Source organism: Vigna angularis, chromosome 11, assembly GCF_016808095.1.
Source record: "Vigna angularis cultivar LongXiaoDou No.4 chromosome 11, ASM1680809v1, whole genome shotgun sequence".
Taxonomy (NCBI): Eukaryota; Viridiplantae; Streptophyta; class Magnoliopsida; order Fabales; family Fabaceae; genus Vigna; species Vigna angularis.
The window spans coordinates 740,139-808,918 of NC_068980.1; the positions used below are offsets into that span (position 1 = coordinate 740,139).

A 68,780-nucleotide genomic window follows, 5' to 3' on the forward strand; every position below is an offset into this window, starting at 1 on the left:
TTTACGTTAAAATAATAATATAGTTAGAACTTTTTTATATTTTCATCTGGGTTATCTTTCCTCTCCATACAAGAGATAATGTTATGATGGGACTAGAAAGAACAATAACGATAAGGATTTTAATGATGTTATTAAAATAGTTGAATATTAATTTAATTTTATTTTAACTTTTTAAAGTTAGACTCTATTTACATAGCTTTTATTGAGTTTATGACACTTTTTAATTATATAAATTTATGAAAATAGTTAAAAAAAGATAATGTATAAATAAAGAAATAAATAAAATAAACGTGCCCTAAAATTAATAAAATGAAAAGTCCTGTCGCATCATCTTCGTAGATATTTTTTTATCTTTCAACCCACCCATGCATGGTTCCATTTGTATACCCCACACTTTGTGAATTAATAATTATGGTGGAAGATTATTCAATTGGGGGAATATGAATAGTGCTTTTCCTTTGCCCCCATTAAAAATAACGTAATTCTAATACAAATACCAAAGAAACCCACATCACAATTCCACACTACCCTTTGTGTATGGCTTCTCACGCTGCTGCGGAAAACATGAACGAGGTGGGACCTGGATACGTCTTCAAAGAAGAGATCCATCTCACCGTCCTCAAAACCTCTCTCTTCTTCGCCGGCGATGGCTTCACCGTCTACGACTGCAAGGGCCAACTCGTCTTCCGAGTTGACTCTTACGGACCCGACACTCGCGACAGAGACGAACTCGTTCTCATGGATCCTAACGGACGTTGTCTCCTAACTGTTCGTCGAAAGGTACAAATCTACTCTCTCTTATTTCTGCTTATCTAAAATAATTTTACCGATTAAGGATTAATAGGTTAGCTTCTCGTGTGTTTAAAACAACGATGTTGTTTGATTTTTTTTTAGATGATTTCGAGTTTGATATGCGCATTATATTGTTTTGTTTTGTTTTGTTTGAAGTTCGTATTTAGAATTGTCATGATTTGGTGATGGTTGGTGATTTTCGTTGATTTTGAGTGGACTCAGTGAGTTGTATCATGTTGCAGAGGCCGAGTTTGCATCAACGGTGGGAGGGTTTCAAAGGGGAGAGAATGGACGGTGATAAACCTATTTTCAGCGTGAAGAGAGCGTCGATCATTGGACGGGCGCGCGCGAGTTTGACGGTGGAGATGTACGATAACCCTGGTGAGGAGTACCAGATCGAAGGGTGCTTCTCTCAGCGATGCTGCACGGTATTCAATGTGACGAAGGAATCTGTGGCTGAGATTCGACGTAAGGTGGACCCCACCACCAGTGTTGTGCTTGGGAAGGAAGTGTTCTCTCTGTGTGTTAAGGCTGGGTTTGACGCGGCTTTTGCCATGGGGTTCGTTCTTGTCCTGGATCAGATCAACGGTGAGGACTACGTTGACAGTGGTGCGACCGCGGAGCCTGCGGTGCACCCAGCCACAGAAGATTAAAAGGGAGTAATAGAGTGAACTTCACTTCCAGATTTGATCCCACTGGCATTGCGTAAAAATCTGGCGAGAGAGCCTCGGTGATGGGTAGCGCTTTATTTAATTCAACTCACTAATCTTTGGGGTTTGGATTGTCCTTCTGAAGGGAACCTCTGCCCCTTCTTTTCTGGGTCATGCCCTTGAAAGAATAAATTTTCATGTAAATTTTATATTGTATTATGCATAAAAGTATAAGTTGAGCTTTATCCTATTTTCAACCGATTATCCCTTATTTGTAATTTGTATTTTAAATTGTTCGTTATATATATAGATATGATTTAGCTAATTGAAATTTAATTAGGCTTAATAAGTCTACTAAATACGAGTATATTTTTCTTACATTTGAATTCAATATTTTTTTCCCTTGTATTGAAGGTTAGAAAGTGTAGTTTACTTTTATTTTTGTTAATATTTATTTTATTGGATAGTTAAGATCGCACAAAAAAAAAAGTATCAAACTTTAATTTACTTTTTGGGAGTAATTAAGTCAAAGTTATGTTCAGTCAACTATCCTCACTGGACTCCTTGTCATCGTCCACCTCAAATTTATCGACAATTAATGCTGAATCTTTGAATTATAAGAAAAATGAAAGTTTTCTCTGTTAACACAAAAATAAAATAAAATTATAGGAAATAAATAGATTATCGTTTTAGATATTGGCCTACACATGAATGAGTTTGAAATTTTCAATTAGAAATTGTTTTCTCTACGGTGAGAATGATTTATTCTTTTGGAACACTTGGATAAACAAAATAATAGTTTGTATCTGATGATTTGAAAATTTAATTTTTTTCAGAATTATTGAAAATTTTGGTAAGCTTAAGGATTTAAAACTTTATAAACGAAAAATATATAATTGAAAATAAAAGATTCGTTGCTAACATTTTTTCAGTTAAAAAACGTGGATGTTGCTGCCATTATCATTAATGGACGGAATATAATAAATAAACAAGTTAGCAGATGATTATTTATTTGAAAAAAATTGTTAATAATTAATATTTTGATTATTTAAAAACAATTAATTAATTAATGTTATTGAAAAATCGATTTTTTATGCCTTACTCTGGCATGTGTGTACTCACACATTCCATAAAAGTTATTACTTAATATCATTGGTTGTTGAAGAAATAAAAAATAAACGGGGCAGAGATTTTGGCCAGGTATTAACAATTATAGGTAGATGAACCAAATATAAAAAAAAATATTATTCCACCAATAATAGAGAAAGTTTTGAAATGGAAGAATATCTTTTGACTGTATAATCTGAACTGCAAAGGAATCAAATTCCTATTTGCAAATCTTCATATATATATATATATATATATATATATATATATATATATATATATATATATATATATATATATATATATATATAATTAACAATTATAAACATGGAATCCATCTAGAATTATGCTTTATTTTCATATTTTAATTATCACAAGCATTTGTCGTTCATGTATAATTATATCCTTTCATAGTTCAACATTCATATTAAATTCTCTCTTTTCTTATACCAGGAATAAAAGATTTTAAAACCGTATATGCACGAGGGTCAAATCGTATAATTATACACTAAAAATACTTTTTTAATACTAAAACAAAAGACTGATGTACTTCACAATATGTATTATTATGCTGTCTATTATCGGTCACGTTTTCCCCTGATTAATCTAAATCTAACCAACTAAACTAAACACGAGTTTGTTCACTAAATAAAATAATGAAATAATTTAATACGAAAACATGATAATTATTTTAGTTTATTTTATTAAAGACATTAATTAATCAATTAAAGGTTCAAAAATATTTACCATGTATTTTTAATATATACATATACATATATATAAAAAATAATTTTTAAATAAAAATATTAATAAATTAAATTTTCAACCGACTTATCCTTTCACTAGATAAATTAAGATTTTTAGTCCGGTTAACCTGTCTCTTTTGACGGGTTATTTTATCACTGTATCGAATGTGTTACAGGAAGAGCATAATAGATAAGAGTTTACAAGTTATTTATTTAAGTTTTATTTGAAATACTTTTATTTAAATTAAAAAATATTATAACAATAAATGATCTTTTGCTTGAATGGGAAGATGGAAGTGAGATAATAAAAGAAAAGAAAAAGCAATATGATTGTTTAAGTTTATAGGAAAAGAGAAATTGGTGTATGGTTAGTAAATAACTACGATTAAACTTGAATCCTTCGTAAAATAAATTGTAGCTAATTTTTTAATGCATCAATTAAAATGTTCTTTTTGATATTTTATATTAAATAAAGATTTAATCTTATCATTTTCCTTATTTGAAGGGGAAAAAATTATTTTCCTTCCAAATTTATATATTATGTCTAAGTGAAAGATTATGATTTTTTTTTTCATTTCTATTTCTTATACACTACTTATTTTTATTTCTAACCATCTTTTCTTTCAAGTGGTTCTAATATTATTGTTGAAAATTTTGTTATTGGGCCGTGTGAAGATATCCGCGTTTCATAACTTTTGAGACCTCAGTGACTAGATTTTCACTCTTCTTTTCTTTTGTAATTGTCTTTTCTATTCTAAGATATATATATATATATATATATATATATATATATATATATATATATATATATATATATATATATATATATATATATATATATATTAAATTTGACAAAAGTTAAATGTGATTTTGACAGTTACCAGCATAATCAGCAATATATTTTATTAATTATATCTAATCGTTACCCGTAATTGTATATGTACAACATTCAATAAAATAATTAAAGTTTGAACCTTTTCACTTTGTCAAATCCATAATTTGTTGATAGAGGCTTTATATAATAATTAACTAATTTCTCAAAACATTTTTATTGATAGTGATTGCATACATACATACATACATACATACATACATACATACATACATACATACATATATATATATATATATATATATATATATATATATATATATATATATATATATATAATTATATTATATTTCTAAAAAGTTTTAAAGTGATCCATAAAATGCTTTGGTGATGACACATGCAAAGTGTATTTTGGTGTTAACTTTTGAAAAACAATAAGGAAATAATAAATTTTCATTTTTAAACTATAGAAATGTGTAATATTTGTATAAAATTATTGAAAGTAATTTAAATATGAAACTATGTAACTTAATGTTTTCTTATATTAGTTTAAAAAGGATTGACTTAAGTTATTATATATATGTGTGTATATGTATGTATGTATAAATAAAATGTATTTTTAATGAACTTTCTCAAAATATATATATTAGATGGTTGGTCTTGATAATCGAATAAAACTTTAAAATTTACATTAAATAAAAATAAAAAAATTAAATATTATAAAATAAAGGATTCTTAAACTTAATATTTCGAAATTTTGATTTAAAAGTGGTCTCAGTGAGTCGTTATATGGATTGACTTAAATCATATTTATAAGATTAAATCCCTAATAAAAGCTTATGGTATTAATAAATAGAAAGTCAATCATCTATATACAACTTGAAATACAGAAAACTGTTACAGAATCCAAGAATAACCCAATTAGGAGGTAGCTTATAATCTCATAATTAATTACAATGCTATAAAAATAACGGAACCAAACTTGTGAAAGCCAGCACAAACGAGGTTCCAACAACCTGCAAAGCATCATTATTATTTTAGAACTTGGAATTTGGAGAACATAAACTATTGCTGTTTCATACATGTTACATTATTGCGTGCAATATATTTGATGTTATGTCATATGAAATATTCTATTAGTAAATATTAAACAATTAAATATTATATTAACTGTAATTTAAATATTATTATAATTATAAGGTAATATATGCATATTTATATAAATAGTGTATTTTTTAATAGATAAAAAATTATAAAACTTTTATATATATCTATATATATTATATGATATATTATTATCAGAAATAATTATCAAAATTATTCTTCAAACATTTTCATAAGTATAATACAGTAAAATCAACTCCAGTTTATTATTGTTGGAATATATTTAGGACATTGATAGAATTAAATGATTTGATTAATGGAGAATGTAACAAAGGTGTTCATATATATATATATATATACCTTGAAGGAAATTAAAGATGAAGTTGCTGAAGATGGTACAAGTCCAGTGAAGCCAATATCGTATGCAATGCTTCCATCAGCCTTAAATAATCCGAAGTTTCTCTCGGATGTCGGACCAGGTTTCGAATTTTCATTAAACAAAGCAAAAATATAAGCCCTGACCACCTTTTTTGGCCTATAAGGGGTTCCTTTCTTCTTCAATAAGCGGTTACGCAGATTAAGATTGTAGGTTCTTGCGTTCTTTATCGTTGCTCCGGCTTCGTTATCATCCCCACGAGAAGCCCAACCAGTCTCAGAAACAATCACTTCCATCTTCCCAAAACCAACCTTCTCCAAGGCAGCATAAGCTGCATCAACCTGAGCGTCAAACATGTTACCATAATGCAGTTTAGTCTTTGCGTCGTAAATCCCAGGACTTTTTTCCATGAGAGCATAGTTAAGGTCAATGTGTTGTGGATCATTCTTATAGGCAAGAAAGGGATATGCATTTATGAAAAAAGGAGTGCCGATCTGTGAGAAGAATTGCAAGAGAGGCTTCATATAAGGAAGAACATCTTCCTTGAAAGTGCATGAGGATGGAGGAAAAGAGTTAGCAAACACAGCCTCAGAATGTGGACTTGAAACTTGAACGTTTTTTGCTAAACCAAGCTTACTTAGGGCATTGTGAACATTCTTTGCTGCAGGTAGCAGAACTTCCCAGAGTTGTATATCTGTGCCTCCCAGGATTTCATTTCCCACTGCAATTCCACGGATTTTGGTTCCTGGAAGAAATTGCTGAACGTTTTCTTTCACCCAACTCATGGCTCTATCCTCTCCCACACTCATTTCCGTCAGAAATTCATTGCCAAGTCCAACCACAATTTCAATGCCAGACCCTTTGAAGGCACGAAGAACATGATGATCAGCATCGTATATTCTTATGTTCTTAATTTTTGCTGCTTTGAGTAAGGTAACCACACTCTCTGGGGGAGGCAGGTTATCAGCTATCCTACCATAGTTTACCCCATATGTTCCTGTAAATGCTTTATCTCCTAAAACTGCATCACATCAGAACGTGAAACTTTGCTCAGTGAATGAATATGTTATAACTCAAAGTCATTACAGGAGTGATTATAATTTTATAATTAATCATGAGTTTGTAGTATAAGATGATATTTGTTTAAATAATATATTAGACTTTAAATCTAACTTAATCTTATAAAATTAATTTTAAAACAAGATTTTTATTCTTATAATTACTTTTATCTTTAGTTAACATAGAATTTTCAATACACTCTCTCACACAGTAATACGTATACATAAGATTAGACATTAATAGATAGTGCGATAGAAACCCAATAACAAATGAAACAATAAATTCAACAAATAACAAATTTTGCTAAAATAAACTCTAATATTAAGAAGTAAATTTTTAGTTTAACTTAACTTTACATGATCAATTTGTAAGATATATTAGATTTGCGTCAGTTTATAATGTAAACTACCTTATTTTTAATTAATATATTATTTTTAACATATATAATAGAAAGTTACAAATGAAAGCATGTAATCAAAATGACTTGAGTTTGATTAAGATATATTTAGAACAATTAGCATATGGAGTAAATGACATATCCAAGTTATTGTTATTGCAAATGCTACTTTTAATGGCATGGGGTGATTTGAATCTAAAACTTTGAATACATAATCAAATATAACGATGAATGAAAAAAATCAATATACATCAGTTAATAGTATTATAGAAGATAGAATGTGAGATGATTAGACAGAGTAGTACATACCAAGAGAAAATAGTAGAAAGAAGAGCAGAAGGCGATTAAAAAAGGAAGAGAACATGGTGTAGCCTAAGCATGCATTCCAAAAAAATGTGGTAGAGGTGTGTATTATGTATGTAATTCAGTGAGGGTAACTTGATTAGCAAAAAATAATTAGTAATATTCCTGAGGTTGATATGCAATACTTTTCCTCCATAAACTATAGATTCTTAGTCTTTAACCCAAGATGGTTGAAAAAGAGATTGTTTTGAAGGGATTAGAATAGATTCTTCCTTTAACTCCTCCTTTAAGTATACCTTTTCCACTTTTCCACTCTAGATTTTCAGGATGTGCCTTTGGGTTGTTTTTTGGTATTGATTTCTTCATAGTTGGATAAATGAATACCATTATCCCCATTTCAATCTAAAAACTGGGTTTGGAAACATTAAATATGTCTTAAAACTGATTTTGAAAACATTAAATATGTAAAAAAATATAAGAAAAAAATAACGATGCAAAAAAAAATTAAAAAATACGGATATTCCTACGTTAATAAAGTACCTATTTCTTTCAAAATTTATTTAAATTTAAAAATAAGCGTGCAGCAGAGGTTGTGACTGTGAAAGGCACCTGTAACATAAGAAAGCCCAAACGATGGTAACAAACATGGGACAAAAAATATGGTTTTTCTTTTTGTACTCCTACAAATCTTTACTCGTACCCCCATAGTGTAGAAATTGACCAACTTGTTCAGCTGGCAATATCTCATAATTAATTTGAAACTATATTACGAAATATTTAATTCAGAACTTTATAGATTGAACTATTTAGAGTATATTTTAAATCATGTTTTTTAAGATATCATATTGATTAAATATAAGTAATTATAAACTTTATCTTATGTGGAGTTGAATTATACTTAAAACTTACTTTTTAATATATTGAGTTATATGAAACATGCTCTAACAAAATTTGTTATTTGTTTGACCTATTATATCATATGGTATCAGAAGATTTGTTGTTTGTTAAATCCATCGTACTATCCACTTTTAAACTACTTTTCGGATAATCTATTAATATCTAATCTCATGCTCAATACATATATGTTTGGATGTGAGGAAGTGTGTTGGAGATTCTATAAAATTAGAGATAAGACGAGCTTACAATATATAAGTTAGTTAAAAAATAACCACAATTGATAGATTAAAGGAGTTCAAGTCAGATTGAATGTGAGTTGATTGATAATTCAACAACAACAATTTTTTAGTATTTCTTTATAGTAAGATTTTATTATAACTATTTATTATTTCTAGTTATATATGTTAATGATTTGTTTTCTTTTTAAAGGTTGAAATATTACTCAATAATATTTGAATAATTTAGATTTTTAATTTATCTGTTTATAAAAAATTATGTAGATTGGTATTTAATTTTTAACTATTATCTTTATATGATAAAAGTAAATAAATACTTCAATTGTATTATTATAAAAAAATAAATTGAGTTAATGGATTTTAATTATACCACAATAATTATATAAAATATATATTTGAAGAATAAAATGAACCAATAATTCACTTAATTACCAAAATCTGTGATAGTTCAGAATGAATTATAAAATTGTAAATTAAAAAATATGAATTGAAATTCACTTTTAGGGTGGTGAACACTTTTAGTATTTTCTCAAATTGCAAACTTTTGGAAATTTCAATCCCGTTTTGAACACGTATTTCCAAGTTTCTGAAGACGGATAAATCCTTAGGTGAACCACCTTACACCTATACTCCACCACCAACCACCATGTGCCGCCGCCGCCGCCACCAACCACTGACATTAAACCATGTACAAGAGAGTAGCCACATCAGCTTGTACTAAAACACGCAACAATAATATTGTGATTTTAAAAATAAATGGGGTCCAAGTAGAAAATATGGATGCAATGGTTTTTTTTTTAAAATGAGTAATAATAAAAATAAGTAATTATAAGATTATATATTTTTATATTCATTTAACACAATAATTATAAAAAAAAGTAAACTTTTATATATTTTTTAAAAATAAGAAAAGATAGTGTTAAATTAACATACAAATTTTGTGTATGTCAAACTATCATTTTCCTTTGAAAAGATGTTTCATTTAGTACATTTTGCTCTCTTTCAATTGCTACTTATTTCTTCCAACTTAAAATGTCAATGTTGTTGTGAATAATTAAGTGACGTAAAATGGTAAAATCACAGAATGTTAGGCCAATCATTAATTCATCAACTATTAACTTATACAAAAAGATCATAATTCATTAACATCATATATGAATAACATCGTTCTAATTGTAAATAGATAATAATAAATTGAAAGTAAGAATAAACTAAATGACGTGTAAAATGAACACACATAACCGTGAGGTTGGATTTTCTCTTACTTTCTTTTTTTAGTTTTTTATTTATTTATGCTCTCTATATATTATTATATAAAGAGAAATTATTATTTCTGTATCTACATTTTTTTAAATTTTATTCTTTTAAGTGACTGATTATTTAAATCGCACCATTCTTTGTTTAACTTTTTTAGAATTTAAGCATTTTTAAATTAAATAAATACAAATCATTTACAAAATAAATAAAAAATTATTTATATTTATTTTTATAATTATAATTTTATTACTTTTTGTTATGAAGTAAAAACAAATTCCTATTGTCACTAGTTTTCTCATAAAGAGCTTTTATGACTTTTTGGATGAAGATCTTTTTCAAATTCTTCTTATAGTTGATAGATTTTTTTCAAGCCATGTGGAAGACTCTGACAAATACACTAAGTCCGCCTCCATATTGATTGATTGGAATAGCAAAAATGCAATTTTGTCGCGAATGCTTCAAGAAGTTTATTGTCGAATATTAACGTGATGTACTATGCTAAAAAGAAATTGAATAATTATATATATATATATATATATATATATATATATATATATATATATATATATATCTTAAGTTTAATTTATTTTTTATAAATTGGTCATGACTTCGTTAAAATAAACAATTTTGATATAATAAATTTTAAATCTAATTTAATCATATAAAATTAATTTATAAAATAAAATTTACTTTATTTTTTTATATTATAGATTAGTTTTACTTTTAGTGAACACTAATTTGTTCACTTGAATGAATTTGAGGGAGAGTGATTGAATGAATTTGAGAGGATTTGAAGATAAATTTTTGTTGTTTATTTGAATGGATTTTGGAGGTAAATGAGAAGATTTGGAAATAAAGTTTGTGAGAATTAGTGTAAAATTTGATTGATATCACAGATTAAAAAAATTTACTTCCAAATTCACTCTTACTTAACTCCAAAATCCATTCAAATAAACAAAAAAAATTTTACCTTCAAATCTTCTCAAATTCATTCAATCACTTTCCTCCAAATTCATTCAGATAAACAATTACAAGACTTTTTTTAAATATACAAGGAACTATAATTTAACAATTTTAAACAAACCTCAAATGAGTTTCATAAAAATAATATAATATTTAGGAGTGAATAAGGATAAATATATTAGAAGAGAAATAATATTTTAACAACACATAAATTTTTTATTCATTTAATATATTTTTATTTTACTTTTTACTCTAATTTTTTTTAAATTACAAAATTTTATATTTTTATAATCATTTTATCCTTATTTTATATATAAATTAATGTAAAAAATGTGTAATGATAATGAACTTGAATAGTTGAAACAAGTTTATTTATAACACTTTCTAATTGCATAAATCCTAAAATCTACCAAGATGTTTATTCTCTTTAATGCTCTTTCTAAAACACAACTTTCTTAATTTTATAATTATTTTTAAATTTGGTAGGGTATATTATTTGATTGCATTGCTGTCTTTTATGCACAACTTTAAAACCCTAAAATGAGATGGCTCATTTAATGCAATGTTTAGGATTAATTAATTTTTTCTTCTTCTTTATGAATGTGCTGCCTGGTATGGGCTGGAACGCGCAACTTTTAAACCTAAAATTGTATAGCTCATTTAATGTCAAGTACTGATTAACATTTTTTTTCTGAAAAAATATTTGAATAATCTTAAATTTGACTTATTATTTTTTATTGTAAGATTAACGATTTCTTATCTATATTAGGTTTGAGTCACTAATATATCATAATCTCTTTTATTTTAAGTTGAATATTTTTTAACATGATGATAATTAAGTAAACGAATAAGCAATTGGAATTCATTGATCAAGAGGAAAAAAATATATATACTTATTATTGTTTTGATCTCAAATGACATTCTTATAATAAATCATCATACATTTAGACATTCTTATATTAAATCATCATATATTTAGAATATTATTCGTTTTGAAAGGTAAAATTTTATCACGATTTTATTTTTAAAAAAATATCTTAAAAAATGAAAAGAGGAAAAAAGTATATAAATGATTTGAGACCTCAAATTTTAAAGAATATAAAATTATTAAATGTTATACCAACATCTACGAATCATTAGACTGTTATATTGCAACTATTGGAAAGACGTCAAAATCACAAATTTAGGTTTAATTGTGATGTAACAATTATTACATACGTTGGGATGGAAAATTTTTCATTTTTCTAAGTAAAATTAAATAGAATTAAATATGATTTTAATATTTAAATTTTAAAATAAATATATTATTGTTTTCTATATTAATAAATATTTTCAATTATATGATTTTAAAAACTTTCCTTATATACACATTGAACACGCTCTAAAAATTTAATATTTGGAATGACGAAATTTGTCACGTTGAGTTAGAGTTTTAAACTTACTAATATGTTTTTGTCCATTTCAACTAATATGTTGTTTTACTTTTTAAATTAAAAATTTAAATAAAATATAATTAAAAATTATTATTATTTTTATTATGTTACTTTAAAAAGAAAAATATACAATAACATTGTAATTTAAATTAATTAACACTTACAAACTAAATTCTAAATATTAATCATAATAAAATAAATTAACATATAAATATATATAATTATTATTTAATTAGAGACATTAATTATATTTATATATGATTAAATGTGAGAAAAATATTTACATGGTGAAATATATTTTTAAACAAATTTTGAAAATAAAAAATGAAAAAATTAGCTGCTGGTCCGTTCATTAAAAAAACATCTCAAGAATTCTAACTCATTTTAATACGTGGATTCATCATAATCCATCCCATTTTTAACAAACTAGTGTCAAGTTAAATCATTCCAGAATGAATTGATTATTTTGTTAACCTTATTCAATATTTATATAATTCAACAATTTATATAATTTTTTTCACACAATTTGAGTATCTTTGGAACAATACGTTACTATTGTTTTGTGTTTTTTAGTAATTCACTGTTTTATCTGACAATTATTGTGATTACATTAAAAATTTCATATAAATAAATAACGATGTCACTTTAAAATATATAAATGAATAGTTAAAATAAAATTGAATTAGGTTTAAAATTTAAATATCAAAACTATGATTTAGAGTTTATTTTAATAAAAATTTGTTTTTTATTAAATATATTATCTAATTCTAAACACAAAACGTAAAAGTATGTTGAAAATCACACCTCAACTAATATTAAAACCAGTTTAAAATACACAATTGAATACAAATTTATCTTACAGACTAACTTTATAAAATTAAAATAGACTTAAAATTTACTTTATAAACTTACATGTTTGATGATATAAAATGTGAGATTATTAATTGTTCTAAATTTTGGTAAACAAATCCTATTAAATTATAAACCTTTCTTTTTCTGTTTCTGGTAAGAATTTTTCCCTGTCCACACTAGCAAAAGTAAAAGAACATGGTTTAGAATTGATGGGTTAAAAAGAAGAAAAGAAAAGTGTAGGATTGAATGAATTCACAAGACACACTTTGTGTTCATATAGTTTTAGTAGGTTGTGACTTTTTTTCTTTAATCAATTAACATTGACCCCATTATTTACACGTCAATCCTTTTCCAGAGAACTTTAGACTTTTTCAAAATCAGTTTCAAGAAAAGAAAACTTAATTAAGTGTCTCTTTCTTTATTTATATTTCTACCAGCTTTATTAAGTTGGAATAATATTATTAAAAATATATGTAGTCTTCTATTTGGTTCTATATATATATAAAAAAAAAATATCTGAGGGATATGTTTCCAAAAGTGATATAATTGTTTTCAATATTATATATATATTTGATATTTTTTTCAATATTTGATATTTTGCTAACTTGCGTAAGTCTGTTTTTCAGTTGATACATTTTAAAATTGTGTTTTAGTAGACAAAAATCCCTTAATATATCATGGATTCCAAGTTATAAGGTTAAGGGTATTTTAATAATTTTCATTCTCAAAACTTAAAAAAGAATAAAAATAAACCTCCAAACTCTTGCTCACCTCCCTCATTCCTCTCAACTCTTTCTCTTTCATCTCTATGCTAGTCTCAATTGAAAAAATCAGAAACACTCGCCTAACCCTAATCTACTTTCCTCACTTGTCCAATTTGTTTATTTCTCATCTTCATACTTTTCCTCACCCACATACAACAACTCGCGATACCGCAATTTGTTGCTCTTGCTCTATTCGTTATTTATTTTCCAGTTTAATAACAAAATAATTGATAATGTTATGTTGATTTTTAATGGGAGAGTTCTGATTATTATTAAATTTCGTTTTTAAATTTTAGAATTTTGTTATGTTATAAACTCCCCAGGCACACCATCATTAATAAACCAAGATCAAAATCAAACTAAGTTTAGCCAATTAAAAATTAAGTCAGAAGAATGTAATGGTAAATAAAACCTTTAACTTCACAAATCACATAAACAAATTGGATAAGTGAAGAAGATAGATTAGAGTTAACCAGTGTTTCTGATTTTTTTCAATTAGGATTAGAGAAAATGTTGGACTGAGAGAGATGAAAAAGAAATGATTAAGAGAAACGAGGGAGGTGAACAAGAGTTTGTGTTTTTTTTTTGTATTTTTGAGAATGAAAATTATTAAAATTCCATTGACCTTATAACTTAGAATCTATAATATATTAGGATATTTTTTTTACTAAAACTCGATATACATTACTAAAATATACTAACTCAAAAACATAGGTACGCAAGTTATAAAACAATATATATATATATATATATATATATATATATATAAAGTTTAAAGGATCATATTCGTGATTGCAAAGTTATATTATTTTAGTAGACATTTAGTTTTTCACTTGAAAACTTATGGTACGTCAACACCACATCTCAAAGGAAAAAAAACAGATATCTACGAATATTTTCAAACATTACCTGGTACCGAAACAAATCGAGATAGCTACTATTTATGTTAAGAAAAATAGCTTTTGAGAACAAAACTTTTAGGAAAATAAAAAATAAAAATTGACAACTTCATTTTAATAATAAAATATTTATATTAGTATTATATATCACGTCTAAGTGAGTCAACTATAAGCATGTTTGTGAAAAAAAAAATTAATTTTAAATTGGTTTTACGGTAATTGTAAAGTATAAATTGGTTTCCAAATTAGTGTAACTCCTATGTTAGCATCCTTAAGTTACTCCTTATAACTCTTTAATTAACACCGATTTTTCTGTGCGATTTAAGTGAAAAATGCATAATCAAATACAGCTAGTTTTAAATTAATGCAATCTAATTACACCATGGAGGGTTATTAATTTCTCTTACCAATTTTTTAAATATATCCTTCAGTAATCATATTCAATCATAAACAACCAATTTTTGGTAGCTAGTCATTCCCTTTCACATATTCAGTTAGCAATAAATTTAGGCTTTTTTTTTTCTCTTTAAAATTGTGACTTTTAATTAATCTTCAATTTTTTTTCTTTATTTTAATCCATACATTTAGAAAAAAAAATCTGATTTTAATTCTTAATGAGAAATAAAAATACTATATATATATATATGTGTGTGTGTGTATGTTTTGCAAACAAAAATATTGAAAACGACATGGAAAATTGAAGTTTTTATTGGTTGTGTGTCTAGTAATTGCATTATAATTAGGAAGATGAAATTTTCATTCTGCCTAATTAATCAATTTATTAATGGCAGAGTTATTATAGTATATATAAATATTCGTGAAAGTTATAGTATTTAATAATTCTCCGAATTAATAAATGCGTGTTCTGATGTTGCAGTGTGATAATAAGTAAAAAGAGTACTCTAATAAATAGGGTTGGGTGGAAACTAATGTGGCAGCTGGCTCTGCCAACGCATTTTGAGATGAAGTCAAAGTCCTAAAACATCAATTTCTTTATAATAATATTTTTTCTATTTTTGATTAAATAACTTTTATTTTTTATTTTATGATGATTTTTAATTTTATCCATTATCTTTAATATTTTAATTTGTTTTTATATTATTTTTAAAAAATATATAATATGTTATGCCAGATCTATGATGACAATGTAATATATTACATTTATCATTCATTTGACTAATAAAACAATTTTAATTAATGACATTTTATTTTATTCACTATTTATGTCACATGTCATTATTATAATATAACAAATTAAACAATTAAAATAATAAATTAAATTAATTAATTATTTTTCATTTTAACATTTTATATAAATAGTTCATTTTAATGTATCATTATTTTTAAATGTATTTTGTTTTGTCAAAATTTTATAGCAATTTTATTATGTTAATTTAAAATTTACTTTAACTCTGTTTCATATATTTAAAATTATTTTAAACTATTTTTAAAATACATTAATATGTAAAAATGCATTATAAATTTGTATTCATTCCTTTTTCCACCCCTTTCTTTTTTAATCCAACCATCTTTATTTTCCAATTGTTTTTCTTTTATTTATTATCTTTTCACTATCTATCCACCAATCTAAAGAAAACATTTGTAGCCTTCTCAATGGACATTTTAAAAGTGGCCTCGATTGCCAATCGAGAACGGTACCAAATATTGTAGTTTTTATTTTATGAAATTGAACCAGTACTACGAAAAAAATAATTTTTTTAATGCATTTGAAAATTTGTTGAATTGAAGTTCATTAAGTTTGGTGTCAATTTGTAACATATTATTCAAAGAAGGTTGTATTTTTGTGAATAAAAAAACTATTCATCCCTATATATTTAATTATTATAAATTGAATTAAAATAAAATAAAAATAATTAAAATTAAATTTATTTTTGTTTTTTAAATTTCATTCAAAATGATAAGATGTTGTCCGATCAAACTCTCACTATTTTATATTATTTTAAAAATTCTTTTAATAATAAATATATTTATGTGTTTATAAATTCATATTCATCATTATTTGTGTAAAAATTTTTTTGGATCCTAACTATTTATATTATTTAACATATTCTACATTAAATATTTTTAAATATCATTTAGCATTTTAAATATAAGTTTTAAATATGAATCATTTTGAAAAACTACCATAGAGTTAAAAATATTATTTCCATTTACTTTTAAATTAAATCTGAGATTAAAATATATTAAAGTCTGAAATAAAAATAAATTTTAATTTTACAAACTAAAAATATATTTAACTTAAATAATTATTTATAGAGGATGAAAAGATAATTAAATTTCGTGTGTATTTCCTTTACATAAATTTGAAGTAGAAACATAATTTTTGTTACTTCATCCCATTTTTTTAACCTAAGTAAAAGTATTTATTAATTTAGGCTAACTTGATAGCTTAAATGTTTGCGATTTTAGGTCAATCAAGTCGAATTCAAGATTAAATTTCAATTTTGTACTTATTTGATGAATTCGAATCATATGAATATATCTTTCATTACTAATTATTATATTTGAAATTTTATGATTTTCTACTTTTTTTTTATTTTTACTTTTATTTACTTTATAACAACTAATCACAAATTACGTTGTCCACATTGTTCACAAAATTATACGTGAATTGTGGGATAAGATAATTTTTTCGAATAAAATAATTTCATATTGATCAAAACTAAATTAATCTGTTCTTAATCAAGTTAATCTAACTCAGATTATATAAAATAAAAATAAAAATCTGAAAAAATTAAGAAAAAATGATTCATTTTAAATTTTATTTTATTTTTTTACAAATTCCCTTCATTATATATATATATATATATATATATATATATATATATATATATATATATATATATATATATATATATATATATATAGTCATATATATATATATATATATATAGTCATATACAGAAAGAAGTCAAGATGGTCAATAACCTCAAAAACAGGCAAGTTTAGGAGCATAATGGAACTATGCAACAACATCATCCCTGTCATTTATTATTCTGTAGTGAAAGCTCATAGAATTTCAACCTTATGTAGCCATGGATAAGCTGCACACAACTCCTTCTGATCTTCCTCTTCTTTCTCCTTCCACATTCTAACATCACCACATACTCAATGCAAAATAAGGTGTGCCATATTCATACCTCTTATACTCTTTCTCTTCATTTCATTCTGCACTTCCTTCTATCTTTTCTGACATGCTTTCCTGCACTAAAAACCATATCTTTCCATGAAAATCTTCATCTTTTTACAGTAGTTCCACACTCACCTCGTGGTTTGCTTCTGTTTCACTCAAGGAAACAATTTCATACCTTTTGTCCAGTAACTCAAGGTGTAGTGTTAGTAACCATATTGTTTATTATCTTCTCAGATCTTACACGATCCTTGTTTGAGTTAATACTTAATGTTTTGATGCAGTTATAGAATGATGGGTATATTAAGTCGGGGAACATTGTTTTTCTGTGTGTTCCTTTTGTTTAGTACCTGTCTGGCGAAAGATCAACACATTCTTCAGATATATCCTGGCTTCAGTGCATCTCAGCCTGATTGGAGCGACCATAATGGTTTTTTCTTGATATCCAACAGCTCTGCTTTCGGTTTTGGATTCTTCACCACTCTCGATGTTTCGTCGTTTGTTTTAGTTGTCTTGCACTTGAGCAGCTACAAAGTGGTTTGGACTGCCAACAGAGGTTTATTGGTTGGGAAATCTGCTAAATTTGAGCTGGAGCGTAGTGGGAATGCATATTTGAAAGGTGATGATGGTGTGGTTTGGGCAACAAATACAACAGGGCATAAAGTGAGATCCATGGAGTTGCTAGACTCAGGGAATTTGGTGTTGGTTGGGGATAATGGGACAGCCATTTGGCAAAGTTTTAGCCATCCCACTGACACTCTTTTGCCAGGGCAAGAATTTGTGGAGGGAATGACGCTCAAAAGCTTCCACAACAGCTTGAACATGATCTATTATCTTAGTTATAAGGCCGGTGATTTGCTTCTCTACGCAGGATTTGAACCTCCACAAGTGTACTGGTCCCTATCAGAAGAGGTTCATACAAGCTCCAAAAATTCCACCACCAAGGTTCACTCAGCTTCTCTGGTGTCCAATTCATGGAGATTTTATGACACAAATCGAGCTTTGCTGTGGAAAGTTAATTTCTCTGAGCACTCAGATCAAAACTCATTGTGGGCTGCTACCTTGGATCCAACCGGTGCTATCACTTTTTATGACCTTAACAAAGGGAAGCCTCTCACCCCTGAGGCATTTAAGGTACCACAAGACCCCTGTGGCACTCCTCAGCCTTGTGATCCTTACTATGTTTGCTTCTTTGAAAACTGGTGCATCTGCCCCAAACTTCTCAGAACTCGTTTTAACTGCAAACCTCCCAACATCTCCACCTGTTCCAGTACTTCAACAGAACTTGTGTCTGTCGGTGAAGATCTTGATTATTTTGCTCTCAAGTACACTGCACCGGTCTCAAAATCCACCCTGAATTCTTGCAAAGAGTCTTGTGTAGGAAACTGCTCTTGCCGTGTGCTTTTCTTTGAAAACAGTACCGGTAGATGCTTTCATTTTGATGAGACAGGGAGTTTCCAACGCAGTAAGTGGGGCACCAGTGGATATGTTTCATTCATGAAGGTCTCCATTGGTAGTGACGATGGACACAGCAACAAAAATGGAAGGAATGACACGGTGCTAGTTGTAATCATAGTAGTTCTCACAGTTCTGGTTATTGTTGGTCTTGTCACAGTATTCTTGTACTACTACAAGAGGAAGAAGAATGTTGCTAGGTATCCTGAAGACACCTTTGAGGAAGACGATGATTTCTTGGACAGTATCTCTGGGATGCCTGCGCGTTTTACTTTTTCTGCTCTTTGTAGAGCAACTAAGGACTTCTCCACAAAAATTGGGGAAGGAGGTTTTGGCTCAGTGTATTTAGGTGAGCTTGAAGATGGCACCCAGTTGGCCGTGAAAAAATTGGAAGGTGTTGGACAAGGCGCCAAAGAGTTCAAAGCAGAAGTGTCCATAATTGGAAGTATTCATCATGTTCATTTGGTGAAGCTCAAAGGGTTCTGTGCTGAGGGTCCTCATCGCCTTCTTGTCTATGAATACATGGCAAGGGGTTCTCTGGACAAATGGATCTTCAAGAACAGTGAGAACAATTTCTTGCTGAACTGGGAAACAAGGTACAACATTGCAATAGGCACGGCTAAGGGATTGGCCTATCTCCACGAGGAGTGTGAAGTGAGGATTATCCACTGTGACATCAAGCCACAAAATGTTCTTCTTGATGACAATTTCACAGCAAAGGTTTCAGATTTTGGATTGGCCAAGCTAATGAGCCGCGAGCAGAGCCATGTGTTCACAACTCTGAGGGGCACAAGAGGGTATTTAGCACCAGAATGGATTACCAACTACGCAATTTCGGAGAAGAGTGATGTGTTCAGCTATGGCATGCTCTTGCTTGAGATAATCGGAGGGAGGAAGAACTATGATCAATGGGAAGGGGCAGAGAAGGCACATTTTCCTTCTTATGTGTTCAGAATGATGGATGAAGGGAAACTGAAAGAAGTTCTTGATCCAAAGATAGATATTGATGAGAAGGACGAAAGGGTTGAGACTGCTCTAAAAGTTGCTCTTTGGTGCATACAAGATGACGTGAGTTTGAGGCCTTCCATGTCAAAGGTATCTCAGATGCTTGAAGGCTTGTGTGTTGTACCTGATCCCCCTTCATTATCTCAAGCTGGTACTTATTCAGCTTTCATGAAATTGAGTAGCGGAGAAGCTACTTCATCGGGACAGGCCAGTTTTTTCAGTAATGTACCCATGTCATGTGTTCAATTATCAGGACCAAGATGAGATCAAGTGTAAGTAGTTAAATGAGTCATGCATACGTGATTTTTAATGCTTAGTTTCAATTCTATGAGCATCAATTTTGCTTTTCATTGTGTTTTCATTTAGAAATCCTATCAAATTTGGTACATATGAAGTGCAGAATGGAACTTGTACTTGTCTTTATTCTGCCTGTGGATGGATGACGATATTCTCGTTATTTAGGTACCTAGTTATTTTACAAAAAACAGTCTCCAAGCAAAATTAAAGGCAAAATGATGCGGATTAAGTATGATGGTAGCCTTAAAAACTAGAAAAAAAGAAAGAAAAAACAATCTTCATTATCTGCAATGCTTGAAATGCTATTTGTGGTAGAGAATGATACTTTGACATCATTTGACACTGCTCCTCAATATTAAAGTTAAATTTTGTTAAAGATCATTCTAATCCTATGGAGATTCTGAAATAATAGTCAGATGTGAAAGAAACTTTTTCCATTTGGTGTACCTAATCCTGGTGGACTTAGACTCTTAGCTGAATTCTAATTGGACAAGAGAAGATGAGTGGCGGAGAAGGTATTTCTTATCACGTGTGTAGATAGACTTCGGAGCATTTAATCATTCACAGATAAGAAAGAACATTAAATAGGTAACTCTTATTCATAACTCATATGACCAACATGGATTGTGTAGGATATTTTGACCTCAGAATTCTACATGGTTTTTTGTAAATACAGATTTGATGATTGACGATGAAATCTAGATATGTATTTCCAAATCGCATTTCCTTTTCTTAGTATTTCAGAATCTCAGTCTAGCCAGAAATAAAAGCTTATGAATATTTATGAAGCCTCAGATAATACATTAATAACTAAGACTAAATTAACGGTGATATCAATTCTCATGGAGTCAGTACAAAATTATGAGAAGAGAGTGTTTAAATGAGACGCATCTCAAACATGGTATCACCTTATCAAGGAGTGTGTGTGACAGTTTACAAAGAAAGACAATGAAGACAGAGACCCATACCTCCAATACAATTGGCTGTGACGACAAACATGAAGTCGCAAACCAGGTCCCATCTACATTTGGAGCCATTGTTTATGTTATATTGTTATTTAAACCTATCCATGAATATTCTATGTTTTATTTGATGGGGGTATTTTGAGAAAGTTGGATTTATAACCATCTCTCCGTTAAATATAAGACTTTTCACATTGACACTTCATGCAGAGGCATTTCAAACCATTGAGTATTAAACTTAAAGTTCCACGTGCTATTGGACCTCGGATCAACTATTGAGATATATATACTTGGATGTGAAAAAAATATGCTAAAAGTCTCACATTAAATAAAAAGATTAAACCAATTTATATAGTATATAACTAATGTGAACCTCGTTTTATAAGTCAATCAAGTAAAGTTAGATTAGATTTAAAGTCAACTTTTTCATTTTTACTTAATTTTTTTTACAAGGAAGTTTTTGTTGTTTTCCTTTCTTGTCATGGAATTGGATCAATTGCTTCGCCCAACATATTTAATCCTTGATCAACAAAGGGAGGACAAGATGTTGAGTTTTTTTTGGAGAAACGTAAGGAAAATATGATACCAAAATAAGTCATGAGGGAGACTAAACATTTCTTTTTGGCCCATTTTTATTCCATGTAAAACTTCAACTCAGTCTTGAATTCAATACGAGGAGAGGCGTGGACGCTGTTACATATGAATCAACAGATATCTCATTTGGTGATCACTGTTTTTAAGAATTCTAGTTCTTTATAGGCAATTAAAGAACATGATGAAACCGAAAAAGGGTTATTCTTTTTTCTTTATTTTGAACCAAAATTTCATATTCTCAAGATACAGCAGTGGAAGCCTCCCTAGTATACAACAGAAGACAGATTACAGGTTTGGTTTCTCTTATTTGTAGCATAAGCTATTCACAGCTAGATAGTCAACTCTAGTCTACTAAACCGATATGTATATATAGTAGTCACTTACAACAGATGAAAAAGAGGGAAGACATTATTGGCTGAGACTATAATAGTTCATTAGTCTTTTAAGAAGTTCATTCAGAGAGGTAGGATTGAAAAGCTTCGGTAACACGAGGGCTGTCTCTAGTTTCTTTAAAGAGATCAAGTGGATATGCATGGCCCAGATCAGTCTTTTGTTGGCATTCTTCGTCTTCTTCAACATCCCAGAGAAATTTTGCATAAGAAGCCAGAACATAGCTGAAGATGGACAATAATTAAGGTTTATACATTAGTTTTATCAACAATAATTAAGCCAGAACATTTGCAAATAACACTTTCTTGATGCAAGGTCATCTAACACTACTACAAAAGAAACACATACCATTTTTCTATTAGGAGAATGTATCTAAAGAAGAAAAACCATAATCTGTGTATATTTATCTCACCAATCATCTGGTGAACTTTTAACAGCTCGATCAAAATAGCCCTCAGCTCGATCAGCATTCTTCTCTGTTTGCCATATCAAATCAGCATAGAGGGACAAAACATTAGCATCGCCAGGATTAACCAAAATGGCTCTTTCAAGATACTCCCCTGCTCTAGGATAATCTCCACGAACCTATTTGCAAATTGAATGTCACAAAAACATTAATTAGTGATAGAAAGAAACACGACACAACGATATAATTTTTTTTTCTTCTTCTCACTTTTTGGTTGATGAATAACCTTACAGATTAGACTCTTTTTTTTTTTGTTGTTTTCATTAACAGTATCAGTTCATCATTTTAAGAGAAAGATCACACTATCAAGGTCAAGCTTAAGCAAACTTAATTACCTCCTTCAAAAACTTAGCATAATTTCCAAGCAAAAGAGCATTATTGGGGTTCGCTTCAATCATGTTCTGGTAATAAGCATCCGTCCAATCCCTACCATGTGAGCCTCTTCCACTTCCATTAAAACCACCACAGATCCTGCCACCACCACTCCCCATCCCACCACCCATCACCGAAGTCTGCAACCCCAAACCACCCTCTTCATGCCCATCTAAACCAGAACTCGAAAACAGTTCCCGAACTGAAGGTGGTGTTCCTCTCTTCCTGAAAAATTTCTGCTTTGTCTCTTCCACTTCTTCACTTTCTTTCATCTTATTCTTCAGGACTTTACTTCGTGAGAAGCAAATTTTCTTCCCAGACATATGTGTCTCAGCCAAGTTCTGTATTAGAGTTGAAACTGCTCTAGGAACCCGAAGAATCGGTTCTGATTCAGATGAAGATTGCACGGAATGGGAAAACCATGAGGTTGGAGTTGATACGGTGCAACTTCTGAGTAACATGTTTTTGCACTTCAGAGAGAGAAAACCAACGAAAAATGAAAAAGGGTAGAAGTAGAAGGGAATGACATGGTAAGAAAGAAATGGTAGCAGTAGAAGAAGTCACATTTGGAAGGTGGTAGGGACTGAAAGTGTAATAAAGTGAAGAAAACACTGGAAGGCAGAGATATTTGAGAGTGAGAGAATGAGTATGAGAAAGAGAACCTCATAAATTGAGACAGAACACAAAAACCAAAGAAGGGGTGAGTCATTTTTATACACTATGTGGCATTTCAGCATGTAGCATTTGAGCATTAGAAAAATACAAGTTGGAGATTAGGATCTCTTTGGCGAGGACACGATTGACTGACATGAATCAGTGTGGACCCATTTCTGTGAACCTGAGTTATTGCAAGCTGCAAGATTGAACGGCCATGAATGGCTTTTGTAAGTGACAGAAATGGTGTCACCATCTAGCCACAGTTTTGGCCAATTGCTTCTGAACATGCGTCAAAACTGTCTTGGGTGACAAACTCTGCCCATGCTCATCATTCAATTAATTAACATAGTATAACACAACTTTCATTATTACATGAGTGAAATGTTGTCACTACAAAACCACGACATGGGATATTTCAAGCTACCATTCTATCTTTTTCTCCATCAATCTATGCTTGAAGAATCTTATCGCCATCTTCTCACTCATTACTTCAAACACTCTAATCATATGGTTAGCAAACAAATAATGAAGATTTGTTTGTATGTACCTAAAGAAAAAGTACAAAGTAGAGTAGAAAAGGTAACTTGTAGCTTCTAGAACTATAGATTTTATTCACTTCAATTTTTTCTTTAATTTAAGAATCGAAAGAAAGGAACAGCTGAAAAGCCTTTGCTGTTTAAAAGTACAGTATATGAAAATAAGTAGAAATTTTTAATAGTTTACTTATTTGTGTGAATATTATATAATTGTTTTAATTTAAAATAAAAAATGATCCCAGATTTGTTTCACTCTGTAATGTGAAGGTCGCTTTTGATAAGACTATTGAGAAGAAGCAGAGCATAAGAGGGATTTTGATTTGGTTTATGATAAAGATATGTTTGGAACGGCGTTCGGAGGGTCCGCTGTTGTTGACCCAATCCTTATGGGCTTTTTGACCGAAGTTCATACAGAAATTTAGAAGTTTATTTTTGACCGAAGTTCATACAGAAATTTAGAAGTTTGATAAACTTAAATTTAAAAACTTTATTAAAAATTTGTTGGAATCTTATTTTATTAGTTTTAGTTTAAAAATATTTATTTTTGATTTTAATAGAAATAAAATACAAATGAATAATATCATATTATTTTATTTTGTTAATATAAAACAGAAATATATTAAGTAGTTATTTTTATTTTGAGTCATTATATTTTGTTTTTAGTTTTTATTATTTATATTTGATTAAAAATTTTATTTACACTTATTTAAAGATTATCAAAATTTAATAAAAAAAATCACAATAAATTGGAGAGTTAGATTATTTGTGTATGTCACTCTTATTTTTCAACACAAAAGTCCTGTTTTGTAAAAAAGATTGTCATTTGACACACACATTCTCTTCTCTTATATCTATTTTACAATTTTTTTAACAATAAAATATTACATTTTATTAATAAAAGTAAATATAAATACAACAAGAATTTCTTGATTGATACATCGAAAATTATAAACACTAGCAAGTAGAGAGTAAAATATATATGTCTATGTATTTATGTATACTACATAATCTCTTTCGTTACAATGCAAATTAATCTTGAAATAATTGTGAATATATGATGGAAGGTTATCTTTTTTTAATTTTACTGAAATTAGCAACTGTAACATAAAAAGTTATATATAAACAGTTATTTATATTAAAATCAATTCTAACTATTAGATTTTATATTAAAAGTTACTGGAATGTAAGCAATGTTCCTAATTTGAATTTTGTGGATGAAAAAAATCTGAGAGGTGAGAAATATCTCATTAAAAGTGGGTCATTTTTTTATATTAGAAATTAATCATCCCCAATATGTACCAATAATATATATTTATTCAAACAAGAAAAAAAATACATTTTTCTGGTATTGTACTATATTAAAATCGATTTTTCTTTTTACTTTAATTTACTAGAAACAAAATTTTGAAAAGGCAGATAATATTAAGTTCCATCGGTAATTAGGGATCGAAATTCCAAATATTTTATTATAAACGAAATGTAAGTTCTATTTCTTAATATATACTCTCTCTTTTTAATTTAAAAGTAGATAAATAATAGTGAAAAAAATAAAGCTCGTATACTTTAGAAAATGAGGAGTATTTTTATAGTATGGGTCATATATTTATTAAATACTTTTAATATATTTAAAATAATAATAATTTTTTTGAATAAATATTGATACGGCGTGGTTACAAAATAAACTTTTGCACCTTATTTATACGAGGTGCAGAATTTATTTGCCTAACAAAGCTTAACTCAATGGTTTGAAAAAAAAATTATATTTGCAAATGTCTAAAAACTCCTAGCTCTACATACATGCTAGATTTTCTTATCATATCCCTATCTTATATGCAAAAACTAAGTTATTATCTGCATATAATTGCTGAACTTGTCACCACCATATATCTAGAAAGTAATTTTAAGCCATACAAAGTAAACCATAAATATTTAAAATATATAAAACTAAGGTACTATATATATATATATATATTATGCATGGAGATATTCATGAAAGAAGTTACATTCACAGTCACGTAAACCAAGAAAACTGTGCATCAAAGCAAGTTATCTCCTTCATTTAGTTACTTGACCATATAAGAAAGAGTGAGACATATTAAGAACATGTTGTATACATATTAAATTAATGGATAAAGATGAAGACAAGTTGAATAATCCATTCACCAAGTAGAGTCTATATATAGTAATATTATGGATTGAAAAATAATATACATAGATAGGGTGAGAAGAAGATGTAGGGTTGATTCTTATGGCTGAAAGAACTTATCTCCACATCTGCATTTCCATGAAAGGAGGTAATAGCTATCATCCTGACGGTGAGAGGAAGACATGAAACCTTTGGTCTTGTGACTAGGAACCACCACAGTTGCTGTGCAAGGTCTACAATTCATGCACTTGTTTCCACAAGCTGGAGGCTTTGACCCTATCATCAAACTATTTCTTCTATCAGACATCACAGATCCACCTACCAAGATGATATAAAGTACAAAAGTCTTGGACAAATGGGAAAAATGCCAAAAATGCATTTGATGAATTTCTTGCTTAATGTGATAAAAAGTGACAAAAATGAAGAGTTTTGGTTACCTGATTGAGGAAGTAGAACAATGAAGATAAAGAAGAAAGCCAAAGTGAGTGCAACTTTGGATCCATCTCTGTCTTGTGGTGCCATCAGTGAAGGGTTTGATATGTGAGTGAAGAAATTTGGGTGAAAGAGTGAAAGGTTGTGGCAATTGAAATATGATAGGAAGAAAAACAAGACATTGAATGTGTTTGATAAAGTAGAGAGATGTTTCCTGTTGGAGAGACAATGCACTGGTTGAATGTTTGTTCCCCCAATGAAAATAGTGAAAATAGAGACCACAGAGTGGAGATGTGTAGTTCAGTCCTTTTGGGAAATTGGAGACCTGACTTTGGATTGTTGGTCAATTTTTTATTAAGAAAATAAAAAATGTTTCTTACTTTCTTACTTTTTTACTTTTCTCTTTTTTTTTTTATAAATACAAAAATTTACTTTTATTTTAATTTTATATTATGTGTTAAAATGAATGTAAAACTGTATTACTCTCCACCATAGTAAGAATGTAAGAAAATTGAAAGTTAATTGAGTTTGAGAGTTCACAGATATTTGAACTATTTGTAAGCATTGATTGATTGAGGGTGAGAATTGATTGAGGGTGAGGGTTAGTAAGTGTGGCATGAGATTCCTTATCTCTATTTCCTAAGAAAAATCACTCTGTCATAGTCAAAATTATTTTTTATTCATTAAGAATGATAAAGAAAGATTATAAAAAATTTCTCGTGTATATTTTTTAGTCCAGAAATTAATTTTGGTCATAGTGTTCTAAATATATAAATTTTCTGCTGAATAGTTTATGGTATTGTAATCATTTTTCTATGTTTTAATAACAATGACAGATAAAGATTGTAATTATGTATAGCAAACCATTTTTTTATCTGCACTGTTTTGTTATGATTTATTATTGACAAAATTAATATTAAAATTACTGAATAATTTTGTTGGTTTAAAAAAATAAAGATTTAATTTAATTAAAAATGAAAGAAATTAATAAAAACAATAAAATTATAATTTAATTAAAAAACAATAAAGTTAAAGTTAGAAGCATATGAAATAAAATAATTATACAATTTAAAAGATGTTAAAATCATTTTCGAAAATATGGGCTTACAAAGAAGCCTTATGTATTCAAATAAAGATAGAAAGAAAAAAAAATAAAAAAAAAATGATAAATTTAGGTACAATTATATTCTTTTCATGGTCCGAGTGGTGTGGTGTGATGTCGTATGGAACCTTACTTATCAATGTTTACTTGTTTAATTAGACCTGACAAGATGTAATCCTGACACAAGATGTTTTATTGGTACTTCTTTTTCTGAATTTTGATGTACTTATTTCATACTCCTGAAATAATTGTTAAGGTATAAATTTTTTACTTAGATTAAAAAGTTATTAAATAGATAAAATAATATTCTATTTTCAAAATTAATCATAATATAATTAATCAATTAATTAATAATTTCAATTTGGTATTTATTTTTTCTCATAAACATATATTATAATTTATGTATTATAATTAACATAGAATATGGTTAATCAATCCGTTTTCTGTTTTAAGCTTTTTGACATTTTACAAGTTCCTCGAGTATATTGAGCTTCTTGTCCATGACTCCAACAACCCGAGGAAAAATCTGCAACTTTTGGAAACAAAACAACGACCTTTTTCCTCGATAAAGAAACTTTTCTATATTTCTTTTTTATTATAAAGAAGACGGAATAAAATTCAAATTGACTTTTATTATTATTTTTTATAGCCGGTATTTATTATTCATATGTATAAAATAAAATAAAAATATTTGTTTTTTAATATTTTCTTCACAAATAACAATATCCAAAAATTCAAATTAACCCTTATTATTATTTTATAGCTGATATTTTGGGACCAACTTGATCAATATAGTACAAATTTATCATTTCAAATTCATATCCGACCATTTCATGAATTGGGTTGTCCTGTCTTTCATTTCAGTTTCAGAATTCTCCAATGCAAGTTTCACTATGTCTTTCTTGGCAAATTACTGTTATACTACTTCTGGAATTTTGACCATTTTAATTTATTTTCTTTTATTACAACTTTTTTAAATTTAGTTTTTTTTTCTTCTAACTAAATAATTATATAATAGTCCTCCAAATCTAATTCACTTGCCTAACTTCTCTCAACCATAGTTTCATCTGAAAGGAGAAAGTAACTGTTTTGTTTGTTCTCTCAAACAAAGATGCTGAAAGTCTGTGAACAGCAAAAATAGTTGCAGCCAACTTGATAAAATTTTACAACATCTTAATTGTGTGATTGAATTGGCATTTATGGTAACTAAAAATGTGCAGGCTGTGGAAAAATTATAATAAAATTCTTTGTCATTGTCAACTGAAAGATGATGTTACAACAAATATACAAAGTTACAAACTGCAAGTATGCCCAATTTTCCTCTTCCTTCAGAAGAAAGAACTATAATTATTGTAATGATCAAACCAACTTACACTCCTACAGTCTTGTATAGGTTAGTCATACAGACCATCTTGTTCCCAGATGTCCACAAGAAAATCTACCATTTCCTAACAAAATTTAGACAAACAAACAAATCAGATAATAGATCATAATTACTTAAGTTGAGAAGGCTCATACGTAGACCCTGTGGCTTACCGCAAGAGGAATATGCTGAGGGAATGGCTTGTTGCCACCCAATAAACTTTCATATGTTGCATTCCAACTACAACACCATATAGATTTTCATCAGGCCACGGATGGAATTGGTGTTTTCTCCAATTTGTTGAACAAAATTTGCATAAGAACTTATAGATATGAGAGAGATTTCACAAAAGTTAAAGTGCATGTTTTGATTTTAACTTAAGATGAACCCAGTACATATTACACCAGTCGATAAAACAAGAAAGTAGTACTACAAAAAAATGAGCTTGCATGCTAGCAACAATCCTTACATACTTGCCCCACATTTATCCTCTAAGAAACATGGATTCTGAAAAAGGTACTAATTAACAAACTTTATGAAAAATACATTACATCATCTGCTTAGACTTGTGGAATCTCAAAATTATAAAGCACAGGGAATTCTGTGGGGAATAAACACAAACAGGTGCTATACATGTATCACCCCTCCCCTCCACCCCAAAAACACCCAATAAATAAAAAGTGATAAAAAACTTATAAATACAAAGTGCTAGTAAAATCAATCAAACAATGCAGTTTACCTCACTTTTGGTTCTCGTGACTGTTCAGTTCTGTTCTCAGACCTTTTATTTCCAATCCAACTTTGCCGGGTCTGATTCCAAAGGATAAGACCTGGCAAAGAAATCTCATAGTCAATATAAAATATAAAGAAAAAAAAAAGAATCTGTAGGTTGCATGAATAATGTAATGTAATGAAATATAAAGAAAGAAAAAGAAAAATAGTATACCATGATTCACAAATTCAGTAGGGTTGCATGAAGGTCCATGAGAATCTGCAGGTTGATTGGTTATACTGGCTGATGAAATGCTTCCCTGTGAGTGAACAGCACTGTTGTCCATATCATGCGTGCTGGTGATCCAGAAATCCTCTGACGTGCTAAGTTTCTTTGCTGCCTTACCTTGCTTCTTCAATCCTTTTGGCGGAACATCAGCATTAGAAATTAGAGGGGGCTTTTTAAAGGGTCCAAGACAACCACTGTGCTATTGCAATCACATTTAATTCTGTTATGCACGGTAATATAATCATATCAATATAATTTTCTAAATCATCCTCCACAATTTCAAACACTACAATTTTCTAATTTGTTAATGCACAATCATCCTCACAAAGGAGAAAAAAAATAGCAAATTACACTTATAACAAACTAGCTAAATGAAAATTATGCAGACATGGAGGTACTCTTCTTCAAGCTAATATGATCATTAACCTCAGCCTTAGATCATTGGCAACACATCTAAGAATTATTACAAGGATGATTTTTTAACATGTTGAGGAGTCATGAACTTTGACAACTTTCCTAACACATTAATTCTCATGTTTGTAACAAAATACCTTGACCCTCCACTCCTCACAAGATTTCCAACTACTTCAATTCAGAAAATTAAGCCAGGAGCAAAATCTATATAATAAACATATATACAGTTCCCTGAAAGTAACTTCGTTTTTGTTTCACCTATTCACCAGTTATTTGATTAAATATCTAAATAAAAATTAAAAAATTCCCAGATTATATTAACAAGCATACCAGGGCATGATTATTGACTCATACTCAATACAAGCAAAATCATCCATAATACCCATAAAGGGGAGAAGTAAAATCCGGAAAAATAAATAAAAAAGGAGATAAATTTATTCGGTGGGTTACAGTTGGATAGAGAAAACATACCCCATATGCATGCAATGTCTGAAAACCCCCCCCAAAAACCCTAGTCAGATCTGCTGAAATGAGTCTGCGGGTGAATGAAGAAGTCGAAAGATGAAGTCAGGGTGTAATCCAGAAAATTAAAAGAAAAATTATGAAGAAAAGGGCGAATTGGAATTTCTTTCAGTAATTTATTTGAACGTGAAAGAGAAGAAAGAGAAACATAAGGATATAAAAGGGAAAATTAAGGAAGAAAGAGAGCTATGGTGGTTTTGTTGTGTCTTTTACCTTGCTGGCTGCCCTGAAATGGGTAGGCTTCGTTGTGTGAGGGTGTTGTTTTTCGGGTTCTGTTGTCTTTCTTTCTTCTCCTTCTTTTCCAGAAAAACAAGGATTTGTTGTCGATGATGTAAAGGTGTTTAGTTACACACAGAACTATATATTATTATGTATAGGTGCTAGACTAAATTAATAATAATATTAATTATAATAATATAATAATAATGACAAAAAAAAAAGAAATAGACAAAATTTAAATAAAGTAATACAATTTAATTTTATTCAGAACATTTATAAACATGTGTTTTTCATTAAAATTATAACAGAATTTCAAAATGATAAAAGAATATGAAATAAGAGAAATTAGAAAAAAAAAAAAGAGTGTCCGTTCTTATTATGTATGTATGAATGATCAAATGTACATATTATTATTCAAAATTTTCATAAAATTATAATGAAATAATACCTATGTATTTTTTTTTCTAAAAGTTATTCGAATATTCATAAAATCCTATCTTTAGCGTGTTCATTTATTATCTTTCATGAATAAGATAATCAGATATAATTTTTTCATGATTTAAAAATATTATAAATAATAATTTTCATTACTCATAATATTATTCTCATTTTTAATTTATTAGTTTATTTTTTATTGTTTATTTCGCTAACCATGTAATTACTAAATTAAATAGAATTAAAAATTAATATTTTATCTGATAAAAAATTGAAGTACTATAATCATATTTTATCAACTCTTTTCATTTGGTAAAAAAGTTATATTTTATATTTAACAAATATTTTGATGGAAAAAATCACAACAAATAAACAGCTGTTAAAAAAAATTAAAAGGATAATTCTTAAACAGATATTATTCTTAAAATTCCTAAATCAATCGTGTCTTTTGAGTGTGCCCTAAGTACCGAAAAATTCAATAGATTCAGAAACTCCGGCGAAGGGCAGCACGACGCCGTTTAAGAGCTGCGTCTACAACAGTGGCAGGGCGCGTTCAGGTTCCGCACATCACGCCACACCACAAGCAACAACAACACTTCACGCTGTTCTTCAATTTAACACGTATTCTTACTACTACTACTCTCAATCTTCCAAAGTTTCATCTTTTCACATGTAATATCAATTTTTTCTCGGTTGCTTTGAATGTTATTAGCAGGGCACCGTAGAAGAAAAAAAAAGCTTATTTTGTTTCACTGTTTGTAGCCTTTGGATATGGTGATGGATTTTGAATCAAATTATGATATTGCCGCCTCTGCTCTATTCATTCATACTCACAACTTCAATAGAGTTGCCTTACAAGTAAGACCATCTATCTCATCAACTCTTCACTTTCACCTTTCCCTCAAACTCATCAATGCCTGGACAAAACACTAGCAATAAAAGTACTAGTCTTTATTAATTCTACCACCAAGCCCAGTATAAATTTTGAATATTTAAGGTTTTCTTGTAGATGGGAGTTATTACTGTACTTTTCTCAATTCAAGGACATTCATGTTTGAATTTCAGTTTCCAGATAATCTTCTAAAAGATTCAACAAGAGTGGTCACTGCTCTGCGCAAGAGACTTCAATCATTGAAAAAAATTGATGTCTCAGAAAGTGGGTACGAGGCAGACGTAGGATTGTTTGTGATGGCAGACACGGCGTATGGCAGCTGCTGTGTTGATGAAGTTGGAGCATCACATATTAATGTTGATTGTGTCATACATTATGGACATACATGTTTTAGTCCGTGAGTTCTTCTAAAACATTTTTTAAATCTTTAATTTGAGCTTATCTTATAAATAGTGTGTCTTTTTTCTCATATCTGATTGTGGAATGTAGAGATGCATTTCAAATAACTATATCCATCTGTGTATGAGTATGATACTGCCCAGTTATTTACGCTGTTAGTTCATAATCTAAGTTTCCTTTAGATTCCGTTCCTTCTTTGAGCACTTCAACTTAAATGTAATTATAGTGTCTGTGGTACCACTGGGTTGCTCAGTTTATTTCTTTACCTTAATTAAGGGTTGAGATTCTAATTCTTACGCTTCCATTGGATCTTCTTTGCGCACTTCAGGACAACAACTCTGCCATCCTTTTTTGTTTTTGGGAAGGCTTCCATTTGCGTAGCTGATTGCGTTGAAAGTATGTCAAAATATGCTCTGACAAATAGTAAGCCTGTCATGGTATAACTATTTATTTAATCATTCCTGGATTTATATTTGTATAAATTAACTGAATGTTGTAGTGTATGTGAAATAAGGCAACTGCAATTATCCTCTGGTGATGATTGTTCAGAATATAAACTGGACTTCGCATCTTTATTTAGTCTTTTTGGGATGATTTATATTTCTCTGCATGAATTGCTAATTTTTCCAGCTTCTCTGCCATATATAAGAGAAGATTATGGGTATTTTTCTACCATGTAAGTTTCTGACATTCATTGTTTCATGCACCATCTGCTTCCAGGTCCTTTTTGGGCTGGAATATGCACATTCAATGCAACAAATTAAAGAAGCACTGTTAGAATCATCAATGTCATGCAGAATTGACCCTAAGCCAGAAGTTCACTTTGCTGATGTTCCATCTTCAGTTATGTTTCCATCAAAAGATATTAAAAAGATAAAAGGGCTCCAAGAACTAGCTTGTGGTTGCAATGGGGAAAGTGGCACTACGTATAGCATTGGGGGATTAACTTGGAAATTACCTCAAGGACAAAGCATGGATGACTACTTGCTCTTTTGGATTGGACTTGATGATTCAGCTTTTGCTAATGTTGTGCTCACATTCAATACTTGTGAAATAGGTTGACAGTTTCCCGTCCTTTAAGAAATTTGTCATGTGCATCTGTATTTTTTTTTATACACTACAACATCTATATGTTGCATTTTTGCATATAAAAGCTTACCTTTCTCATGAAACCTGTATTGCTTTCCATGAATTGCTTATATCAATTGTTGTTGTTAAGATCCTGATTAAGATCATGAAATTATATGACTCTGCAACTTTTGGAGCCAGATGTGAGTTGGATTGGTGGCAGGATTGTGGTTTCGTGAGATTCACGGTCTTGCCCTTTATATTTCTAATGAAAAAGTTATCTGACCAATTATGAGTGGTATTGGATTTTGAGCTTACAAATTTTGAATTCTAGTTCAATGATGTGATTTCATATATGCTTGTGTTAAGTATAATTTTGAATTTTGAGCTTTTGTTAAGTATAATTTTGTATGGTTCCTACCATCCCCACCTGAACTTAATTAAGATCTCAGTTTTGCCAACATTGATGTCAATTTCTCCATTTAATTTATGTTTTCCTTTACATTGTATTTCTATCATCAAATGACACGAGGAAAGCTGTTAGTAAACATGTGTCATGTGTTGTACGGCATCTCTACCAAAAGGGTATATTTTGGAAAGCTAATATCCCTGAAATTATTACTCTGTTTTAATTTTTCTTTATATCTATATGAAATGAAAAGGCTTCTCAACTTATTTTCTACTTTAGGATTTTCTGAATCATGATTATAATTATTATGATTTCTGTTGCTTTAGTCAGATATTATGCAAATGAAAATCAAATGGTGACAGACTTGGTTCAACAAAGGAGGATTCTTAAACGTAGGTATGAATCCCAATATAAACGCACTACTCTGTCTTGTGTAAGCCAGCTTATATCTTCAAATTTACTAAGCTAGAGTGATGACTATGCAGATATTACCTTGTGGAGAGAGCTAAGGATGCTAATATTGTTGGGATTTTAGTTGGAACTCTTGGTGTTGGTATGTTGTCTTGTCAAATTTTTATTTGTTTTTTGTGTGTCGATGATAATAACTAAAGTAGCATGTGCATATGCAGAATTATACTGTCACATTCCTTGTGAAGCATTACAATATTGCAAACATCCAAAAGACAACATTTTATTTGAATATTGTTGTCTAGTAAGAAAGGATATCAAGAGTGAATCCTTAATGTTACTAACCTTGAATGTGATGAGAAGAATTATGTGAGGCATCATTTGATTATTGTCTATGATTACAGAATGCATATGTAAATGGTTCACAGTCTTAATCATGGTTTAGGTAGCTATAAGAAATGTGGAAACTATCTCGTGTGAGAGTAAATATTTTATATGCTTGCTTTTTTTTCAATAGAACTGGGATTTAATTTAACATATTGCCTACTGATGCAGCTGGTTATCTTCACATAATCAATCAAATGAAGGAGCTCATAACTGGAGCAGGCAAGAAGGCCTATACTTTGGTTATGGGAAAGCCAAACCCAGCTAAACTTGCTAACTTTCCTGAGGTGAAATTTATTACATCCGTAGTATATATTTCAGTCTGTGTTTTTGTAAAAGCTTTCTAACAGTTTGATTTCATCAGTGTGATGTTTTTATATATGTTTCTTGTGCCCAAACTGCTCTACTGGATAGCAAAGAGTATCTAGCTCCAGTTATTACTCCCTTTGAAGCAATGATAGCTTTCAATAGGTACACTATCGTAGTTAAACCTACTTTTTATTTTTAAAATGTCTCTCTGATAGTGTTTGTATGGATTGCTAATATTTTTGTGTAGCCTCTATGTTTTGTTTATTGTAAATCAACGACTCACCTCATTCCGGATTTGACCATATTATCTGTTTTCAGGGGAAGCCAGTGGACAGGAGCCTATGTAATGGAATTTCGAGATCTAATTAATTTGCCTCAAATGGAAGCTGGAGACCAAGGGGAAGAAGAAGCACGGTTTTCATTCTTGAAGGGTGGATACATTGAAGATTTTGAAAATCAAGGTAGGTTTCATTTCACGCTTCTATGCTTGCAACTGAATGGTTACTTTTATTGATTTTTTTCAAAGGAGCAAAACCGACCTTCATAATTCTGACATAATAGAAAAATTAGTGAAGATGTGTTGTTGTTAATCACATTGTATCATCTGCCTAAAAGAAAAGTTCCCTTGAAGAGATTCAGTTATATCAGTAAACTTAACCAGGCATGAGATTGTTTCTGTTTCATGGAATACAAAATTTTTGGCTGCCATAACCCATAAATTGACAGAGTAACCATTTTACCACCATCCTTGAAACCTAATGCTGATGATGATTCAGTCATTTATTCTGAGTTACCAAATAAGATCATTAGTTTTATTTTCTAATGACATTCTGTATTTTCATCAGAAAATGTTGAGGAAGAAAGAGAAGCCCTTGCTTTGGTAAATGCAACAGAGAAGGCACTGCAGTTGCGGAATAACTCTAATGCTCTAATGAAAGGAAATGCTAAATCAGGAGCAGAGTTTTTAGCTAATCGATCTTATCAGGGACTGACTATGCCCAGTGAGAACACCTCCCCAGAGCCATACCTCATAGGAAGAAGAGGAAGAGCATCTGGGTACGAGGATGAGAACAACAAACAGACATAAACTGTGATTTTTTTATTTAGATTAAGGTCAGAGATTGTTGTTCTTTCATATCATTTATCTTTTCATTGATATCTTCAATGAATTTTATTTGAATTCTGTGAGGAGAACTTAAATTATACAAGTTGTTTGACAGAATCAAAGTCTATAAAGTTTAGGGACAACAATTCATTGATAGAAGTCCATAATCAATTTCGTAGCTTAGTTTAATATTAAAGGGTGCTGTTATGTGGACTTTTTTTAATATGAAACTCTTGGGTCAAACATGTTGATTTTTCACTGCATAATCTAAAAGTCAGATGTTAAATGTCAACTAAAACTTGTTTCAGTAATAATTTTCAATTGTAGGTCATAAAAGCTGGCCAAAATATTAATTTTATGAAAAAGGGTGAAGTTTATTAATCAGTAAAAGATGGATGATGAACACGATTAACTTTATATAGTCTATTCAATGTGAATTAAGAGGTAAAATAAGTTAAATTAGACTGATTTTATTCTAATTAAGCACAACTTAACTATCAAATATAACGTTTAAGTAAGATTTATGTTAGAAATATATTAAATTTTAAGGATTAACTCCCACGTTTGTTAAAATCTCTTGTATTGGGTTATTTTAAATAAGTTAATCATTATTTCAAAATAAGTCATTAGACTTAAACTTTTCTTCCGACTACTACATTAATAAAATTTTGAATATTAATATTATAATTGTTTATTTGAGCTTGAATAAAGTAGTTATTCAATCTCTTAAAAACTCTATAAACAGTATAATATGTATTAAACTCTTAATGAATTCTTAGTTTTTTCCACCTCTAGATGTAATATTGAAACTTAAAACATGATTATCTTTAAATTAGTAGCTTTTTTTACCGCTATGATTTTTATACGAAAAATAAAAATAAAAAAATCACTTAAGTCATTATTGTATTTTGATGTTGTTGTAATTGTTTATAGTTTTTCTAGTCATGGAAACTAACTCAGTAATCAATATATCACAGACAAAACTTAGACATGTCAAATACATATGTAAAACAGTGACACCTTCAAAGCAATAAATGAAAAGAATGGTTGAAACGCAATAGAAATTTGATTCATTCAAGTGGATGGAAGTGTATTATTTCGTAAAAGAAAAAACAAAACTTCGCCTAAGAATTCGTACATAACAATGGGACAAACTCCTGTAGGCATCAATTTACAACCACAAGAAAAGAATATCCCAGATTTTATATTCTTTTAATTTCTACATTGAATTAACCCCTCCTCACCACAAAATTATATTTGAAAATTTGAAGTGTGATCGACAGAGACAGAACAGAGGAAGAGAGAGAGACAGACAGAGACACAAAGATAGATTTTGTGCGTTCTTCAAATTCCTTACACAAATGTACAATACAAGTACAGGGTTTGATCGATCTTTGAAGAAAATCATGTGTTAGTATCAATAAGAACACTCCGTTCTGTGCACTCGCTCCCTCAAAATCCCGTTATACAAAGCGATTCTGTTAGCCGGCATTCCGACACAATCTGAGGATTCGTCCCTGCAGTTTTTCGATACTCTGTTTTCGTCTTTTCTTTCTCTCCCTTCCTTCTTCACACTATCTGCAAATTTCACTTTCTTCTTCGTCTTCTTTCTCTCCCGTTTCTTTTCCTCTGCAAAGCACACAACACATTAAAAAATTAGCACAACCCAATGAAGAAAAAAGAGATAGAATAACATGAAAGTAAGAAAAGAACATCTTGCAGTGATTATTTTTGAAAAAAAATCAAACTTTACCCGAATACAAGCAAGAACGCAAGGTGGGTTTGTTGGAGTGATGAATCCGAAAAGAAAGGTTGGATTTTTGCCTGGAGAAAGCAACGTAGAGGAGAGTGGTTGAGAGAAGCATGGCAGAGGTGAGAACAAGACCCCGTGAGAGGGAAGCCATGAGAAAGAAAGAGGTGAAAAGAAAAGAGAAAAGAGAGAAGGAGAAGTTGGAATCACGGGTTGAAGAAGAAGAAGAAGAAGAGAAGTATAAAACGAAAGAAAGTGAAAAAGTGATGATATATAGAGAAATAAAAAGAATGGCAGTAGTTAATTGGTGGTTGGTGATGTGATGTTAGTATCTAGATTTCTCTGTTTCTTTGGACTTTGCTTTTGTATATCTAATGTTCTGGTTGGAGTCAGAAAGAAATTTGAAGGAACAAGTATGGATATGAATGCGGTTGCGGTTTGTATCGACCTTCAACGTATCTTGTCTTCTCCTGTCAGGTGGGGTCGCATTCAACGACCACCACCTTCAACAACATTACTAAGATTATTATGTCTTATAAAATCTCTCTAAGATTAAATGTCTTTCATTTTTATTAAAAAATTAGTTCATTTTTTAATTTTCATCCAGTTTAGTTTTTCAAATTTAAAAATATGTAAGTTTCAATTTTCTAATCAAATTTTATTAAATTTATTTAATAAAATTTAAGAAATTAAAATAGTTTAAAATTTTACAAATAATTAATTTTAATTTTTTATTTAAAAATAAGAGATGAAAATATATTTAATCTAATTTTAAATATACTAACATAGGTTTATCAACTAAAACAGTTAGCATATTTTGGGTTTTTAATCTTAATGTTATGTTAAATTTCATCTTAGGTGTTCTGGTATAAAATGAAAGTTTTGAGTTATTTAGTGTAATTTTTATTTTATAAAGTTAAGTTATTTTTAAAGTTTATTTTTTAAATAATATTATAATCTTTTTAAAAATTATTTATAAAAAATTGTGTTGAAATTGGTGAGATGTGAGAGAAATGAATATTGAGTAGTTATATTGTTAATGTATGTCTTTTTCATTTGATGGTACATCTTTTTCCTTCTGTAATTTTCAGATTTTCATTTCTTTTATTAAATACTTTTTTTTTGTTATAATTTGTAAAGAACTTTAACATAATTATTCACAATAATGTATAAAGGAAGTTTATAGCCTTCTAAATCCTTCAAATAGACTTTCTTTATGTCACTTAGAAACATACAACAATCAATCTTCCATCATTCTCATATTCCTAATTTAAAAAAAATGTAAAATTGATTGAAATGTGTAACACCGTAAATATAATTTATATTCTCAAAAAAACATATGAATTAATTTAATTCAAATTGTATTGTTAAATTAAGACAAATGAATTACTTTAATAATTTTCGATATTACATCCTTACTCACTTTATTAATGGTCAATTATTACACAGACTAGCAAAACTCGGTTATGTTAAAAAAGTTAAATTCGAAATAATTAGAAACACGTCATTAATCACAGTATAATAATAGGCCCAATAATAATAGTACCAATATTTCTTACATTAGTCATATAAAAATGTGCTACAACAAACCAAACGTCTTTTCTTAATAAAAACGAACATAAAATTAGGATGACAATCGCAAAAATCGAGAGAAACAAATTAAAATTTTAAATTAAAACCATAAAATAGATCATCAAGATCATTAAATAAAATTTCAAATTAACTTATTATTCTTTTAAACTAAAAGATATATATATATATATTGAATTGAAGTTGATTCATTTAATTTATATGTTAAATAGATTCGAATAAGTTGAAATTGGGTAAATTCATAATTTATCTATAATAATTTTTTATTATTTTGACAATCTTGTTATAAGTTTCTTTTTATAATTGTATATATGTTGACACTTTAGTTTTTAAAAACTTAAATATCATTTAATAATATTTAAATAATTTAAATATTCAATTTATTTGTTTGTTAAATTATGTCTGCATTATAATTTTGAATTATTATTTGTATTTAATAAAATAGATGAATATTTTGATTTTATTATTATTAAAAAATAATTAAATCAATCTATTAAAACAATCATATAAAATATAAAAAAAAAACATCTTAAATAAATTAACTCATTTAACCTGTCAATTCATAATAAATGAAACCAAAGGTGAATAAATCAAACTTCAAACTAACTATTCTTTTACTTAAACATTTGATGAGCAAATCCATATAGAAGTGAAAAGTTTGAAAGCTTCCGATAAGATAAATATCTTTTCTATATTAATAATGAAGATTCTAACCAAACACGGCCTTAATGTTTGATGTAAAAGATGATGTTTTGTAAGTGTGAAATTGAATGGTTCTTACACGTGTGTGGGGTATGTGAGTGAGTAACTGTGTATAATATTATATGACTATGATAGGAACATTGAATGAATTATATGATTTAAGACCTCATTGACACGTGTTGAGCAAGGACAAGACATTATCCACAGCACGCGTGTACGGACCATGATTCCGAAGACTTTCCAAAACCATGCACACTCCTCTGTAGTTATATTTCTTACGTTTCTTATTTATATTTTACATTTTGACACAAAATAAAATATATTTTGTGTGGTCATCATTTCATGAATTAATGTTTATATTTAATAATGGTAAATTATATTTTAAGTTTTAAATATGTAAACTATTAACATACTAGTAGTCTTTTTTAAATAATTTTTTTATTTAGTTACTTTGTCAGTATATTTCTTCGAGATTTAAATATGTCAATAATTTGTTTATCTATCTCAAGTTTTTACTTGAACATATTCTTTGTAAAAGCTATTTTTGAAAATGTGATTTTAAAAAACATATAATATTTCAAAGTATAGTTTCTAAAATATAGTATTTCTTTGCAGTTTTGAGTAGATAGCTTTAATTTTGATTCTTTCTTGATTAACGTGTTTATTCTTTTCGTTTTATTTATGCTTTCGCCTCATTTACCGTTAAACAGTAAATTTGCAAGTGACACTTAATAATCATAAGATTGATTTAATGAATTTAAAAAAAAATGAAAGAGATTATGAATTAAATTCTCTCACTACAAAAAATAGTAATAATTAATATCTACCTATGAAAAAAAAATTACTAAAGCTTCTATTTTACATTTTCTTCAAGAAATCGGAAGGCAGCAGTACATATGCTAACCTGAAGCAATCCACGAGACCCAAAACTAGCAGTAAAAAATTACTGAGAATAACTGACGACAGTCGATGTCGAAAAACGTTGTTCAGAAACCCAGAAAACATGTATTATAATGCACATAAAGTGATACAAGTAAGTAGCATTCTCAGCATCAGATGGGTAAAATCTTGAAGTCAGTCTTGAGAATAAAACCATGATTATATGACCATTACAATAACTGCTCACTTAACACCATAACACTATATTTTTATTAACAAACATATAGAATGAAACTAAGTAGTAAGAATGGGTGGCAAGTAGTCAACTTTGTCGCCAAGAACACGAGCCTTGGTGTCAGGAAAGAATTCAAATCCTGGAAGCTCAGTGACAGTTCCTTCGCTGGAAACCCCAATAGGGTAGCGGAGTAAGTGGCCAGGAAGATCATGCTCAAGAGACTCACTTGAATACAGATCCCAATACTTGTCAGAAATCTGGTTCACCTTCCTTATACATTCTGTTCTTTCAGGGTAGAGGAAGGACTCATCAAGCATGCCAAGATGCTCATACCATAATGCCATGCGGAAACCATGAATCTGACCCCTTGCTGGCTCACTTGTAAACAAATGATAGGGTTGATAAGCACCCATTGCAATCTCAGAGTCTCTTGCACCATCCATTGATCTCTGGTTTATGTTGGCCGATCCAACAATTATGTATTCATCATCAACTGCAAAAACAAAAACTTCTATCAGTTTAAGATTACAATGAGTAAGAATGTCTTAAAAAAAAAAAACATGAGTTTAATTTTCTGAATTACCTATCATCATCTTGGCATGAACATATATCATGAAGCGCCGGGCCTCTTGGGCTCTGATATAATCTGTATCAGGATCTGGTCTTTGTGGAGGCTCGTATTCTCCTTCTTTCTTCACCTCCCGATTACCAAGGCAGAAGAATGTCAGATAGTTCCGAGGATTTTCCTCTATTCCCTTGGCCTGGAGCGCCTGAACGACATCCTTGTACATCATATCCATTGTTCTCCTCTGCCAATCCAATATTGCCTGAACTGATGCACTTTCCGGAACACCCTCTGGCCACATTGGGACAACAACATACACACTGAACCTTTCCCCAGCTTCAATCTTACTCACTATCTTAAGTGAAAGCTCCTTCGGGATAAGATGCAAAGCGCCAATGTCTTCAGGCTTAATGCCATCAGCACTCCAACCGTAACAGCTTCCAAGGAAATACTGATTCTCAATATAGATGAAATTTTTTGCACGTCTAATGGCATTAACATAAGCATCTTGTATACTACGGTCTATTATATTATCCTTCCCACTCACAAGCCCGACTCTCGCAGCTTCTTCGGGAGTCTCCGGGAACCCAAAAGCAGCACCACCATCGATTGATCTAAATAGCTGAACGTTCCATGTCTCTCGATCATCGGGGTAAGTTACTGGGGATGGAGGAATAATCACATCTTCAAGGTCTCTCAGTGGAACAAGTAAGTCCTTTCCTCCCTGCTTCCTCCATCTTTGCTCAAAGTTGAACAAAACATCCCAAGCAATAGGCCCTTCGAGTCGAGAATGGATGTCGTGCCATGGTTCTCTCGGACCACCTTTTGTTATTGCTGCACCACCGAAGTTAGGCTGATGAAAATCATCATGATGTGCTGTGTCCAGCGTTCTGAAAAGAGAATGGAACGGAGTGTCATATCTCCCATCACAGAGATCAATTCCCCCCACAAAACTAACAATCCTTCGCTTCTCAGATTCTCCACTCGGCAATTCACTGTCCACGACTACGATTTTCTGGTGATGAGTAAACATGGTAGAAATTTCCAAATCTTGAACAATGCTTCCACCGTCATCGGGATTGCGAGGGCATAAAACACAATGCACTTCAGTGCCCCTGAAAAACTGCTCTGTTTCTTGATCATGAGTGGCCATCAAACCATCTTTTTTTAACAAGGGAACGGAAGTTCTATCATCCCAGACCAGCATCAAAACCCTGACACCTTCACTTGCTTTTTTCTTCAGAAGCTCACCGAGTGTTATGTCTCCTCCAGGCTTTGGCCTCCTTGAATCCCTTACCAACGAAATCTCAGTATATACAGACCAACCTGTAATGTATATCAAGTTTTTCGCTTTGGTGATTGCATCAAAAACATCCTCCCAACATCTATGAGGTTGGTAAGTCTGGCCTCCACTGAGTGGTATTCTAGGGACAAAGTTGTCTGATACATGAGCATCCTGGTACAGAGAAACCTTACATCCTCTTCTTTGTGAAAAGAAAGTATAAGGAACACCAGGAAATTTAGGACTTCTGATGCCAAGAGCCCAGTTGCGGTCTTTCGAAATATCAAAATACTGCAGCTTCACGTGGATCTTGGAATTTCCATGTATTGGATTTCTATCCTCATCCAATATTTCAACCCATCTGTCTATTTCTTCACCATGCAAGATCTCCTCGACAGGAACATATGCTCTTCCGATTAAGGTTGCCCCAATAGGATTATCATCTTTCACTGTGAATATGATGTTTGATGCCATATGGGCACAGTAAATGTGAAAGGACTCGTACCATCTTGGATTCTTGTGCTCCTTTTCTAGAATTCTGGTCCTTCCCACTCGTGCCTTCTCTAGATCAATGGTTGCATATAATTTAGTCACACCTTTTCCAAAACCAACGGTCTCCTCGATGTTATGTACGATCTGAATCAGAAAAATATAAATGGAATTAGAAATTCAAGAGCACCAAAAAATAAAATATACATTAAATTGCCAATTTTATCTAATACTTGTTCTCATGCTATATTATAAACAATTAGTAACTGTTTTTTTTATATATATTTTCATCTAAATACAATCTATCGTGTATAATAAATTGCCAATTTTAATAAAAAAGTTTAAAAATTGTATTAATTGAAAATTTTAATCACAACTAACAACATAAAACTTTTCAGATAAACTCACTTGATATAGGTTTGGACGAATGTTGATAAAATTCTTTTTGAATAAAGATCGTTTTGAAACACTGATTTATTTTCTACAACAACAACAACTGAGTGATAAAAAAATTAAGAAATATTTTGATCTAATCCTAAATCTACTAAAATTACTTCAACCCCTAATCAATGTTAAAGATAAGAAGAAATTTTTCAACACGAAAATCAGTAGTTCAGTATGATTATGAAAACTCCGTTGAAAAACCAAGAAGTGTATCTGAAAAAAAAGTAATAGAACGATGATTAATTTTTACATTTATTTATTTGATATAAATATAATATAAAATTATTTAAATGAATAAATTTTGTATTATTTTTTTAAAAAGAGAGTAAAAGGTAAAAAAAGGATAATGTTAAAGTATATTTTTCATGTAAAAGAATGTTATTCACCGCCTCTTAATTTTATTTTTTCATAAAAAGAAGGAAAAGTTAGGTCAATTATCTATCCATCCATGTGATGGATCTAATCTAACCCTTATCCTTCCAACCTCTAACCTCTTCCTGTTACTACCATTCCTTCAATTCGAAAACACTTTGAAAACTGAAAAAAAATAAAAATTCAAAAGTAGATTTTAATTTTAATTTAATTTTATAAATTGGGTTTACAATGTTTCAATCCAGTTATATATTTTTTTTTAATTTCACGTTAATAAATGTAAACCTCATTTTACACCTAAATTGTAAAAAAAATTAGATTTAAAATCTCAAACATATTTTAAGTGAGAAAATGAAACAGAACAGAGACTCCGCAGAGAACTTTTGGTAAAACCAGAGCAGAGATCTTGGGGTAACTTTACTTCTCCACTGATTGACAAAAGGGGTGAGTATGAAGATTAGGTCAGTTTGATGCCACAAAAGCAGTGACAGAGAACCAAAATTCAAGAAACTACGAATATGCTGGATTCCAAATTACACAACATTAACTCTATGCTACTGTACTAACACTACTGCGCAAATTGAAATGCAAGATGAAAAGAACAGAGAAGATTAGGAAATGAAACCTTGGTTAAGAAATTGCCGCCACCAATTTTGAGGTTGTCGACCTCGTAGATTGTCGCATGGAGAGTGCCATGGAGCAGAATTTGCGCCATCACTTAGTACCTGAGAATTCACCCCACAAATTGAAAGTAGAATTAGATGGCAGCAAAAGTTGAATGAAAGCACGTGAAACTCTGACAGATCAAAGTACAGAGTGAAAAATGGGATCTGATCAGAGATTAGAGATGAGGGTGTTTAAGAGGAAGAAGAGAAAAGGAAGAAACAGGTGAACAGGAGTGGACCAAAATCAATGAACATTGATTGATTCAAGAAAGCAATTGTAAACTGATAACTATATAATACAATACAAGTGTATAGATTGGTGTTTGACTAGTTGGCTATGATTAGGTTTTTATATGCTAATTGTTAATTACTAATTACTAATTACTAATTACTAATTGCTAATTTCCACAGTGTTTATCTTACCTTTCAACAAAGATATGTAAATAATTACTCTCTTATCTTGAATCCTCGATTATATCGTAATTATAGTTTTTAATGGCCGATGAAGGAATTCCTTATATTAACAGACAAATATACGAATGGTTTTAATTCTTCGACTTGTTAATCCTCTTAAAATACTTGTTTACCTTGTTTGATATTTAAATAAACGTGAAATATAACAAATAAATAATATTTTAAATTTTATAAATTTATGATTTAATTTTAAATAAATATATTATCTTTTATTAACTGAATTATGTATATACTTTACCTGAAACCCTTCAACCTTGATTTTAATTTATTAGATATAAATTATAAATACAAGTTTTATATCATTAGAATTAGTTAATACTCATTTGTATGGATAAGATTGATATAATATATGTTTCTATACACATTAAATATAAATAATTTTATTATTCTATTATCATTGTCAATTTAGTGTGTAAATTTATTAATAGTAAATTTATTTTCGTCCCGTATCTATTACTCCACAATAAATAATTAATTATGTAATGTAAAAAATTAATACTTCATAAACATATTCCTTTGCTAAAATGTAAACAAAAAAGGAGACAGAGAATAATATGAACAATTTGATTAATCTAAAAATATATTATTTTGAACTCTTGTGTAAAAATACCATTTTATTAGTATAGAATATGTACTAAATTTTGTTAATAATTAATCTTTAAATTTCTCCTTTTTTAATGATTTTTTTTTTTCTTTGGTTACACCATTTTTGTTTATAATAACTCCCCATTCAATCCAACGTCAGATTATCTTAAAATATTTTTGAATCAATCTTAATAACTTTAACATCTAAATAAGGTGAATATATCAATCATCAAAATACTTACATTTTAGCTTTTGTAACAAAAATTTACAATTTTACAAAGTTTAATTAAAATACAACTCTTTTATTGATATAAATAAGCGCACTTTTAAAAGAGTATGAACTGCAGATACATTTTTTTTTCCTATTACAATTTAGTCGTGAATAATTCAAATTCTAAGTTTCTAGAATGTTTCTATATTTGTACAAAATTCAAAGTTTCTAGAAAGTCTGCTGATAAAGAAGTTTAAATATCAATATATTACTATATTTCCTAAAATAGTTAAATATTTAGTAGTATTTTCTTTCTAGTTGATATTATTTTTCGAAACTTTTCTAAGTTTATCGAAACGGAAATGAGAATCTCAAAATTTCCATAAACATACCCAAATTATAACAAAAAGTGAAAAGTATATCAAAGAAAATAATGCTTAATTCATAAGAAATCTCAATTTCATAAGTTACAAATATTTGAAATTTTTGTTGCTAAAACCTCAACCACTAGTCAGTAATTATATTTTTTAAGCATTTTGAATGTTGATTAAATTGCTGGCACGTCTTTTCATATTAGAACAAAATTTTAATAATTATAAAGTTGTTATTGCTAAAGTTGACTAGAATGAGCTTTTTAAGAACTTATAACTATGTTTTTAAAGTGTTCGTAACTATATTTGTAATGTTTTATGGAAAATAGCGTTTGATTTATAAGTTTAATTGATAGATAACATTATGAAACATTGTTTGACTTTTTTTTAATTACATTATACGTTAACAATTTGTCAATTGTCAAAGTAATTAAATTTGTAAATTTATTTAACCATCAATAGTTTATTAAACTAAACTAATCGTAACATTTTTTAAAATTAAAGGGAAAATAATTTAAACTAAATTTTATTTGAATTATATTTTAAAAACTTATTTTTGAAAAAAGTTATTAAAAATTATATATATATTTAAATACATACATATAAATATGTGTGTGTTGAGAGTAAAAAAAATTTATAGATTTTTTTTCTTAAATACTCAATAGATAATGGAACAGTTAAAATAACAGATAATAAAATATATTTTTTAAACGGGATAAATAACGAGCAAATGCTATTTATGTCATCTTTATTTAGAACATTACTTGATTAAAATGGACAAAACTAAGCTTTTATAATTCGAAAAGAAATTTTTTCCAAAAATATAGGTCTATTTTCTCCCTTAAAACATTTTGCTTAATTTTTTGTCTTAAAAATATTTTTATATTGTTGGTTCACTCATTCTAGTATATATATATATATCACATTATTTCAATTATAATTTATATAATATTTTGTTGGTACTGAATTCATCACGTTGAAAATTATTTGGTAGGTACTAAAATATATTATCTACTTATTATTATTTTATTATTATTATTAATAGTTCTAATTAAATCCTTGATGATACAATTAATGGATAAAATGATCTCCTGATATTTTTCATTGAAATTTGACACTACAAAGAACCAATGGAAAGAGTCCAGATAGAAGTGCTACTTTAAATATCAGAAAACACGTTTCCTTTTGTAGATCCCATCATTAAAGAAAAGTTTTTTGCCGGCCCTATATGTCAAACACAATCAATTTCAACCACTCGTGACAAATTTTCTGTCGGTATAACAAAATTATGATAGATATTATATAATTAATTCAAATAACTCTCTTAAGTTTTTTTTTTATATTAATGGATTTAAAAATAAGTGAAATAATATTTTAAATAAATATAAATTTTGTACTTCTAGGGATGTTTGTTTGCTATCTTTTTTATACAGAGAGTGTGATATGTTAATAATTTTTTCATATCAATTTTTTTTATGTATTACTATTTTATTGGTTTATTTTATAAAAAAATACTTAAAACAAATTAATTATAAACCATCGTATTTGTAAAAAAGTTGTAAGAAAATATTTTCCTTTCATTTAATATATATATTTGGATATTTTTAAGAATTCTAATATGTTAATAATTTTGTAAAATTTAATCATTTATCATTATCTTATTGGTTGTTTGAATTTATTTTAATTTTTTTTTTAAAATAAACTAATCACGAAGTGCTGTTAGAAAAAGTAATAATAGGTATTGTAAAAAGGTTGTAAAAAGGTTGTAAAAGAAATTGTTAAAAAAACATTTTATCATCTCTAACATTAGTTTATTAATGTATAAAAAGAAAAATATTTTTTTAATAATTTTTTTTATCACAAAAATGTAAAATACATGTAATCTGTTGATTCGTTTTAAATATTTAAAAAAAATATAAATTTAAACTAACTAATTGAATAGCCGTTGTCAAAATTATTATGAAATACTGAAATGTTTCGAAAGGAAAAACATCTTCATTGAACCTTTAAATGGTGACCAACTACAGAACAACGAGATGAAAAAAAAAACTAAGTAGTAAGAATAGGTGGCATGTAGTCAGATTTGACCCCAAATCCTTTCAGTTGTGTCACACTTCCTTCGCCGGAAACTGCAACAGGGTACCGAAGAAGATGACCGGGAAGGTCTCGTTCAAGTGGCTCAGTAGTATACAGATCCCAATACTTCTCACCCATCTCGTTTACCTTCTTTATACATTCTTCACTTTCAGGGTGGACGAAGCACTCATGAAGCATGCCGAGATGTTCATACCACAATGACATACGAAAACCATGAATCTCACCCCTTGCAGGCACCCTCCTACCCAGACGATAGGGTTGATATGCACCCATAGCAATCTCAGAATCTCTAGCACCATCCATTGATCTCTGGTTTATGTTGGCAGATCCAATGATTATGTATTCGTCATCAACTGTACAAAAGACAATGTTTAATAATCACATTATCTATAGATTCCCTTGTTCAAGAAAGTAAAAACATATTATTCCCTTACCTATCATCATCTTGGCATGAACATAAATCATGAAGCGTCGAGACTCTTGAGCTCTCATATAACCATTGTTCTCCGCTGCCAGTCCAATATTGCCTGAACTGTTCCTTTCTCCGGGTAACCCTCCGGCCACATTGGAATCACAATATAAACACTGAACCTTTCCCCAGCTTCAATCTTACTAACAATCTTAAGAGAAAGCTCCCTCGGTATCAGGTGCAATGCACCAATGTCTTCGGGCTTAATGCCATCAGCACTCCAAGCATAACAGCTTCCGAGGAAGTACTGATTCTCAATGTAGATGAAGTTCTTCGCACGTCGAATGGCGTTGATGTAAGCATCTTGAATGCCTCTGTCAATTATATTATCCTTCCCACTGATGAGTCCTGATCTAGCAGCTTCTTCAGGAGTCTCAGGGAACCCAGAAGCTGCTCCACCATCGATGGATCTAAATAACTGCACGTTCCATGTCTCATGATCACCAGGGTAAGTTACTGGGGATGGAGGAATAATCACATCTTCAAGGTCTCTCAGAGGAACTAGCAGGTCTTTTCCACCTTGCTTCCTCCATCTTTGCTCAAAGTTGAACAAAACATCCCATGCAATTTGGCCTTCAAGCCGAGAGTGAATGTCATGCCAGGGATCCCTTGGACCACCTTTCTTTATCGTAGTGTGTGGAAAATTAGGTTGATGGAAATCATCATGATGTGCTGTGCCCAAGGTTCTGAAAAGTGAGTGAAATTGTGTGTCGTATCTTCCATCACAGAGATCAATACCCCCCCCCCCCCCCCCCCCCCCCCCCCACAAAACTCACAATTCTTCGTTTATATGCTCTTCCACTGGGTAAAGCACTGTCCACAACCACAATTTTCTGATGATGCGTAAACATGGAGAAAATTTCTATGTCCTGAACAACGCTTCCACCATCATCAGGGTTGCGAGGGCATAGAACACAGTGCACATCGCTGTCGTAGAAGTAGTTACCGGTATCTTCATCGTGAGTAGCCATCAACCCATCTTCTTTCAACAAAGGAACAGAAGTTCTATCATCCCAAACAAGCATCAAAACCCTGACACCATCACGTGCTTTTTTCTTTAGAAGCTCACCGAGTGTTGCATCTCCTCCAGGTTTTGGTCTCCTAGAATCTCTTACCAACGTTATCTCAGTGTAAACAGACCATACGTAATGTATATCAAATGCTGTGCGTTTTTTATTGCATCAAAAACATCTTCCCAACATCTATGAGGTTTGTAAGTTCGACCTCCAGCAAGTGGTATTCTGGAAACAAAATTGTCTGGAACATGAGCATCTTGATACAAGGAAACCCGACATCCTTGTCTTTGTGGGAAGTAAGTGTAAGGAACTCCAGGGAATTTAGGACTTCTGATACCTTGGCCCCAGTTGAGGTCTTTTGAAACATCAAAGTACTGCAGCTTCACATGGATCTTGGAATGTGAATGTATTGGTTTTTTGTGTTCATCCAATATTTCAACCCATCTATCTATTTCTTTCCCATCCAAAATCCCCTCAACGGGCACATATGCTCTTCCGATTAAGGTAGCACCAATTGGGTTGTCATCTTTCACTGTGAATATGATATTTGATGCCATATGAGCACAGTAAATGTGAAAAGACTCGCACCATTTAAGATTTGTGTGTTCTTTTTCTATAATTCTAGTTCTTCCCACGCGTGCTTTTTCCAGATCAATGGTTGCATATAGTTTAGTAATTCCCTTCCCAATCTTAATGGTCTCCTCGATGTTATGTAGCAGCTATATATCAGAACAGTGCATGCGGAATTAGCAGGACAAAAGCAAAATCAATTTTTTGTGACATGACAAAGATCCATTGAAAAAATGTTCTTTTAACGATTCTTTACAACTTTTTTACAACCGACTAATCTGTTTAAAATCTACAAACCAATAAAAGAGTGCTACATAATTTATTGTTAAAAAAAATTAATAACATATAATGATACTTAAGAATTAAGAATGTATTTTTTTCTTAATCATAAAATATAAAGATAAAATAATCATAAAAATATAAAATTTTATATTTTTTTCTGAAAAAAAAATTAAATAATAATAATGTGAAATAAATATAAAAAATTTAAATATTTCATAAAATATTTTTTGATAATTTATAGATGGAAGCAACAGGTGTCTTTAGCCAGGAAAAAACAAAGTAATGATTACATTGGAGGTGGTGGATGTACAAAAAAAAATGTTGGTGGTTGTGGTTGTGCAGTTCATGCCATTGTCCAGATTGTTTATCATTATTCATTCCTTAATTAACAAATTATTTTTCCTAAACGACTAAAATGTATTAATTTTTTTTAAACTTTGTATTAGAAAGTTAGGTATAAATTCTCAATAAATAAGCTAAATAAATTATTGTAAGGTTTTCAATTAGATTGAATTAACATTTTTTTAAAATTTTTCATCTAAAGTTTTTAAAATCTAGACAAAAGCTAAATAGAGGTTAGTAGTATATCATTATTAACAAGAATCTCGTGCCATATACAAGAAATTAGATAAATTTTGACAACAAAATATATAAAAGTATTATATTATATTATATATATATATATATATATTAAAAAGACGATTTAAGAATATAAAATTGAAAATTTGTGCAGAAAAGAAATACTTAAAATTAAATTTTGAAGAAAAATTAGATGTTAATAAAAGAATTGGGAATAAATAAAAAATTTGAAAATTTAAAATAAAATAATTAATAAATAGTGATAAAATCGTAAAGGAAAAGTGACCATAATAGCAAATATCCCAGGTGTCTTATCATCTGTACAAGAATTAAATGATTGTGTTTAATATGAAAGGAGCGTGTGTGTGTGTGTGTGTGTAACGTGTAATAATAAAGATAAGAATATTTATCTTAAATATATTTATAATTATTAAAATAATTTAATAAAACTTTAATAATTCATTAAACTCATTTAATTATGAGTAATTCCTTCAAATAAAAAAATTATGTATAGCACGCTAATTAAAAAAAAAGGAGAAAAATTGAAGATATCGATCCCACATTTTTTTTCCTTTTATTCAGAATTACATGTGAGAAGATTCTACCAGTAATAATTTTTAAGTCTTTAAACTATCTGTAAAATCAATTATTTTTTATGTTCTAAATTTTAATATAATTTAGCTCTTAAATTTTTAAAAATAATAAATAATAGATATAGTTTTTTAATTCAATTATATGATTTTTTTTATAGGTTAAGTATTCAAGATAAGATTTTATCTGTTTACACAAGTTAATACGTTCTAACTTGAATGTTAGTTTAGAATTCTACTTAATACATAAAAAAGTTGATACAAACTATATATAATATTTTTGAAGTTTGAGATTAAAATATGTAAAAATTTGGAATAAATCATATTTAAATTTTGCATATAAGTTTATGACTAAAATACATATTTAATCCTAAAAATTTAGACAAGACAAAATATTTGATCAAGATGTTTCAAGTATATATTAAAATATATGAATTATATAATGAAATGAACCTAATTACGAAATATGGTTAAACAAATTTAGAAAAAAAAGTTTTATATTATCTCCTAAAGTTTAAGTGTAACAAATTTGAAGATAAAATTTTTTCAAGAACAAAGGTACGATGAAGGATTATCTCATAATCCAATACACTCTATGAAGCTTAGAATTCAAAGGATACGAAAATCATAAATAATTTTAACATTTTGTAACTTTGGGCGATTGAATTCGATGAACGGTTAGTCTGAGTCTGTTTTTGAACTTTAAGTTATTTTTGGGTTTGATGTTTTGAACTTTGTTTAGGGTTTCTTATTTTAAACATTTGTGACTATATATATGGGCACCAAATACATCTGTGGACACATTGGATGATCATTATATGAAAATTAGTTTTTCATTGAGATGAAATTATCTTAGTTTTTGGATTATAACTTTGACTTTTATCAAAGATAGATTTCTTTGTTGTGAATCTTTTTTGACTTATCAATGTTAGATTGTGACGTCTCTAACTCTAATTCTTATCAAATATGACAAACTTTGTAGTTAATCTTCATTGACTTGTTAACATGTTAGATTCTAACATATTTGTCTTATTTTGCATTTTTCTCTTATTTATTTTTATTATGTCTCTTGAGAATTTAAATTAAAAATTATCATACTATTTCCCTAGATAGGATCCTATCATTTAGCACCATAGTGTATCATTTGATATTCAGATTGTATCATGTGGTATCTAAAGCAAGATTTTGGTTTGAATATCCTCTTTTTTTTTTGTCGTATTAAAAAAACCTAATTTTTTTAATATTGGTGTTATGTTTTGAAATTTTGTTTGACTCTTTGTTATTAAGGTTTCATCTAATTTCATTATGTTTTTAATTTTTTCGTGTTCTTCCTTTAAATTATACATTTCTATAGAAAATAATATAATTTTGTGTTTTTTGTTAATTGTAATCTTAATTAATTGTGTACTTTGATTTTGCATGAGTTTTGGTGTTTCAAAGACAATTTGTTTAGTTTTTTTTTGTTTTGAATTATAAAATTGAAAAGGAAAGAAAGAATAATGGATCCAAGTTAAAAGGAAACAAATATATATTGAAAGAAAAGAAAAAATAAAAATCCAAAAGCAAAAAATAAATAAATAAAATTAAAGAGTTCAACACAAATTTTTTAATATTTTTGGTAGTCTTATCATTTTCTAATTTTATTGTTATGTGTCTTTCAAAATTATTTGAAGTTTTGTGTATAATTTTGTATTTTCTTTGACATTTTGAGTCAAGATTTAGATCTCGTAACATTTTTCACATAATTTGTTTACTCTTTATATAACTTACTGGAATTATTTGTCAAGTGCTAAAGGAAATTTGAGTGATAAAAAACAAGTGCTAAAGGAAATTTGAATAATAAAAAACAAGATAGTACATTTAAGAAAAAATCTATAAGTGTTTATACGAGTAAAATTTGAGTTAAATATTTAAAAGAATATGATGTCACAAATATATTTTTATTATTATTAACCTTTTGTTACACAGGACCTGTTTCTTTATTCAATAACAATATTTCATCGTTTAAGACTGCTACAATTATGGTTGTGCTTTGGAAAGTAAAACTAACAAATGGTTCATCAGCAACAATATGCTCAACTGCACAGTTTGAAAAACTCTAAAAGTCATGAAGATGTGAATGTGAGGTTGGAGGGTGTGAAAAGTAGAAAAAAAAAAACATGATGAGTTAGTCTATTCCTATTATCATGATAAAAAGAACATGATTTTACATTGAGAAAAATTAGAAAAAATCATGAGATGAGAAATCAAATACCTAAGAGAGATAAAGAAAAAATATTTGATAAATATTGGAAAAAACATGTTCAAGATAAAAGATAGAAAGACATGCTCTTTGGCAACCATACTAACATCTGTAGGGTTGATTTGGTTTGGGTGATCACTTGTGTACAGAAAAAATTGGTCTTGTCGGGCTTTGAATAATTTACTTTTTTGCATTTTTTTAGTAACATGAGAAGGAATTGAATAAGATTAGTTGCTACAATATGTCGGCCGATATTCTCTTCATTAATGAAAAATATCTATCTATTTGTCTTTTGGAAAAATTCCGTAATGAATCTCATTCTTCTATATTTTTTCATTCACTGTAACTTAAATTTGACACATTTTACCTAAAATAATAAATATACGGTATATTTTAATTAAATAAAAAGTTTAAACCTTTTATCTGATATTTATTATAATCATTATAAAAATAAATTCTGACATGTGAACAAATGTTACATGACATCACTATCATAAGATCATATTCTTATGTCTAAGAACAATAATTAAGGTAACAAATAAACATTTTGATTATGATAACTATCTTAAGTTTGAGCTGGATTAGGTAAATAAATTAAAAAAATTTCCTACTAACTTAAAAACCGAACCTCGATAGTGAAAATAAATCTAGAAAAGATCAGCGTTCTTAATGATAATGCAGCTTATACTAACTTAGCATCGCAGGGCCTAAGTCCGAACTTTTTTTTTTAAGATTCCATATTTTGAGAAAGATAAAAGTCAAGCAAAGGTGAAGAAATGGTCAATTATAGTTTACTTTTTATGGCTTATGAGATTCACTTCAAAGTTTCTATACAATTCGCCTTTAACAGTAAGATACATAATTAGTTAAGGTTCAGATAAACATAAGAAAACCTTTGGTTCCAACCGTGAGGCTGACAGAGAGAGCTGTTACATTTCCACGAATTTTCCTTCTATTTTTATTGTTCTCTATTTTCTATTCTTTTGTGTTTGTATAGATACGTTGGTTTGTACAGGTATGCATGTATGACCTACAATAGACGACAATGACAATGAAAGTGGCGAATTGTTTTGGTGGTTATGTTCTTCTAACTGTCCTCACTCTGTCGGTGGTAGCAGCAACAGATCCTGCACTGCACGACACTTTCTTCGAATGCCTTAAACAGAACACAAAAACAGCTTCAGAGGAACTATCCAAGATAATCTTCACCAAAAACAACCCCTCCTTCACCACCGTCCTCCAAAACTTCGCTCGAAACAAGCGTTTCAAGACGCCCATGACGCCAAAGCCGTTACTCATCGTCACTCCCCTCGAAGAATCGCACGTGCAGGGCGCCGTAATCTGCGCCAAAACTGCAAAACTTGAAATGAGAATCCGAAGCGGTGGCCATGATTACGAGGGTATCTCCTACGTCTCCAAGGAACCCTTTATGATCCTCGACATGTCCAAGCTTAATGCGATCACGATCGACGTAAAAAAGGAGGTTGCAGTGGTCCAAGCTGGAGCCACCACGGGAGAACTTTATTATAGGATATGGGAGAAGAGTAAAGTTCATGGATTCTCCGCAGCGGTGTGTCCCACTGTTGGCCTCGGTGGGCATATCAGCGGAGGAGGGTACGGTAACATGTTGAGAAGTTTCGGTTTAACCGTGGACAATGTGATTGACGCGAAAATTGTCGATGTGAAAGGAAATCTTTTCGATAAAAAAGGCATGGGAGAAGATCTGTTCTGGGCTATTAGAGGAGGTGGAGGAGCGAGTTTTGGAGTGGTAGTGTCGTTTACCATTAACCTTCTTCGTGTGCCTGAAAAGGTTACAATTTTTCGCACTGAGAAGACTTGGGATAATAAGACCGCTGACTTTGTGTTGGGGTGGCAGAAAATTGCATCAGTGACTGACAAGAGACTTTTCATGAGGTTACTATTGCAGCCAGAAGGGAAAACCTTAAAAGCGACGATTGTGGCTTTGTTTCTAGGAGGGGCCGATGAGGTTGTGTCGCTTATGGGGAAGGAGTTTCCCCTTATGGGGTTGAAGAAGGAGAATTGTAGTGAGGTGAGTTGGATAGAATCTGTTCTTTGGTGGAACGATCCCAAGAGTTTAGAAAATGGTGACAAACCTGAGATCCTATTGGATCGGAAACCGAACAACGGCATTTTCTTGAAAAGAAAATCTGATTTTATTGAGAAGGGTATTTCAAAAGACGGGTGGGAAACGATATTCAAGAGAATAGTTGAGTTGGGGAAGACGGGGATTGCTTTCAACCCTTACGGAGGGAAAATGGATGAGATTGCTCCTGATGCGACGCCGTTTCCTCACCGTAAAGGGAACATGTTCAAGCTTCAGTACTCTGTGAACTGGGTTGATCCTTCGGTTGAGGCGGATAGGAATTACACGAAACAGGCTAAGAAGTTGTTCAATGTGATGACACCCTATGTTTCAAAGAATCCCAGAGGCGCCTTCTTCTGCTACAGGGACATTGATACAGGATTGAACACCTTTGGTAAAAATAGTTACAAGGAAGGACAGATTTATGGGACTAAGTACTTCAAATCTAATTTTGAGAGGCTCGTTAAGATTAAGACTGCAGTTGATCCTCAAAACTTCTTCAGGAATGAACAGAGCATCCCTGTTCTTAATGCCACCAATGCATCCACGCACTCCTTTTATGTATCTTTTCGAGGATAAATTCTAATTATTTTTCATTTTTTAATTCCTAACATCCCACTTTCTTTTTTTTATTCACGTTCAGATTTTATTAAATCTTAATATAGACTGTGAAACTTCATTTTCATTTTCACATATATTAATTGTACATAACTGTAATTAATTATACCTAATTCTACCAATTATTTCACTACATATCATGTTTTACTTATCTTTACCGGCTGAGTTTATACTGTATACACATTGTGATCCTGTCGAGCTTCAAAACATGCTTTAGAATTAAAAAATGTCTTTTTAATAACTTTTTTTTGATAACTTTTTAACAATAACCTATTTAATAGCCTATTTAGTAAGTATGTGATTGATCCGTTTCAAATATACAAATCAATAAAATAATGACTAGTAACACATATTTTATTATTAAAAAATTGTTAAAAGATATTGTTAAAATATCATGGTCTAGTAATAAAGTTGTTATTTTCTTTAAAGTTTAAATTTTCTTTCTGACTCTGACACGTGCCAGGAGTTCTTCACTTCTAAATATATACTATTTTCAATCCACGGGTTCGGCGAGGCCCAAATTAAATACTGCACTTTAGTAAAAAATCAAACAATTTTTTTTTCATATCACTAATTTTCTTAGTCAATTATACATTAATTTCATTTACAATATTATATAATATTATACTCGATGGACATTTGTATTTAATAAAAATAAAAATAACTTTTTCGATTATTTCCAATATTGGTAAATATAAAATATTTAATCGCTAAGCAAATCTTACTTTTAAATAATTAAATTGCCTAATATAAAAACACATTATTGAAATTCTAAAACAACACATAAAATATTTTTCTTAAAAGAAATAAATAGAAATGGAGAGAGTATTTCACTCACACAAAAAGAAAAAAAAAAGAAAAAAAATATAAGGCCTTGTTCATTTGAATGGATTGGAGGAGTGATTAAGGAGATTTGAAAGTAAATTTTTTTTGTTGTTTATTTGAGTGGATTTGGATAAGTGAAAGTGAATTTTGAAGTAAAGTTTGAAAGAATTAGTGTAGGATTTTATTAACATTGACAGATTAAAAAAATTTATTTCCAAATCGACTCTCATTTACTCCCAAATTCACTTAAATAAACAACAACAAAAATTTACCTTCAAATTCTCTCAATCACTTTCTTCCAAATCTATTCAAGTGAAGAAAACCTAAACCTAAATGATTAAAACAACAACTCACGTAAGCCTGATAATTAATCTTCATTGCATTGCATGTGGTTTAAAAAGAATCGTCTCTCGTACTGCCAATTGATTAAATATACTTTAGTTTGTATAAAATTAACAAAATATTGTTTTCTTAAAAAAAAAACCCTCAAAATTTTAAATTTTTTAGTCCTTATTATTATATCATATTCAATAATTGCTTACGTGTCCAGAAAAAAATATGGGGTAGTATTTGTCGCACAATGTCAATAGTATATGTTAAATCTGAAATGCAAATTAAGCTATAGAAGATGTGAACGTGTAAGAGCGTTTAAATTAATTTATAATTACTTTATCTTTTACTGTTATATTCACGTATAGTTAATTATTAAAATTTTAAAACCCTAAATGCAAAAAGATGATTATAAATTTTAGTAATCCATATTTATTTCTCTTTAACCAGATATCAAATTTAAATTTTGTATTAAAAAGAAGGAGAAAGAACCAATTTCATTTTTTTACTGATATAAATTATTTTTGAATTTTATTGGCATGAGTAGATTATGAGTATTTTTTTTTAACTATACGTTTTTACAGATTAAGTACAATTTTTTTTTATGAAAGATTAAATTCTAATCATATTTTTTCTATTGTTAATTGAAATTTTGTTTATTTGAGAAACGAATTTATAGCAATTTTTTTCTAGTTTTATTTATATATTTATTTATAATAAATTATTTGATTAAAAATTTATAATTATTTATAAACTCACGCACATAAATTTTAAAAATATATTTAATTTATTATTTATAAATTAATTGAGAATAAAAAATTTGAACAATAATTATAATAAATATGATAATTTAAATATATTGAAATTAAGATAGTAGAAAAATTATCATAGTAAAATATTATAATTATGGTTTTTTTAAAATTAATTTTAATAAACGTATTATTTAGTTAAAATAATTTATGTAATAATTTTTTTAGTAATAAATTAAAAATAAATAAAATTAAATAACAATATGATTGTTGTTATAAAAACCTATAAAATAGATTATTAGAGTTGAGACCAAAATGTTAAATGTTAAAATAATTGAAAATGGTTGGAAATTTTTATGGACATGTAACATTATAAGGTTGATGTAGTGGTAAGGTTTGAGAATGTGTGACAGACTGTGGGTTTAATTTTTACTTAGGAATTATAAATGGGAGTTACTCCCTTCATCACCACACACTACTTCATGCACCTCTTCATTCCTATTTTGCCCTTTAATGAACGGATGTCAACATTCGTGAACGGATATCGACATCCGCCGTTTGTCCTATGAATGTTGACATCCTTTATATTAACATCCGTCTAACCACATGTAGTGCCGCAACCCATACGTGTCCGTGCCCCAGCCCACGGACATACGCTGCTTGAAAGAGAAAGCAGTCTGAAAAATATAAAATGAGATAAGATTACAAAATATTTCAATTCTAATAAACTCCTGTTATTGGTGATTATGAGGATTTCTAAAACTAAAACTAACAAAAACACTTGATCGAACCGAAAATCTACGTAGAAGAAAAAAAACATAAAAAATTTAGAGATTACGAAGATGGTTTGTTGGACTTTTTTGGCAAAAACTTAGCACGCAATTCAGCAGCGTCAATGTCATTGATGTTAAGGGGTTTGTAGAAGCCAGTTAGAGGATCTGGAATCCACCAGTTGTTCTCATTCGACACTTTCTCTTCTTTCTCTGACTTTGGTCGCATTTTATTGTTACTCATGGAATCTGCAACTTTTGATACAATAGCGTAACCATGTCTGATGGTGATGCAGTTTGAAATTTCTGCCATAGCAAAAGAAGAGAAAAGTTTAACAGTGGTGAAAGATGGAGCCATTGATGGTGTTGAAAAATCTTCAACGTGAACGTAAATCTCCCACGATATATTATCGCAACAGAGGAGCAAGGAACAAAAAGCTCTCTCTCTAATTTGTACACAAGAAGATTTCAAAAGTTTACCAGTTGATAACAGATCTACTAAGGGAATGGTGAAAAATTCTAGTTAACAATATCACAAGCTATTTGTCAACAAAGAAGAACAACAATCTTTCATTACACTCGTAGTTGTGTACATGATCCAAACTTTCGGTGCTAATAAAATTGTTGTCCAAAACAAGGTCAGATAATTACAACGATGGTTGCAAAGCAGAGAAGCAAATCAAGTACCCAACTCTGACATTCAACTCAAACGGGTCAAATTTCAAGTTCTTTTCCCATCATCAACCGACACCGTAAACAACTCGTTTTAAAGACTCAATTTTTTCACCATGTACTCAGAAAATTCTTCAACCCAACCTTAATCATGCACGACAGAACTCGTTTCGTTCTTGAACCAGACCCTCCACTTTCCCACACCCCTTCTTGTGATTCCTCCTGTGCTCGAGTGTGGTAAAAGCAATAACGTGATGCCGAGGTGCCCATAAGGAAAAATTCGAAATTTTGATACCTACATAGCTTAAAGTGAAGCATCTAATCAGAGATAGCATGGTCGTGCCAGAGGAGCATAGCTATGCAGCGTCCGGTCGTGGTGGTGAACGTTCATGTGGCCGAGAGCTTGGGCGGAGCGGAACTCCCCTCTGCAATATGTGCAGATGTAGGAACGTGGAGGTGTAGGGGTGTAGAGAGATTTAGGATTTTAAAAGAGTGAATAAAATTAAATTGACGTAAGATATTTTTGGAATAAAAAAATAATGGAGAGATGTAAGGAGCATTTGAGGTGGTGGAAGGAGCAACTCTCGTTATAAATTGTGTATCAAAATCCATTACTTCTAATGTCAAGTTTTTGCACACCAACTTCTTTGTTAGACACCAACATTACAAATCAAATATATTTACAGAAAAACACAGACTAAAAATAAATACTAATAATTAACATTACAAATCAAATATATTTACAGTAAAACACATTTTATTTAAAACCTTTTTTTATTGTTATTCGTGAGATCTCCAAAATAGAAATATTTAAATTCTAAAATTTGACAGATGTGATACTTCAATATAATATTAACATCAAATTAATGAATAAATCTTTAAAAAATACTCCACTAAATAAAAACATAAAGACCAAAATAAATAAATTAAATATAAAAATTAAATTATTAATTAAACTAAAAGATAAATAGTTGAGAAATCCAATTAAATCACAGCTAAGAAAAGCATGAATAATTGTTGAGACCTACCCGTGGTCTTAATGTTCCTGTCCCGCGATAATAAAAGAAAAGCTGTCGGAGGCCAAGCGTGTTCCTCGTTCTCTCCCTCGAGCACAACAACGTTGCAACTCACACACTGTACCATGAAATCTCTCATTTTCATCATCACACTATGCATCATCGCTGTTTTCTCACAAGCAGCAACTCCATTAATCACTCTATCTCAATCTCAGTCTCACCCTGAAGCCAATGAATCTTTCAAGGTCAACCAAGCCAACTCGCAGGTAACAAAGTTTCTTTACTGTTACAAATGTTGCAGAAAGTAAAATAGAACACCCTTTACACTAAATCTTCAAAGTCAACTGCTTTTACATGTAAAATTTCGTTCGAACAATGTTTGACCGGCTGTGCTAACTGAAGGAACATAGAAAGAACAGAGAATATGAAAGGGTAGTTAGATTTGGATTGTGAACTGAAGCATTTTTGAGATCTTCTCACTGCGTGTGAAACTAAAGGTAGATGTGTATGCGTTTTACAGAACACGGCTAGTTCCTGCACTTACACGGTGACCATCAAAACAAGCTGCAATTCTCCCTCTTACACCAGAGATCAGATTAGTCTTGCATTTGGTGATGCTTATGGCTATCAGGTTCCTTCTCTATTATGAATGTCATTCATTCATCTGTTTCTGAATTTCTCTTGAACTTTCTATGCATATTACATGAAATGAAAATTGAGAATATAAATTGGGGGTGTGGTGGTTAATTTGGTGCTGATCAGTGATTTTGTTGGATAATCAATCAATCGATCAATCAATGAATCAGGTTTATGTCCCAAGATTAGATGATCCTCGTTCGGGGACATTCGAGCGGTGCTCTACGGATACATTTCAGATACACGGCCCGTGTACGTATCAAACATGCTATCTGTATCTATACAGGAGTGGATACGATGGTTGGATTCCAGAGCAAGTGACCGTGTACAGCTATGGCTACAACCCTGTTACGTTTTACTACAATACTTACATACCTAATGGTATTTGGTATGGCTTTGACTACTGTCGTGGTTATTTGCCTTCTACTGCAGCAGAAAAGTGAAGTGTAGTGTTAATAGTCCTGAACCCTCTGGGATTTTTTCACTTTCTCTTCACTATGAAATAATTAGAGGTCCAAACATGAACCCTGGTGTTCTTCTGGGCTCAGTATAATGGACTTTCTATTCACCCTTTTGGAGTGTGTTTAATGTATGAACTTGCACTTTAATGGTTATTACCATCTGATATTTAAATTCCATAGACTTTTTAGTTTTTGCATGGATCAATTGCTTGTTCTTTTAGTAGATATTTGATTGGCAACTGTCCACTACATGTTTGACATAGTGCCTCAATAAGCAAAATACTGTGGAATTGTTAACTGCATATGATCCTGCTGAAACAAAGTCGTGACAGCTTCCATCTGTGTCTACCATGCAGCCTTCAACTGACACGTTGTTTCAGCTATGTATTCTCTTATAACGATCTACCGTCTTATAGATAAATATAGATACTTTTAATCTAATCAACACTCAAGAATATGAAAAAGGATGTTTATAGAAGAACTGATTTATCCCAAGAAGAAAATACATGAAACTTTAATGTTTTGTTCTTCTTATGTAGATTTGATTCCCTTGCTTAGAATTTTGAAAGGAAACATTGTTTCTCTTCCTCTTCAACTTCTTTAAAGAGCGAGTGATTTTAAAAATTAGTCATACCTCAATTTGTTAGATTTTTTTTTCTACAATTGTCTTCTTTTTAGAGTCATAGTTTGTCCGAGATGATTATTGCAATGAATTTAATATATATATATATATAACATTAAATGTCATTCTTCTTTTGGGCTTTTGATGAAGCATGTTACGTGTGTTAAGGAATTTTGATCATTGTGTCAATTAAAAACTTAATTATATAATTCAACATATACGCAAAAATTATCTTTATAGAGAATATGTGCTAAATTTGATTATCATATATAGTGTATTTTAGTTCTTGTTTGCAGAATTTTTTATAAAAGATAATGATGTTGTATTTCGATTTATAAAAAAATTTTTGTTGATTTTATTATATTTTATTTTAAGAATTTAATTGATTTGCTTATATGTGTGATATTATTATATTTTTTTAGAAAATAAAATTGTGTTGTAATAGTTTTTTTTTTGTTAAAATTGAGGAGAAGAGATAGAAGGAAAATAATTTATTGAATAATTAGTTATCCATCTTCAGACACAGCCAGACTTTACTATTCATAGTACTGCTTGATCCAATTACTATACGTTGGCAAAACTTTGTTACATATTGATTTTTACTATTCATTTATTTTTTCTATATATTATTTCCATTTTATCTATTTTTATTATAAAACCAGTAGTGTTAACAAACTATATAATAAAATTATATGTATAAATTATGTTTCAATAACAATTTTTCACTGAAATTACATATATTTTTATTTTTTACAAACTATGGAAGTTATAAAAAAAATAGTTTGACTAACTTATACAAAACCATATTTTATTTATGTAGACTTTCTATATTATAACAAAAGATTAATTATTTTCAGAAATTATCGTTTTAACTTAAAAATATTGAAGATTGAGACTAAAGATAAGATTAATACCGAATTTGTAAGAATAAGATATGTTTAAATTCATTTTTTAATATGCTAAGTATAATGAAAAATGTTAAAATCTGTTGTATTACTTTTGTTAAATCACGCATGAATATATCTTGACTTTAAACTTAAATCTTCTTTTTACTTCTTACTAAGAAATAATTAAATCAAAAGGGTAGGGTTATGTTATTTTTAAGAAAGCACATATAACAATTTTTTAGTATGAATTTTCTTATCTTATAAAAATAAAAGGATTTTGAATAGAAAAGTAATTAATATATAATATTCATCGTGACCCATGTGCAAATTAAATAATTGGATTGAAGTCAAATCACAAATTGTTCCACCCAAAGCTAAAATGAGCGTGGATTTGGGCATCTTCAACATTAGGAAAATTCTTTTTCACGTTATATCTTTCATATTATTTTATAAATAATGAAAAAAAAATCATCTTTCATTTATTAATCTTGTTTTAGAAGAAACCAAGGACAACATCAGTATTCACAAATATTAAAGATCGTTCTGTTCACTTGAATAGATTTAGAAGAGAGTGACTGAGGAAATTTGAGAGGATTTGAAGGTAAATTTTGTTGTTGTTTATTTGAGTAGATTTGGAGGTAAGTCAGAGTGGATTTGGAAGAGTAAAGTTTGTGAAAATTAGTGTAGGATTTGATTGATGTGACAGATTAAAAAAATTTACTTCCAAATCTACTCTCACTTACCTCCAAATCCACTCAAATAAACAACAAAAAAATGTATCTTCAAATCCTCTCAAATCCCCTCAATCACTCCCTCCCAAATTCATTCAAATGAACAAAGCCTTACAAAAAAAATGCATTTCCTTCAACTGTTTAATCTTTATTTAGAGTGATTTAGTTTTTCGTCTTTGGTCCAAAAGTCCATCTAGATTGTATATATAAGATAATTTATATAATAAGTATACCATATTACACTTTAGACAACATTTACACAGTTAATCGAACGGTTAATCGAACGGTTAATGTTCTTAATAGATTTTCCTAAAAGAATGTTGTCATGATCACTCAACATTTCCATAATTGATTGATGGGTAAATACATATTAAAATTATTATTACAAATCCAATATATTTAATAAGTAAAAACAGATAAAACACATTTAGAGACTTTTGACTATAGTGGGATCAATTTTAATTAAAAACTTATTTTGAAATCTAAATATATAATTAAAATAAAAAATAAGTAATTATATTTATTGTGAATTTAAGATGATAATTAATTGTTTAACAATCCTAGCGTGAGAGAATAGGTAAAAAAACATTGTAACAAAAACCTAAGACAACATTAAAAAACTAATGCCAAAAGTGTAAAAGAGAAGTTATCAACCTTACATCCGAAAGAGTAAATAAAAATGTTTAATATTATTTATAGTATTTTATGTTAGGTCAGTAGATTTTACCTACAGTCTTGAATTATATTTCAATATTGTAAAATAAATTGTTCGTGATTATATTTCATTTAAATAAATATTTAGAAGAGTATTTCCATATATTATCAAGAACAACGTGGTTTGAAATCAAAGTAGAAGGTACTTTTCAACCAAAAGTTAGCAATTCTTTTGACGTGTTTACCATAGTTTACTATTGAGTATTGAGTGTAAATGAAGGAGCATAACGTTCGTTCAGAAGAAAGCGTAGAAAGGTGCATCTGCTTCATGTGCTTACAGTGAAAACAATGTCTTAGTCTTCACAAGCCATGTGTTTTCCAATTAGATTGTGTGCAGTTCAATTAATGCACTGAACCAATATCAGTAAAACCAAACATAACTTTATCACTAAAATTAAGCCAATTTAACTTCTAAAATCTGCTTTCAAAATACACACATTCTACATTCTACAGTCTATATATAGCAGAAGAAATTGGGTACGTACCTGGCATATATCAGTCTGTGAATCTTCAAGAGCACTGAAGATTTGAACATAACATGGTCAGAATCTGACATAATGTCACATTGTAGTTAACTTTGTATATGTTGTAGTGACTTCGCTGATGATGTTTGATTTGTATATATAAAGTTCTTACAGTTTTTTCACCATTAACAAAAAAGTCTTGTATGTCATGGAAAATGATAATTTCATGCAGGAGTTTTTGTTCAGAGTGTTGATCATTCTGAGTGTTCTTGCACCTGGATTGAGCAGCACAACAACTACTTTCAATGTTTTGAAATATGGAGCAATTGGAGATGGACAAACCAACGATTCTCCAGTAAATCATAATCATGAACTCTCATAATTTTAGTTTTCACAGATTATTAATTTCTTCCATTCTAAAACAATTCCAAATCATGTTCTTGAAGCCTTATCTATACCTTTTACACAATCTTCCATATACTTTCAACAGGCCTTTCTGAAGGCATGGAAAGACGTTTGTCAGAGCAAGTCACACATATCTCAGCTCATCATACCAGCAAAACGAACATTCATGCTGAAGCCTACTACATTCAGTGGTCCATGCAAATCCAATTACACCTACATTCAGGTACTTATTCTTATTAATCCATAATACTCATTCTCCATCTACTATCCATCATCAACCTTTACAAATGGTTAAAAAACATTAACTTTACTGTTTCAATTTTCATGTAAACTATATTAAGAAATGGACTTTAAGTCTAATTCAATTTTATAAAATCAACTTGTAAAACGAGTTTTATATCTACTTATATGTTAGAGGTGGACTTTAAGTTTAACTCAACCCCACAAAACCGGCTTTTAGAGTGAGGTTTGCACCCACTTATAAAGTATGAATTGACCTTATCTCTAGTTCTCCTGTTGACGTGGGACTTCCAACATTATATATTATAAATTAGTTTTATCTTACTCAATGTGTAACTCTTAACACACTTCTCTCTCATATCGATATGTATACATCTCGAGTGTGTTTTAGCTTTAACATCTATGAATGATCAACTATGTGGTAGAGAATACATAGATTATTGTATAGACAGTATAAGAGAAGATCCTAAACTGAGTCATATTTCTTGGTAAAAATTTAAGATTTTGTGGGACCTCAGCTTTCAGGGAACATTGTTGCACCAAAAACAAAACCGGAATATTCTGGATTCCACACGAATACATGGCTTGGCTTCTCATTCATCGATGGTTTAATTATAAGTGGGAAAGGGTCCATTGATGGTCGAGGCTCTATCTGGTGGCAACAACCTTGCTTAGGAAATTCACAACCTGTAAGTAAATATTTAGTAGTGTTCTTTCTCTTTTGTTCTTGCTTTCTCTATTGTTTTGACTTGTTAATTCCTCATTCTATTATTTAACAATATAGGCCAAATTTTCATGATTTATTTTCTGTTTCAGGGGACAACCTGCCGTCCACCAACAGTGAGTAAAAGCTCTTCATACTTTCTTTATTGCTACTCATTATCTAAATAATGATCCAAGCATTTACTGATTACACAA

General features: G+C 29.6%; 13 protein-coding genes and 1 pseudogene across 25 annotated transcripts in view; 6 read left to right on the forward strand and 8 right to left on the reverse strand.

Annotated features, from left to right (window-relative positions):
- The first annotated feature begins 468 nt into the window (after positions 1 to 468).
- On the forward strand, positions 469 to 1,699 carry LOC108333407 (protein LURP-one-related 12). The gene is made up of 2 exons (XM_017568838.2): positions 469 to 780; positions 1,035 to 1,699. Exons 1-2 carry the CDS (start codon positions 538 to 540, stop codon positions 1,443 to 1,445), a joined length of 654 nt encoding a protein of 217 aa, XP_017424327.1. The 5' UTR covers positions 469 to 537; the 3' UTR covers positions 1,446 to 1,699.
- Positions 1,700 to 4,975: 3,276 nt separating this feature from the next.
- On the reverse strand, positions 4,976 to 7,435 carry LOC108333660 (glucan endo-1,3-beta-glucosidase 14-like). Its single transcript, XM_017569136.2, has 3 exons — positions 7,373 to 7,435; positions 5,592 to 6,628; positions 4,976 to 5,143 (listed from the first exon to the last, which is right to left on the reverse strand). Exons 1-3 carry the CDS (start codon positions 7,425 to 7,427, stop codon positions 5,087 to 5,089), a joined length of 1,149 nt encoding a protein of 382 aa, XP_017424625.1. The 5' UTR covers positions 7,428 to 7,435; the 3' UTR covers positions 4,976 to 5,086.
- A 10,170-nt stretch (positions 7,436 to 17,605) lies between these two features.
- LOC108332279 (G-type lectin S-receptor-like serine/threonine-protein kinase SD2-5) lies at positions 17,606 to 20,626 on the forward strand. 4 transcript variants are annotated; one of them, XM_017567445.2, is made up of 3 exons: positions 17,606 to 17,811; positions 17,939 to 18,016; positions 18,103 to 20,626. In XM_017567445.2, exon 3 carries the CDS (start codon positions 18,110 to 18,112, stop codon positions 20,540 to 20,542), a length of 2,433 nt encoding a protein of 810 aa, XP_017422934.1. In that variant the 5' UTR covers positions 17,606 to 17,811; positions 17,939 to 18,016; positions 18,103 to 18,109; the 3' UTR covers positions 20,543 to 20,626. The 4 variants fall into 4 exon arrangements, with proteins under 4 accessions (XP_017422934.1, XP_052727087.1, XP_017422935.1 ...); XM_052871127.1 differs by having other exon boundaries at positions 18,109 to 20,626; XM_017567446.2 differs by having other exon boundaries at positions 17,939 to 20,626.
- Positions 20,627 to 22,315: 1,689 nt separating this feature from the next.
- LOC108332281 (uncharacterized) lies at positions 22,316 to 24,046 on the reverse strand. The gene is made up of 3 exons (XM_017567448.2): positions 23,323 to 24,046; positions 22,934 to 23,106; positions 22,316 to 22,745 (listed from the first exon to the last, which is right to left on the reverse strand). The coding sequence occupies exons 1-3, from the start codon at positions 23,818 to 23,820 to the stop codon at positions 22,583 to 22,585; spliced, it is 834 nt and encodes a 277-aa protein (XP_017422937.1). The 5' UTR covers positions 23,821 to 24,046; the 3' UTR covers positions 22,316 to 22,582.
- Positions 24,047 to 26,798: 2,752 nt separating this feature from the next.
- LOC128194739 (EPIDERMAL PATTERNING FACTOR-like protein 8) lies at positions 26,799 to 27,220 on the reverse strand. Its single transcript, XM_052870752.1, has 2 exons — positions 27,136 to 27,220; positions 26,799 to 27,016 (listed from the first exon to the last, which is right to left on the reverse strand). Exons 1-2 carry the CDS (start codon positions 27,218 to 27,220, stop codon positions 26,799 to 26,801), a joined length of 303 nt encoding a protein of 100 aa, XP_052726712.1.
- Positions 27,221 to 29,464: 2,244 nt separating this feature from the next.
- LOC108333168 (uncharacterized) lies at positions 29,465 to 31,870 on the reverse strand. 7 transcript variants are annotated; one of them, XM_017568532.2, is made up of 6 exons: positions 31,745 to 31,870; positions 31,481 to 31,544; positions 30,542 to 30,794; positions 30,335 to 30,425; positions 29,769 to 29,835; positions 29,465 to 29,680 (listed from the first exon to the last, which is right to left on the reverse strand). In XM_017568532.2, the coding sequence occupies exons 3-6, from the start codon at positions 30,651 to 30,653 to the stop codon at positions 29,627 to 29,629; spliced, it is 324 nt and encodes a 107-aa protein (XP_017424021.1). In that variant the 5' UTR covers positions 30,654 to 30,794; positions 31,481 to 31,544; positions 31,745 to 31,870; the 3' UTR covers positions 29,465 to 29,626. The 7 variants fall into 7 exon arrangements, with proteins under 7 accessions (XP_017424021.1, XP_052727035.1, XP_017424018.1 ...); XM_052871075.1 differs by having other exon boundaries at positions 30,542 to 30,815; positions 31,745 to 31,821; XM_017568529.2 differs by having other exon boundaries at positions 30,542 to 30,727; positions 31,745 to 31,819.
- Positions 31,871 to 32,613: 743 nt separating this feature from the next.
- Positions 32,614 to 37,318, forward strand: LOC108333927 (uncharacterized). 4 transcript variants are annotated; one of them, XM_052870359.1, is made up of 11 exons: positions 32,614 to 32,857; positions 32,948 to 33,043; positions 33,251 to 33,474; positions 33,805 to 33,913; positions 34,197 to 34,533; positions 35,280 to 35,349; positions 35,439 to 35,506; positions 35,917 to 36,032; positions 36,110 to 36,216; positions 36,373 to 36,515; positions 36,900 to 37,318. In XM_052870359.1, the coding sequence occupies exons 2-11, from the start codon at positions 32,957 to 32,959 to the stop codon at positions 37,139 to 37,141; spliced, it is 1,503 nt and encodes a 500-aa protein (XP_052726319.1). In that variant the 5' UTR covers positions 32,614 to 32,857; positions 32,948 to 32,956; the 3' UTR covers positions 37,142 to 37,318. The 4 variants fall into 4 exon arrangements, with proteins under 4 accessions (XP_052726319.1, XP_052726318.1, XP_052726317.1 ...); XM_052870358.1 differs by having other exon boundaries at positions 32,614 to 32,806; positions 32,898 to 33,043; XM_052870357.1 differs by having other exon boundaries at positions 32,614 to 32,806; positions 32,901 to 33,043.
- A 910-nt stretch (positions 37,319 to 38,228) lies between these two features.
- Positions 38,229 to 39,237, reverse strand: LOC108333926 (uncharacterized). The gene is made up of 2 exons (XM_017569438.2): positions 38,913 to 39,237; positions 38,229 to 38,788 (listed from the first exon to the last, which is right to left on the reverse strand). The coding sequence occupies exons 1-2, from the start codon at positions 39,061 to 39,063 to the stop codon at positions 38,577 to 38,579; spliced, it is 363 nt and encodes a 120-aa protein (XP_017424927.1). The 5' UTR covers positions 39,064 to 39,237; the 3' UTR covers positions 38,229 to 38,576.
- A 2,936-nt stretch (positions 39,238 to 42,173) lies between these two features.
- On the reverse strand, positions 42,174 to 46,445 carry LOC108333925 (phospholipase D alpha 1). Its single transcript, XM_017569437.2, has 3 exons — positions 46,093 to 46,445; positions 42,899 to 44,798; positions 42,174 to 42,808 (listed from the first exon to the last, which is right to left on the reverse strand). Exons 1-3 carry the CDS (start codon positions 46,180 to 46,182, stop codon positions 42,375 to 42,377), a joined length of 2,424 nt encoding a protein of 807 aa, XP_017424926.1. The 5' UTR covers positions 46,183 to 46,445; the 3' UTR covers positions 42,174 to 42,374.
- Positions 46,446 to 49,822: 3,377 nt separating this feature from the next.
- Positions 49,823 to 54,510, reverse strand: LOC108332982 (phospholipase D alpha 1-like; annotated as a pseudogene).
- A 2,126-nt stretch (positions 54,511 to 56,636) lies between these two features.
- Positions 56,637 to 58,301, forward strand: LOC108332981 (berberine bridge enzyme-like 21). The gene has a single exon (XM_017568277.2). The coding sequence runs from the start codon at positions 56,664 to 56,666 to the stop codon at positions 58,299 to 58,301; it is 1,638 nt and encodes a 545-aa protein (XP_017423766.1). The 5' UTR covers positions 56,637 to 56,663.
- A 2,777-nt stretch (positions 58,302 to 61,078) lies between these two features.
- LOC108332980 (indole-3-acetic acid-induced protein ARG2) lies at positions 61,079 to 61,372 on the reverse strand. The gene has a single exon (XM_017568275.1). It carries the CDS (start codon positions 61,370 to 61,372, stop codon positions 61,079 to 61,081), a length of 294 nt encoding a protein of 97 aa, XP_017423764.1.
- Positions 61,373 to 62,701: 1,329 nt separating this feature from the next.
- On the forward strand, positions 62,702 to 64,004 carry LOC108333290 (embryo-specific protein ATS3B). Its single transcript, XM_017568693.2, has 3 exons — positions 62,702 to 62,968; positions 63,223 to 63,333; positions 63,509 to 64,004. Exons 1-3 carry the CDS (start codon positions 62,726 to 62,728, stop codon positions 63,779 to 63,781), a joined length of 627 nt encoding a protein of 208 aa, XP_017424182.1. The 5' UTR covers positions 62,702 to 62,725; the 3' UTR covers positions 63,782 to 64,004.
- Positions 64,005 to 67,170: 3,166 nt separating this feature from the next.
- Positions 67,171 to 68,780, forward strand: part of LOC108333772 (probable polygalacturonase At3g15720) — a 4,024-nt gene continuing 2,414 nt past the window's right edge. The window contains exons 1-5 of the mRNA XM_017569247.2: positions 67,171 to 67,294; positions 67,450 to 67,572; positions 67,708 to 67,845; positions 68,381 to 68,551; positions 68,679 to 68,702. Of these exons, the coding sequence (XP_017424736.1) occupies positions 67,292 to 67,294; positions 67,450 to 67,572; positions 67,708 to 67,845; positions 68,381 to 68,551; positions 68,679 to 68,702 (459 nt within the window). The 5' untranslated portion in view covers positions 67,171 to 67,291. The remainder of the gene's footprint in view (positions 67,295 to 67,449; positions 67,573 to 67,707; positions 67,846 to 68,380; positions 68,552 to 68,678; positions 68,703 to 68,780) is intronic.

What these genes read in the sequence shown, in the direction of transcription:
- LOC108333660 (XM_017569136.2), bottom strand. Translation starts at nt 7,427, where the DNA reads ATGTTCTCTTCCTTTTTTAATCGCCTTCTGCTCTTCTTTCTACTATTT. An exon ending in CTTTCTACTATTTTCTCTTG is followed by an intron (nt 6,629 to 7,372) that starts GTATGTACTACT and finishes GATGTGATGCAG; the next exon opens with TTTTAGGAGATAAAGCATTT. An exon ending in CATCTTTAATTTCCTTCAAG is followed by an intron (nt 5,144 to 5,591) that starts GTATATATATAT and finishes GATGCTTTGCAG; the next exon opens with GTTGTTGGAACCTCGTTTGT.
- LOC108333290 (XM_017568693.2), top strand. Translation starts at nt 62,726, where the DNA reads ATGTTCCTGTCCCGCGATAATAAAAGAAAAGCTGTCGGAGGCCAAGCG. An exon ending in TCAACCAAGCCAACTCGCAG is followed by an intron (nt 62,969 to 63,222) that starts GTAACAAAGTTT and finishes TGCGTTTTACAG; the next exon opens with AACACGGCTAGTTCCTGCAC. An exon ending in GTGATGCTTATGGCTATCAG is followed by an intron (nt 63,334 to 63,508) that starts GTTCCTTCTCTA and finishes TCAATGAATCAG; the next exon opens with GTTTATGTCCCAAGATTAGA.
- LOC128194739 (XM_052870752.1), bottom strand. Translation starts at nt 27,220, where the DNA reads ATGGCACCACAAGACAGAGATGGATCCAAAGTTGCACTCACTTTGGCT. An exon ending in TGTTCTACTTCCTCAATCAG is followed by an intron (nt 27,017 to 27,135) that starts GTAACCAAAACT and finishes TCATCTTGGTAG; the next exon opens with GTGGATCTGTGATGTCTGAT.
- LOC108332980 (XM_017568275.1), bottom strand. Translation starts at nt 61,372, where the DNA reads ATGGCTCCATCTTTCACCACTGTTAAACTTTTCTCTTCTTTTGCTATG.
- LOC108332279 (XM_017567446.2), top strand. Translation starts at nt 18,110, where the DNA reads ATGATGGGTATATTAAGTCGGGGAACATTGTTTTTCTGTGTGTTCCTT.
- LOC108333926 (XM_017569438.2), bottom strand. Translation starts at nt 39,063, where the DNA reads ATGGCTTCCCTCTCACGGGGTCTTGTTCTCACCTCTGCCATGCTTCTC. An exon ending in GCGTTCTTGCTTGTATTCGG is followed by an intron (nt 38,789 to 38,912) that starts GTAAAGTTTGAT and finishes TGTGCTTTGCAG; the next exon opens with AGGAAAAGAAACGGGAGAGA.
- LOC108333927 (XM_052870359.1), top strand. Translation starts at nt 32,957, where the DNA reads ATGGTGATGGATTTTGAATCAAATTATGATATTGCCGCCTCTGCTCTA. An exon ending in CAAATAGTAAGCCTGTCATG is followed by an intron (nt 33,914 to 34,196) that starts GTATAACTATTT and finishes ATCTGCTTCCAG; the next exon opens with GTCCTTTTTGGGCTGGAATA. An exon ending in AGTTGGAACTCTTGGTGTTG is followed by an intron (nt 35,507 to 35,916) that starts GTATGTTGTCTT and finishes CTACTGATGCAG; the next exon opens with CTGGTTATCTTCACATAATC.
- LOC108333407 (XM_017568838.2), top strand. Translation starts at nt 538, where the DNA reads ATGGCTTCTCACGCTGCTGCGGAAAACATGAACGAGGTGGGACCTGGA. An exon ending in TCCTAACTGTTCGTCGAAAG is followed by an intron (nt 781 to 1,034) that starts GTACAAATCTAC and finishes ATCATGTTGCAG; the next exon opens with AGGCCGAGTTTGCATCAACG.
- LOC108332981 (XM_017568277.2), top strand. Translation starts at nt 56,664, where the DNA reads ATGACAATGAAAGTGGCGAATTGTTTTGGTGGTTATGTTCTTCTAACT.
- LOC108333168 (XM_017568526.2), bottom strand. An exon ending in TCACGAGAACCAAAAGTGAG is followed by an intron (nt 29,836 to 30,334) that starts GTAAACTGCATT and finishes ATGGTGTTGTAG; the next exon opens with TTGGAATGCAACATATGAAA. An exon ending in CTCAGCATATTCCTCTTGCG is followed by an intron (nt 29,681 to 29,768) that starts GTAAGCCACAGG and finishes AAATTTTGTTAG; the next exon opens with GAAATGGTAGATTTTCTTGT.
- LOC108332281 (XM_017567448.2), bottom strand. Translation starts at nt 23,820, where the DNA reads ATGTTACTCAGAAGTTGCACCGTATCAACTCCAACCTCATGGTTTTCC. An exon ending in ATGCTAAGTTTTTGAAGGAG is followed by an intron (nt 23,107 to 23,322) that starts GTAATTAAGTTT and finishes ATTTGCAAATAG; the next exon opens with GTTCGTGGAGATTATCCTAG. An exon ending in AAAAGTTCACCAGATGATTG is followed by an intron (nt 22,746 to 22,933) that starts GTGAGATAAATA and finishes GTCCATCTTCAG; the next exon opens with CTATGTTCTGGCTTCTTATG.
- LOC108333925 (XM_017569437.2), bottom strand. Translation starts at nt 46,182, where the DNA reads ATGGCGCAAATTCTGCTCCATGGCACTCTCCATGCGACAATCTACGAG. An exon ending in GCGGCAATTTCTTAACCAAG is followed by an intron (nt 44,799 to 46,092) that starts GTTTCATTTCCT and finishes TTTCTGATTCAG; the next exon opens with ATCGTACATAACATCGAGGA. An exon ending in TCATGCCAAGATGATGATAG is followed by an intron (nt 42,809 to 42,898) that starts GTAATTCAGAAA and finishes TTGTTTTTGCAG; the next exon opens with TTGATGATGAATACATAATT.